Consider the following 72,089-nt stretch of genomic DNA (forward strand, 5'->3'; position numbering starts at 1 on the left):
GAGGAGGATTCAAAGACTGGTAGTAGACGGGCCTTTAAGCTCATTGGCAGTGGAGCCATTTCCAGTTTGTGAATCCTGCTTGGAAGGTAAAATGACTAATAGGCCTTTCAAGGCAAAGGGGAATAGAGCCAAACAAGTATTAGAATTGGTTCACTCTAATTTATGTGGACCCATGAATATCCAAGCAAGAGGTGGTTATGAATATTTCGTCACTTTCATTGATGATTATTCTAGATATGGGTACATTTATTTGTTGCGCCATAAGTCTGAGTGCTTTGATAAGTTCAAAGAGTACAAAGCTAAAACGGAGAAGCGACTTACTAAAAGTATCAAATCACTACGATCAGATCATGGTGTCGAATACTACTTGGAGAATTTAGGGAATATTTATCAGAAAATGGGATAGAATCCCAGTTAACTGCACCAGGCACACCCCAGCAGAACGGTGTAGCAAAGAGAAGGAACCGGACTCTTTTAGAGAGTGTTAGATCGATGATGAGTTATTCGGATTTACCCAAGTCATTTTGGGGACATGCCTTAGAGACAACAGCTTATCTTCTGAACTTAGTACCTTCTAAGTCGGTTCCTAAAACCCCCTTAGAATTGTGGACCGGGGATAAACCGAGTCTAAGACATATTCGAATATGGGGTTGTCCAGCACATGTGCTGAACAAGAACGCGACTAAGTTAGAATCTCGTACAGAAGTAAAGTTGTTTGTAGGCTACCCCATGGGAACGAAAGGATATTTATTTTATAGTTCGAAGAATCGGGATGTCATTGTTAGCACCAATGCAAGATTCTTGGAGGAGGACTATATAATGAATCACAAACCCATGAGTAGTGTCGTTTTAGAGGAACTAGTGGGAGGGACAAATAATACCCATGAAGCTGTAGTACAAGTAGAACACAACCTGTCACTAATACCGCACCAGTGCCTCGTCGTAGTGGGAGGGCTGTTCAACAGCCTGATAGATTCATGTTTTTGGGAGAGTCTTCAGACTTGGTCCCTGGTGAACATGATGATGATCCCCGTATATACGAAGAGGCAGTACAAGACAAAGATGCAGATCTTTGGCAAAAGGCGATGGAATATGAGATAGAATCAATATATTCTAATCAGGTCTGGGAGCTCGTGGAACCACCCAAAGGTATAAAACCTATTGGATGTAAGTGGATCTATAAGAAAAATAGGGGATTAGATAAAAAGGTGAAAGCCTGGAAAGCAAGACTTGTTGCGAAAGGGTATACTCAGAAAGAAGGTATCGATTATGATGAAACCTTTTCACCGGTAGTCATGCTTAAGTCAATCCGTATTCTTTTATCTATAGCAGCTCATCTCGATTATGAGATTTGGCAAATGGATGTCAAGACAGCTTTTCTTAATGGAAGTCTTGAAGAAACCATCTATATGCAGCAACCAAAAGGATTCATTAAGGAAGGCCAAGAGCATCTGGTATGTAAGCTTAAGAGGTCTATTTGTGGACTTAAACAAGCTTCTAGAGACTGGAATATTCATTTTGATCAGGCAATCCAGTCATATGGATTTGATCAAAGTCCAAGCGAATCGTGCGTGTATAAGAGAAGTGAAGGTAATGCAGTGGTTTTTCTAGTACTATATGTAGATGATATTTTACTCATTGGAAACAATGTTGAGATGTTGTCATCAGTAAAGGCATGGTTGTTCAAACAATTTGACATGAAGGACTTAGGTGAAGCGGCATACAACCTTGGGATCAAAGTTATAAGGGATCGCAAGAAAAGGATGTTGGCTTTATCTCAAGAGCCCTACATTGATGAAGTATTAGCTCGTTTTAACATGCAGAACTCCAAGAAAGATTTTTACCTTTTAAGCATGGAGTTGCTCTATCTAAGAAGCAGTGTCCTTCGACACCTAAGGATATAAAGAGCATGAAAGCAGTTCCTTATGCTTCAGCATGTGGAAGCTTAATGTATGCTATGTTATGTACGAGGCCTGACATCTGCTTTGCTGTAGGCATGGTTAGTAGATATCAGTCGAACCCAGGTCAGGAACATTGGAGTGCAGTAAAAACTATACTCAAGTACCTGAGAAGGACTAAGGAGTATATGCTAATTTACAAGGCCTCAGATCTATTTCCTTTGGGATATACTGATTCAGATTTCCAATCAGATAGGGATAAGAGGAAATCAACCTCGGGATATGTTTTTACTTTGGGAGGTGGAGCCGTTATATGGAGGAGTGTAAAGCAGAAATGCATTGCAGACTCCACCATGGAGGCCGAGTACGTGGCGGCCTCTGAGGCTGCCAAGGAGGTTGTATGGTTCAGGAACTTCCTTTTGGACTTAGATGTGGTACCTAATTTGCCTAGGAGCTTGACGGTGTATTGTGATAACACTGGTGTTGTGGCAAATTCAAAGGAACCGCGAGACCACAAAGCAGCTAAACATATTGAACGTAAGTATCATCTCATACGAGGAATCGTAAAGCGAGGGGATATAGTTGTGGCTCATATATCATTAGAAGACAACCGAGCAGATCCTTTCACAAAGAGCTTGCCAACCAAGGTTTTTGACAAGCATGTGGAAGCGATAGGAGTCAGATGGATGGACACATAGATTTTTATGTAATAGTGGATTAAATAAACACTGATGTACACATAGAATATTTTGAGTATAAGTGGGAGATTGTTAGTGTATACTGAAAATATTTATTTGAAGTATGTAAATTTATTTCTGGCCAGTTTATTTGAGAATCATTTGAATGTTTATATGTTGTCTAATATTATATATTGTGAACAATCTAGTATCAAATGGGATACAGAATATTAGATTGTTAAATACGGTTATATAATATAATAAGGTTCACAGCACAGGTGGTGTTGGACCATCCACTAGTATGGCTGTAGTATTATTTAGATTAGTTTATATTGACTAATAAATAATACTAGTATACTTTGTGTATATTGAACAGGATCAAATTTAGAATTGTTCCCTTAATACTGATTAAGAAGGAGAACTAAGATTCTATGTTATTATTAATGCTTAGGTTCTTAATCCGGAAATAGTAATTGACACGTGTATATTATTTACATGCTTTGATTTATATATGAAATAATTCTTTTGAATTATATCATTATATTTTGGGTGATGCAATTATATACATGGTGGATATTATTTATTGAAGGAATCCATGTCCTGATAATATTCGGGTTAATGATGTCCCCTTGAAAGCTCAAAAAGATTTAATTATGTGAAACCCTGCAGGTGGAATTTATTCTGGCATAATTAAATAAAGGTTGAGTGGATGATCAAGGATAAAAGATATTAATTAAATAAATTATCAGTAATTTATTTAATTAATGGACATATGATATTTTAAACATGGGGAATTTAATAAGCAAATAATATTGGAACCGAATTAATTAAATTACGGTATTAGGAAAGGTAGTGCAAATATTAATTCTTTAGTGGATTGAATTAATATTTAATTACATTGGGCTAGGCTCAAGATGTAATTAGAAGGCCCAACCTAATTATCCATGGTCCCTATTGTAGCCTATATATATTCTTATTCTCTTCTTGCTTGGGATTGTGTGAAAACATATTGTAGCCACCAAGGAGCAAGAAGAGAGGATAACTTGAGAAGACGGAGGCCACACTTCGCTCAAGGGAATTTGGGAATACAATAGAAGAGCGTGGAATCAACCATTAATAAGGTAATCATCTTTTCGTAATCTTTATCGTAAAACGTAGTAACACCCTAAGTCTGTGGTTCCCAACAAGTTGCTCTCCTTATTTGAACTCTAGAAGATACATCACCAATGATGAGCTCAAAGGGGTGATCCTTTGTCCATTTTCTTTATTGAGGTAGATTAGCTCTAGATGAAGAGGTCTCATTGTTGTCTTGATATGTGATTGAGTTTTGATTATTAGAAATTCCCCCTGAGTTTGTAAATCTATTATTTGAGAAAGAGGAACTTTCTGTAAGTGATCTATTCTAACTTTCAGCTTCTTTTGATGACCCGACGGATGGTGTATTTTGAGTTCCGACGGATGAAGCTGATTGTCTCCCGATGGATGATGCAGATTGTTTGTCGACGGATAAAGCATTTTGTAACTCGATGGATATTGAGTTATTAGCTTCATTGGTTGTAGATTTTTTTGCACTATCCTTAGTTGTAGTTTTTTGATCACTTTCATCATCACTGTCATCACTAACTATCTCCACATTTTGTCAAATTTGAGACTCTCATGGTAATCTCCATCTTGTAGTCCTTCAATCTTTTTATTATCAAACACAACATGTATTGTTTTTATAACAATATTGGTTCTCAGATTGTAAACTCTGTATGCTTTACCAACAACATATCCAACAAAAATTCCTTCATCTGCTTTAGCATCAAACTTCCCATTTTGATCAGTTTAATTTCTCAAGATATAATATTTGCAGCCAAAGACATGAAGAAATTTTAGAGTTGGCTTTTTGTTCTTGAATAATTGATGGGGAGTCATGCATCTTGCTTGATTAACCAGGGAAATATTCTGAGTGTAGCATGCAGTATTTACAGCTTCAGCCCAGAAATATGTTGGCAGTTTAGATTCTTCAAGCATTGTCCTTGCAGCTTCAATAAGTGATCTGTTCTTTCTTTCTACTACTCCATTCTGTTGTGAAGTTCTTGCTGCTGAAAACTCATGCAGAATTCCATTTTCCTCACAGAATGCTCTCATGACAGAATTCTTGAACTCAGTTCTATTGTCACTCCTGATTCTTCTAACTTTGAAATCAGGATGATTGTTGACTTGCCTTATGTGATTGATGATGATTTCACTAGCCTCATCTTTAGACTTTAGGAAATATGTCCAAGAGAACTTTGAGAAATCATCTATAATTACTAGGAAAAATCTTTTCCTTGAGATGGACAACACATTGACTGGTCCAACCAAATCCATGTGAAGCAGTTGCAAAGGTTCTTCAATTGTTGAATCAAGCTTCTTTCTGAATGATGCTTTGATTTGCTTTCCCTTTTGGCAAGCATCACACAGTGCATCCTTAGAAAACTCCACTTGAGGAATACCTCTAACCAGTTCTTTCTTTACAAGCTCATTCATGGTTCTTGTGCCATAGCAAACTTTTACCTTGACTTGCTTTACTGAGAAGACAAGTAACAGATTCTGCATTTGATGAGTTGAAGTCAGCTAGGTACACATTTCCTTTTCTCACTCCAGTGAGAACCACTTTGTTGCTCCTCTTGTTTGTCACAACACATGCTTCTGTATTGAAGGTTACTGAATTGCCTTTATCACAAAGTTGGCTGATACTCAACAAATTATGCTTGAGATCATCCACTAAGGCAACCTCCTCAATGATGACATTATCTTTTGAAATCAAGCCATATCCCACAGTATAACCCTTGCTATCATCTCCAAAAGTAATACTTGGGCCAGCTCTTTCCTTGAACTCTGTGAGCAGGGTAGAATCTCTAGTCATGTGTCTTAAACAACCACTATCCAAGTACCACGGATTCTTTCTATTTCCCTGCACACATTAAAATCAAATCAAGTTGATTTTGGTACCCAAGTTTCCTTAGGTCCAGCCTTGTTAGCTTTCTTCTTTTGTTTCTTAGGTTTGATCTTATTTGACTTAGGGATATCAGATTCATCCTTAGTCATCTGAGTTGGACCTTTGAAACCATTCATTAAAATAGAATTATCATGCACATTTTGATTAACATGAAATGGCATGCTATTTGCAAACATGTTATTCCAGTAGAGCATGCTAAGTGACATTTGAGGCATACTAAATGCGGCCTAATAAGGATTAGGTGCAAATGGCATATTAGCAAATTGTGCATTCATATTCTGTGCAGACATAGCATTCATAGGCATAGAAGGCATAGCACTCATGTTGGGAAAAGAGGGTGGTACAGTCATGAAAGTAGGCATGGCAATTTTGCAATTAACAGACAAATGATTAACACTTCCACACTTAACGCAGATTTTTCTTGGAGCATACTTATCAGGTGTTTAGTTGTTATGTTTGTTAATCCCTACTTTCCCATTTCTATTATTTTTCATTTAGCCTCTGTTTTAACCTCAATCTTTTCTAGTATGTCATTCAATTGCTTGATGGACAGATGACCAACATTCACTTTCTTCTCCTTCTTCACTTGCCTTGATTCTCCTGAAATAAAGTTTTTGGAAACTGATCCATATTTTTCATTTAACTTGGCAAGTTTGGCTTTACTCACAGGTTTACTCACAGCTGACGGATGAGGATTTATGTCACTCGACGGGTAACCTTTTTGATTATCCGACGGATGACTCTCATCATCCGTCGAGTCTACATCTGTTAGCAATCCTTCAACCAAATTGGATTCCAGCTTCTCTTTACTCTTTTTCCAGGCTGCATCACAGAAGGACTCAATACCTTGAACTTTGGTGATTTGAGCATGGATATCTCTAGATGATTTCCATGCCTTAATCACCTCCTGTTCATGATCAAACTGCTTCTTCAAAATTCTTCTTTCTTCAAGGACTCAGTTAATTCCTCCTTAGCAATCTTACAATATATTCTCAATTTTTCAAATTCAATAAACTGAGACTCTAGCACATTATTCCTCTCACTTAAAAACAAATTGTTTTCTTTGATTTTAGCATTTTCCTTAGTGAGGGACTTAAGTGTAACACGCAAATGATATAATTCTGTAGACATGTCATTTATTACATCATTACACTCAGCTTTAGATAAATGTGCAAGGTTAGTGGTGATTACCTGATTACTTAAAGAACTTGTCTCTGTTTTATCAGACTTGGCCATTAGGGCTAGATTGACATAGCTGACATCTTCATCCTCATCCAGACCATCTGCTGCCCAGTCATTTTCTTGTGTAATAAAAGCTCTTTCCTTTTGTTTGAGCAACTCAAAATACTTCTGTTTATAATCCACGGGCTCAAACTTCTTCTTGCTGGAACCTGACTTTCTACACTCACTGGCAAAGTGCCCTGCCAAGCCATATTTGAAACACTTGAATTTTGATTTATCCACCATATTTCTATTTGACTTAGCTGCTCCAAAGTTCTTCTTGAACTTGAGATTGGAAAATCTTCTGGAAAGAAATGCAAGATGTTCATCAATATCATCCATATCATCTTGGCTCAAAGAATCTTCATTTTCTGCTACCAGCCCCTTGCCCTTGTTTTCACAGACCTTTGAAGTAGACTCAACAACTTCTATCTTCATCTCCTTCTCTTTCTCTAACTCAGCAACCAGTGCAATGGACCCTCCTTTCTTTCTCCCTTTCTCCATTCTTTCATCTTGCTCTATTTCAAGCTCATAAGTCTTTAGAATGCCATACAGTCTCTCTAGTGTAAACTCCTTGTATTCTTGTGAATTTCTTAAGGAGACTGTCATTGGTTTCCATTCTTTTGGAAGGAATCTCAGGAATTTGAGGTTAGAATCTTTGGTTTGGTAGACTCTTCCATGCAGCTTCAGAGCATTTAGTAGCTTTTGAAATCAACTAAAGATATCAGTGAGAGTTTCACCTTCTTCACAGTGGAAATGCTAATATTGCTGAATTAGTAACTGCATCTTGTTTTCTCTAACTTGTTCAGTGCCATCACAAATTATTTGAATGGTGTCCCAAACCTCCTTGGCTGTCTTGCAATTGATGACGTTGTCAAACATGTTACCATCAACTCCATTGAATAAATATTCATGGCCTTCTTGTCTTTCCTGACTTGTTCAATATCAGGATCTGACCATTCATACCTTGGCTTGGGAACTGATGGCTCATTTCCACTTGCAACTCTCATTAGTACATGAGGACCTCTCTCTATGCAATCCACATAGGCTTCATCTTGAGAAAGTAAATGAAGATGCATCTTTACCTTCCAGTGATGGTAATTATCTTTGTCAAAAAAAGGAATCTTGACTCTAACATCCTTCTTGTTCATCTTGCTTTTTGTTGTGATCCTTAAACTCTTTGTGCTTCAAGAGCTTGCTCTGATATCAATTGTTAGTCTCTAACAATGCAGCAATAATTACAGAAGGGGGGGTTGAATGTAATTCTAGTAAACTTTTTCTTGAATTATTAAATGTTCTAACTCAAACTATGTATATATATGTGTTTTGATTTGCAAGGTGCGGAATAACAAGTTAAGTTAATCAAAAAACACAAAGTAATAAAAATACAAGCTTTTAAAACTTTCTGGTGGATTTGAAAGTATCCACCAGTTATATATATATATATATATATATATATATATATATATATATATCGATATAAGAACTCTGTGAAGAACAAGTTGTCTCACAGCTGCTTTACAAGTGAACAAACAAACTACAGAAAAATTCTTAACAGTTGCAGCCTTTTCTATTTCTCTTCTAAAAGTGTTTGCTTAGTTATTTGTTTCACTAGCTATACTTGGTTTATATATTACCAAGTTTACATGGTAATAAGACAGGATAATAAAACAAAACTATCAAGTCAAACTCCATGTTGCTTCACTACTCTATTCCAGCATCTTTGAAAATCTTCTTAGCTTGCATGGAAATGGTAATGCTTCTTTGTTCTTCATTTCCTGTTAAACAGGCTCCCACATTCCTTTTGTAAACACCCAACGCATGTGACTATCTTGTCACTGTCAACAGATATTTGAATTGATCATCCGTCAGGTACATGCTTGTCATCCGTTGGGTTGCCTTGTTGATCATCCGTCGGGTAGCTTTGTTGATCATCCTCAGGTAGCTATTTGACACTTGACTTCATTTCACTTATGCAGAATTACAAAACATCTTATATTTACAATTAATCAGCCTATTCTGCATATCTAATAATAGTCAACATGACTCATATGCTACTATAGGATCTATACAAGGTTGTTCACAGAAATGTGTTACAATACTTATTGTTACATAAGCTACTCACTCGATGGATGTCAAATCATCATTCGCCGGGACTATATTGAGTCATCCGTGGGGACTATATCTGATCATCTGTCGAGTTCTACATTTTTCACTAAGTTAAATCTACTAAGGTATTTTGTTAATGTAATCATCAAGTTCACAACATATTCCCAACAACCAAACAGGTGGGGAAGAAAGTTGGATGAAGAAGTACATGAACTTCTTGACACCATTAGTCCAACCGGCTGACAACAATGAAGTCAGGGTGTTCAAAATGAAGGCGTCAAGATTTGTTGTTATAGATGATGTCTTGTTGAAAAAATCTGCTACAGGGTTGTTGCAACGATGCTTGAATGAGGAAGAAGCTGGACAAATTCTGAGAGACATACATGAGGGAGAATGTGGAAACCACTCTAGTGGAAGGAATATGTCCTGCAAAGTCCTACGTATGGGTTATTATTGGCCAACTGTAAAGTAAGATGCATTAGACTACGTCAGAATATGTGATGTATTCCAATGACATGCTTCACTCATACATCAACCCTCGGAACAATTACACCCAACACTCTCATCATGGCCTTTTATGAATTGGGGAATGGACATAGTGGGAAAGATGCCCCCAGCCTATGGACAAAAAATATACATGTTGGTAGTGACAGATTACTTTTCATAATGGATTAAAGCAGAAGCTTTCAGGCAAGTAAAATCAAAGGAGGTCATTTCGAAAGAAATATTTTGTGCAAATTTGGTGTTTCCTTCGAGATAGTCTGTGACAATGGTTCTCAATTTTTAAGTGACAAGACAGAGGTGTTCTGTCAACGATGGAATATCACTCTAACCAAGTCGACACCTCGGTACCCACAGGCAAATGGACAAGCAGAATCAAGCAATAACATAATCATTAACAACTTGAAAATAAGACTTTCATCACATAAAGGAAGATGGGTTGAGCAGCTTCCATGGGTTTCGTGGTCTGACATGACTACACTGAAGACGTCGATGGGTCAGACACCTTTCAGTTTGGTATATGGGACAGAAACGGTCCTACCTACAGAAATTCTCACCCCAACAGCAAGATATGGGCTGTTAACGGTGGAATCTAATCATGATGAGCTCATGCATGACTTAAATACGGTGGGCGAGTTGCATGACATGGCTAAACTATGATTGGCATCGTATCAACACAAGGTGGCCAACAGTTACAACAAGAATGTCCACATTATGACCTTCACGGTAGGTGATCTAGTTTTAAGGAAGGTATTCCCGAACACTCTAGACACAAATGCAGGAAAGTTTGTCGATGCATGGGAAGGTCCTTACCTGATTGATGATGTCATGGGGCATGGGGCTTATAGACTGTCCACACTAGATGAGTTCAAATCCCAAGGAGTTGGAATGCACACCACTTGAAGAAATATCACATGTAACCCTCTTTCAGACATATCAGTTAATGCATTTCCTAGGTAACTGATTTATTTGAATAAGTCAATAGGACATGTTCTAGTTCGTAGATTCAATTGTACTTTGCATTTCCTAGGTATCATTTTCATTTCATAGTCTTTGAATTATGCAAATAAATATATGTGGTGTTATTCCTCTATAACTCTCACGTCCTGCAAATTTTAAGCACGAAAAGTGTTATCAACTAGCTAAAAATGCTAACTTAAAATGTGACAAGAAGTTCACAAGAACTCTTTTTCATGATAGAATAAATAACAACATAAGTATTAAGATAATATAAACCTACATTTTACGGAAATATGACGAGCAACTTAAATTGAAGTCAAAACAACATGGCAAGGATTTCAGATAATACTGACAAAGCAAACATTCATTCAAAACGACAAGGGAAAGAGTTCAACATGAGATACAAAATCCCAGAATAAGACCAGATTCGACGAAATGAAATGCTAGTCCCCTCAACAATGCGAAACATGAACATGCACACAATCCATAAACCCAACATAAGTTCAACAAAATAAAGTAGATGGAGTCTAATAAAATGCATAAATATGAAGAATTTAGTCTTCTTTTGGAGCTTGGATGGCAGGGATGGTTGCAAGAGGCGCCACAAGCTCATCCTTTTCATTAGGGGCCTTAAGCTCACCTTCCACGACACCAAAATCATCAACCACAAAGGCGTCATCTGGGAAAAACTCATTGTAACTCTTCACCGTATCTTTTACGTCCCACGACTTTCATTCTCCATGAGAATATTCCAACATCATTTCCACTCGTGTACGCATAATCTGTTGCTTGGCGACCCTGTTTACTTCTTCATGCATCTCAGATTCTAAGGATTGAACCTTAGTATCTTCAAGTTGAGAGAATTTCTCCAATTCACCTTCATAAATTTCATGAACAGCCAGGGCACTTTGAAGAACCTAAGGACAAAGGAAAACAAACGCAGAATGTAAGAAAACAGATTTATTATATGTAGAATCTAGAAGGCAAGATAAAGGGAAGGAGGAGTTTTGGGCTATGAAGACTAGTGAGACATTCACATGAAAGGCATGCCCAGAAGCCTCATCAAGAGTTTGATTGACACCTCTAGCTGATAGATTCTCCACAGATTAAGGAAGAAGTAAGTCTCCCAAATGATGGAAAATTGAGACAGTTTGGCATCAACGTCATAACTGTAGTAGGCAAGTGGCATGAAAGAGTCTGGTTTATCATGGTTTGATGAGCTAGAAGGGCCTATTTTTGTTCTCTTGGAAGGAGGGCTGAAATTGGGACTTAAAAGTAGTGGAGCTTTAGATGACTCGGTACTAGTGGATTTGTCATCTCGAAACCTTCTTGAGAACAAGTCCTTACTTGGTACTAAGAGGCCTAATCACAGGGGGCTTGAATTCTACAATTTAGAAGAAGGGCTCAATATATGTTAAAAGTATGAGGGAAAGACACATACACAGAAAGAGATACATCGGCAAGATGAAGATACGACATACCTTTTGTGTAGACACGACCGGAGCTCATTTTAAGTTGAACTCCTTCATCTTTGGGGCTATCATGGTATTCATAGGAAACACTCATATTGGAATTTGACGGCTTTACAAAAGGGGTAATGGTGAGTTTGCTCCTAGTTCTGCTGGCAACACGCTTATGAGCAACTTTGTCATCACCTTCGAACTCAGCTTTCTTTTTAGACTTCTTTGTCCTCAGAATATAATCATCAACATCCATAAGACTGGCGTTACGAATGGGCTTATGAAGATAGTTGGGCCACAACCTGTCGCTGATTGGCAAAGCAAGAATTTTCTCAACAATTTCTTTCGCAACAATATTCTTTTCAACAAATTCGAAGTTGGGATCTACAACCACAAACACAATAGCAACTAAGTAATAAAGTAAAGACATCATGCTACAAAATATAGAGTAGGGGAAGAAGCCACGACGCAAAGCCAAGAGAATGGGAAAATGAATAACATTACTAAGAAATACATGTTAGACCCATAACTACGAATGAGAACAATAAAGAAATTACACAAGGACAGGTACGCCAAGGTTTCCACACAAATTTCAATAACGAGAATAATCTTATATACAATGCATGTTATAGAAATGGGGAAAATAAAAAGTGAAAGGGCTTTTAGAGAAAACCTTTGGAATTCCAATGATCAAGGAGGTAGTTGGCTTCTTTTCCCAATGACTTCTTATCAGCAAAAAAGTAATCCAGTTTCCAGCCCCTGTCATTCACGTTGTCATTGTTCAGAATCAATGGATCGTCTTTCAAATTGTTCAAGAAACAATATCTACCACCACCAAATTTTTTTAAGCCCGTAGGAATATTTGATGACATTGATGTCGATACCCAGGTTATGTTTGGAATCGACGGCTTCTAGGCAAGTGAGTGTCCTTCATGCAGACGACATAATTTGGCCAATGGAGATTTCAAGAGCAGTCAACACATCAACGACAAGTTTAGGAAAGGGAAACACCATACCAATCATTGTTATTGAGTCGAGACTAGTCGATGGCTAGTCACCCAGTCGTTATAAATAATAAGTCAATAATAAGTCGACAAGCGACTTGATGATTCTGGCGTCCATGGGCCTTTACCCGACCCGACCCGGTACCCACCCGACCCGACCCGTAACCACCCGACCCGAATCATGGAAAAAAGGGTTTTAAGATACGGAAACATACACACAAACTCTCATCAGCAACGGCTCTTTTCAGATTTTCGATTCATGTAAGCTTCTTCTCTAATCTTTGTCTTTATTCTTCTTCTCTTTCTTTTCTTTCTTCTTCTCTCTCTCTTCTCTCTTCTTTTTTCATCTCTTCTTCTCTCTTTTTTTCTCTCATATATGTCCCCGTTTTTTACTCGTGTGTGTGTATACGTGTATATATACACATACACATATTAATAACTTTTAAAAATATTTTTTAATTCATTTTTTATCTTTTTTTAATTATTTTGCTTAATTAAATAAAAAATGAATTTTTATTTCTTTTTATTCCAATTTCGAATTATTTTACTACTTGATTCAAAACTTGAGTTTATAATACTTATTTTTACAAAAAAAAACAATTTTTATTTTTTATTTACACATACACCAATTGTAATCGAAACAATGTACACACAAAAACACAAACTGTATTCTACTTTTTCATGCTCAGTTACAATTTTTACAATATATTTGCTATGTTACTCCTCTATTACTCCTCTCTGTTACTCCGATGCTGCTTGCTTCATTTAGACAATTTCTTACATCTGTCTTTATTGCCTGCAGTAGTGCAGTCTCAGCCTGCTAAAGATCCAAAAACAAAAGCCAAGTCGAATGATCCGGGGTGGAAATTTGCAGTTTGGCCTGACCTATGGAATTTGAATTTATTGTCTATTTTATTCTATTAAAGATATGGAATTGATGTGTTTTACCTAATATATATATATACACACACACAAACATATACATAAAATAAAAAATATACTATATTTCACGACTTGTCGACTAGTCGATTCCCAGGTCCCCGGGCGCCGAGGCTCGACTTGCCGCCGTAATAACCTTGATACCGATTTCAAACGGGTAGTAGTAAAAACACACCCAATTTTCTCTAAACCAGTCTGCATGCACCTATGGAGGAGGAATCACAGCAACAACATCGCGATGGAAATGAAGTTTCTCCTCTTCGAACTTTTCTTTCTTGAGACTATTGGTTTTGTTATCTTAGGGATCTAGAGTACCAGTGGGGTTCCATTCTAATTTTTACAACAGGGTCGTCACTGACGTTTGTGTTTCGAGAAGATGACACTTTGGTGTATTTCTTAGCCATGGTCGTGATTGGAGAAAAAGGGTTTGCAGCGGATAGTGAATGGATGAATCTGAAGAGGGAGAGTATATAGGGAATAATTGTGGTCTTGATAAGTATGAGGGAAAGTATTGATAAGTGCAAAATTATAGAGATGCACATGAATAGAGATAAACGGCGTGAGAAACAAGAAGTTTTATTAGCACATTCAAGATTGCAGTTGAACAACAATTTTATCAATTTAAATCAATTAATTGATAAAATTAGGGGCTAATGTTATGTCATGATTTTTTAGAATAAATATGGTTATGACTGGACAAAGTGATGATGGGATGGGCTAAGAAGAAGTGGGCCGAGATAGTGGGGTTGGACAACTAGATATAAAGATGTAAAGGCCCGATGATGAATTCCACAATAAGTCGCATGTATTAAGTGGTGGTTACAAGATTGATTCAACAAAATAACAGCATGCAAGGAGATAAGGGAGAAAAAAAGGATCATGGGAGGATAAGGTGATAGTTTGAAATGGAAAGTGCAACTATAAGGACTCTAAGTAAAGAAGAAAGGGGAGAATGACAACTACGTTGAACACCTAATATTGCATCAAAATAATATACTAGTTCAATTCTTGTAACATTCAAATTATTATTATTATTGAATTTTGTTCGGTTGAGATTACACCCCCACCCGCGGTTTTTACCCTAAAACGGGGTTTTCCGCGTTACCCAAATCTCTTCTTCTTATTTTATTTTTTATCATAAAGTACAATCACACAAATTAATCAAGCTTAGTATTAAACCCAAAAATAGACCAAAACAGAATTAAGTCCAGTAGGATAGTAGATACAGACTTAACACAATTTAAACAAGAAAACTCTGTTACAACATACTTGCATACTACAGGCATGACCATTTCATAAAGTACTAGTGTATACATTACAAGAGTCCACACATGTTTATACTACAGACAACTCGCACATTAAAAATACCATTGCCTAATGAATTGACATTCTCAAGCCAACGTTCCGTTGAAATATTTGCCATAGTTGAAATTTAACCATCCAACATGAGAGCAACCACAGCGCCATGGTTGTCAGTCAACGACTAGTCGAGCAGTCGAGAATGGGCAGGCGACTAGAGAAAAAATGATATTTCGCCCGACTTGTCGACCAGTCTGCAGTCAGACTGGTCGACTGGGCCACTAGTCGGGTCGACTATCTTTCGGATCTCGACTGGTGCTAAATCTGACCTAAATCCAGTCAAAACCTGGTCAACATCTAGCCTACTTTAATTTTAAACCCACTAACATACTTATATTGAGCCCTAATTACATCGTAGCGGCTACAAATAATGAGAGACCAGAATCAAAATCAGACTTTATCATAATCTTCTTCTTCAACCTAGTAAGCATATTCTTCTTTCTCTTCTCCTCTTTCACACACTCACACATATATACATATGTATGTATCATATATTATGTATAATATATAGAGTATGTGTATATGTATTTACTATTTACTTATGTATACATAGTATATGTATATGTATTTACTTGTGTAGTTATATGTAAACTTGATATCATCGAAAGGTTAGTGGTGATGACTGATTTATTCGCTGAATACTAAAATATAACATTTATTAGGAGTTAGAAACCTAAATTACATAATATATATCTAATGTATCTAATTATCTATTCATAATTATGTATTATTTTATTAGTCGACTAGTCTCCGACTAGTCCACGACTATTCGACTAACTCGAGATCCATCGAATCGTCTCGACTTACTGCGGTGACAACCATGCACAATGCTATTTCATGAATATCATCGAAATACTTTTGAAGCTCTCCTTATATAAAGACAAGTCATCCTGCCAAATCACGAGGAAAAATAGTACAAGTTAATTATTATATTGGTACATGAGGCACTTGCCACCACTCTGCATTTCTATATATCAAAGTCTAGGATTTAAAGATTTGTAACTTTATCACACAAATTAGCTACTCGATAGTAACCAATTATAAAAAGATTATAAATGCCAATTAATAATCAAACTATTAACCAATTTACACTGTAATAAACCAAATTTAAATATGCTTAGGCTATTAAGATTTAGAATTGGATTATAAATAGGGCTGTCAAACGGATAATTCGGATACAGATATGTCTATATCCGTATCGCATTTCCTGCTGAAATCCCAAGTCTCCATCCGCAATCGTCGAATTCGAATACGGATAATATCCGCTTTATTTCGGATATGGATAATATCCGCTTTTTTCAGATACGAATGCAGATATTTCGGATGGATATCGGATTTTTTAAATTTTTTTGGTGCCTCTACCGTATTTGATGATGATTTTAGAACATTTTTTTACGATTAAATACAAATAATATAGCTAAATACATATAAAGTATGTGTATAATTATATAATATTTGTATAAATGTATTATTTAATACATTTACACACTATAAACTAAAAGAATAAATTTTAAATTATATATAATTATATAATTATAATTTAAATATCATATATGTATTTAGTTTCAAATTCGAATATTCCGGATTCGAATACGGATAATATCTGTTTTTTCTCGGATACGGGTGTAGAATTTTCGGACGAATATCGGATTTTTCGAATTTTTTTGACAGCCCTTATAAACTAATTATAAGGTTCTACTTCTGCATCTTAATGGCCTACTTTTGTTTAATATTAAATAGCATTATAGTTCTGGATATGGGGCAACAGCAGATAGATTTGACTAGGCATTTAGGATTTGATCATTTGTCTTTTCTCTATGAGCTTGGTTGCTTATATACGAAGGGGCTACTCCAATAAAAATCAATTTAGAATAGAAACTAGAAACTAAATAATTTTTTTTATATTACTTCGAAATATAACACATATGGTATGCAAATCGATCGTTGTGAGATGTAGAAAAATACAGTGAAATCGAATTTTAAAAAAAAACTTACGGTTTGACGGGAAAAATCAAATTAAAAACGGAGGGGAAAAGCTAAAATTGGGTGTGAGGGTGCAGGGTAATTGGGTGGGGTGATTTAGAGGAGACCATTAGATTAGGTAGATCTAATGGCTTAGATTAGTTCTAAGTTTCTATTTTAATTTTAGTTTGTATTTGATCATTCCCGTATGTATATATATAGGCCGATACTAAATCTGAGAGTCTTCTTGTGCCTTCTCAATTATGACATTATGCAAAGATATAATACAATTCAGTTCGATCCGGTTCTTTTAAAAAATATTTTGATCCGGTCCGAATATACCAAATCATAAATACCACAATATAATTTTATATTATACATATATTTTAAAAATTATAATCGTAATTTTTAATTTGTAATTGTATTTATACACTCTTAGAACTGTATATATCACATTACTTTAATTATGTTTTCTATTTTATAATTTGGTTTAATTTTTGTTTTAAAAACAATTCGGTCCGTTTGGCTCAAAATCGAACCGAACCTAATTATTTCGGTTCGGTTCAGTTCGGTTCATAACACAACTTCGGTCTGGTTCAGCCCAAATAAAAATGACATTTCAGATTTTCGGTCTATTCGGCTCTGATTTTAATCGAACCGGCCGAATGCTCAGCCCGAGGCAAGTCCCTCGAGTTTGACTTCCTCGCTCTATCTGGGTCTCCATATAGGGAGTGATGGGAACTTGCTACTATCTATGTTGAGATGAATGTGATGAGGGCTCGACCACACGATCATAATGGCCACACCCCTAGGAATGTCTATTTAATTTTTAGCTTGAGTATATATTTTCAGTTCTAATCAGGGCCGAACCTGACCTTTCGGAGGCCTAGGGGCGAGGAAAATAAATGGGCCACCTAATAAAAACTAGTCTAGTTACTTCTATAAACTATTAAAGTAAACTACATAATAATCGATTTAACAACCATCGTAAAAGACAATTTTTTTCCTATTTTTTTTTGGCAAGATATCATTGATATTGGTGTTTATATTGATGTTTGAATTGCATTATAACATTTGGAGCTGAAAGTTTAGCAAGTATGACAAACTCATACACAAAAGACAAGATCATCATCTTAACAGATTTCCCTAACAATAATGGATTAAAAATATTTATTAAAAATATGCTAAATTATTAATATGTATAATAAGGTTCTTGCGGCTCAAGACCCATGGTTTAACTTTGACGCAAACAAGAACAGAAAATTAAGTGGAGTTAATAGACCCTGTATCAGGTTTAAGTGTGCAGAACTTGTGATGTAAGAAAAAGGGGAGGGCTCTGGCTTAGCTACCCAAGAAACAATTCTTTTTTTCACTGGACTTTTGGCATGATTTTTATTTTCCTAGGACATTTAGAAGTTCGAGAGGCTCAAACCAAAGCAAGAGACAATAAAAAGGTGAGAGTCTCCACGACTCATAGAGCACCAACTCGAAGATAAGGCAAGGGCAAACCGAATATTTATAGATAAGCATGATTGTCTAGTTTATGTTCTCATCTGCTTTCAACTTGAATTTGATCCCTCCTTTTAGTTTGTAAGGTTCTTAAGAGCCCTAACTTGCTAAAATAACTGTTTCGTTCTTATAAATTTTAGACTTGTCTCACAATTTTATCAATATAACTCTAACTCAGTAAAAAAATGGAATAGGGCTCCTAATATTAAAATATGCTTCATAGTTGTTTAACAGAAAAGGTCAAAAGCGAAAATTTTTAACATTATACAAGTGAATACAATTTTCAACGAATCATCTAGCGTCATTCGAAACTCGGAAATCCAGTAATTTGTAAATTTAAGTTTTTACACTCTTTACCAAAATATGAGCAATTTTTTTTTCCATTCTTTCCGATATACATTGGACAACTCTTCTTTATTTGCTTAGTATATTTAGTAAAACGGGGACATTCGAAACATTTTGTTTTTATGTATCCGCTTTAAAATAAATAAATTAGTTATTTATAGTGCATCGTAATTATTACAAGAGTTATTACAAGAATTATATCGGCTCGGTTTCTGTCTGGATATCTAAACCGGCCAATATAACCCTTACCGCCGAAACTGATTAGGCATAACTTTTTGTAAATATTTTTACATTACTAAAAATTTACAAGTTTTTGTAAGTTTTCAGCTGTTTTCTATTTTACATTATGATATTATCATCTAATACAAAATACACATGTATCGGAATCTTCTTTCATTTATTTGGACAAGTCGCCTTTAACCTTACAAACTTCTTATATTCTCTTCAATTTCATAGTTGTTTGGATTTGAGCCAAGTTGAGTAGCGGTAGAGATCCGAAAAAAAATTCCCAGGTATAATGATATGGCATTAAGGGAAATTACAACTGTGATATGACAATCAGATTATGTCAAGTGTAATTTGGTATCTAATAGTAAAAAATAGGATTTATACTTACTAATGGTTGTTATTTATTTAATCATAGATCTAATGATGTACTTGACTACCTAAATTTGGATAAAATCCATCTTACTTATATCAAATACATGATATATAGTAGAATATAGATAATTTAATAATCAATAAATTGATAAAACATACTGACAAAAAAATTTAAAAAATTGATAAAACACTATAATTAAGAATTATAATATATTTTCTTGATCCAAACAGTATAGCGATAGCGTATACTTTAAGCTCAATAAATTATAAAAAATTTCTGTCCGTTATCAATTTACAGAGGATTAACAGTAATTAAGTGAAGCTCAGAATGTCAAGATATTTCCAAAAGAACGAAAAAAATTACGAGCAGGACAACTTTAGGAATGTAAACGGAGATGATAACCTTCGTGATTACTAAGAAATGATTTAGTAACAGATGATACCTGACTTAATGGAAGCACAAAGAGTCATATCCGGTGCTTCTGATGAACTAGGCATCTTAATATGGAACTTGTGAATGGAATTACCCAGCTGATATTGCCCACGTACTAAAATGTCATATGTTTCAACTGTGGGTTTCAATTTTTAAAGCTTTGCATGCTTCTGTAAAGATCCATAGATATGCATAGTTTAAACTGCAAAATGCATCCATCAAAATTGTTAAATGTATAGCAATGCGCTAGCAGTGGATAGGACTTACTACTTGAAGCAAAGGTCCAATTCGAAGCATATTATTCAACACATGAAGAGCATCATTGTGCCTATCAAAGGTTGACTTGAAATAAAACAAAGTAACTACGACAACAACTTGTTATGCAGAGCAAGAATTGCAGGATCCTCTATGTTTGATTCAAGTAAGTTCACCAAAACAGATGTGGTAGATGCATCTGCAGCGAAGCCACGGGCACGCATCTCATCTATGAGTATACCTGCTTCATTATACTTCTTATTGTGTAAACAACCAAGGATCAGTGTGTTATAGGTAACATCATTTGGGAAGCATTTGTTGGCTTCCATTTCTACAAATAGTTCTTTTGCTTCATTGAGTAATCCTTCTCGACAAAGTGCTTGGATCATCATTGTGTAAGTCCTGACATCAGGCCGTAAACCCTTCAAAGGAATATTACAAAACAGATTTTTTGCTTCATCGACTTTTCCGTGCTTGCACAATCCGTGAATCAGAATATTATAAATGTATAGATCAGGAATTGGCCCACTGCATTCCATCATGTGAAACAAGGACAATGCTTCAGCAACATTATGGTTCTGGAAAAGACCGTGCAACAAGATACTAAATGTCACAATATCTAGATTAAGACCTTCATTTAAAATCTTCTCTTTAAAAAATTCTCGTGCTTCAATATGTCTACCCATATGAAATAACCCTTGCAAGATACTATTGCAAGTTTCATTTGTAGGTGTCAAACCATTTAGAGGCATTTGATGAAAGAGATCTAGTGCTCTGTCCACCTGCAACTTCTTACAGTAACCATTGATCAAAATACTGTAAGTACAAGCATCGGGAGTTATCCCCTTCGTCATCATGGTTTCAAGCACTGCTAATGCCTTGTTAATTTCTCCCCGCAAGCAAAATCCATCCATGAGTGAATTATATGTGACTACATTTGGATACTGGCCTCTTTGAGTCATTATTTCTATCACATCTTCTGCATATTTTACCTTCCCTTCCTTAACATACGCGTCAACCAATATACTATAAGTATGCACATCTAAAATAATATTCCTGCCATCCATCTCCCTTAGCAATCTCCGAGTATCATCCCACCGATCAAAATTGCACATACCTTGAATTAATGAGTTATAGGTTACAACATCCGCGGGTATGCCTTTTTTACTCATTTCAGCAAGAAGGCCTAAAGCATGATCAACAAGTCTTTCTTTGCACAAACAATCAATAACGGCATTATAAGTCACAGTATAAGGACAGCAACCTTTCTTCTCCATATATCTGAACAACATCAGCGCCATGGAAGTATGACCTGTCTTGCACAAGCCATCAATAATGGTAGTATACATAACTACATTTGGTTCAATCTCTCTGTATCTAAGTAACTTCTTAAACAAATGCTCTGCTTCTACAGACTTATCTTGATATAGTAATCCCCTAATAAGAGTTGTGTAGGTAACCACATTCGGGACAAGACCACGTTTAACAATTCCACCGAGCAATGAAAATCCATAATCGACACGATTCAAGTGACAACAACAGTTGATGGCAATACCAAAAAAATATATGTTAACAAGAATGCCACGAATACACATATCTCTAAACTTACAGAGAGCTACAGAGTATTGTTTCATTCTAACAAGAGCTGTTAATAGTTGCGCAAAGTCGAAAACTGTAGGAAGAGGTTTCATGAGGAGCATTTTATCAAACACAACAAGAGCATCGTCAAGTTTATCGAAACCAACCTTGGATTTATGAAGAAGTAGTTGCTGAAGTTGTGCATGAGTTGGATTTGAGGAAACACGAGGGTTAGGGGTGGTGGAGAAGTGAGAGTGTGAATGAATAAAAGATACAAGAGATGTGACTGAAGCTGAAGGTCTGAGAACTAGGAGCATTGGTCTCATTATATCCCAAATTCTAGTTCAGTTTAAGAAATTTACATTCAAATTACAAAATATTCATCTCATTTTAATTATTAATATAATAATCCTACACTAAAACCTCGATAAATATTTTATTAATTTATCGAGATATATTATTTAAAATTTTATAACATATGCGATTCTCAAAATAATAATTTATTTTCGTCTATTAAATACTTAAAATAATATTAAGAAATATTTATGAATTTAAGTAAATTGAAAGCATTCACTTATTTAATTATACATCACCTAATGTCCTGAAGTTCTTAAAATGGTTTAAGTCATGCCCTATGGGCTATGACCAGCATTGGTCCTATTTACCACAACAATAAAAGGACCTTATTTAACTAAGTACTTGGAATGTTACCGGATTCTTAAAGTAACAATTACATTAAGTAATTTTGTAATATGAACATATTATGCCAGAACTCCATAATCATTAAAAAAGATTCAAGCTGAAGTATAAGGCAATATCAATTTTAAAAAGAAGTTGGTTATAATTGAGGTTTACTATAAAAGTGCATCCTAAAAATCTATAATTTTGATGTAATATGTAATTGTTAATTTATATATTATATGATACTTATATGCATTAATGAAAAAAAATATTATCTTATAAATTCAGCGAATTATTAATTTAGTATAAAGGGCCGGGCTCAGTATTACAAGAAATTATTAATTTAATAAGATTATTAATTTATCGAGGTTTTTTCAATTTAAATTCATGGCTTACTGATCTGTATCTGTATAATTTTCGCATTCTTTGCATCATTTAATTAAGATTATAATTTTTGAATTCTTTCAAACAGAAACAGTTTAAGATTCTAAAGAAATTTTTACAAAAAAGATAAAATTCTAAAGAAGTATTATTATTTTCAAAATTTAAAAATCTTCGCTAAAACTATGAAAAGATTCATAATGTAATTTATAGATAATCTTGAGATTATTTATAATTATATAATCCATATAATAATCACTAAATTCCTTAAAATTTTATTTTTGTTATTTATTTTTGAATTCCTTGAAACATCTCTATAATATATTATAAATTTGAGACAACTCATAACACAAACTTTTTTTTTGTCAGGACTCATATGACACAAACTTTGATTTATATATATATATATATATTCTTTAAAGTACTCTCTCTGCAATATATAAGATTTTCTATTGTAACATTAACCGTCAAAAATAGCATAAAAAGAAATAAATAGTACAAATTACAAAGTCCCCGGAGCCTTCTTGTAATTCTGGTACAGCCTTCTTCATCTCCATGGATGCAATTTCGCGTCACTAAATAATCAGCATACAAGCCTTCAAAACCTGAATGGAGGAATAAAATAAACAATTTTCTTATTTAGCAGCATCATCAGTAGCAGCAACAAGAATCTAACGCTAGCATCTACATACATAAGCCATGTCACATATTTAAATAAACTTTACAGCTTAGAAATTTCATTTTCAGTTCTTATCTTCTTTTCAACCAGCCAAATAAGGAGAATTTATTTGTTTACTTGAGCTAAAAAATGCAGAAGAACTTGAGTTAACAGTAGATATCAAATCTGGTGATGTAGGAGATAATTTCGCGATTTTGTTTTTTAGATGTTGAGAAGGAGATGCAAATGTTAAAGGAACTTTACTCGAAGAAAGTTACCTTATAGAGAGCATTTCGCTTCTTTGCACTCTCGATATGATTCTTCTAGTGCTTGTCTTTTCTCAAAGTTGACGCTGTCGCAGAACCTACCACCTGTATACACAAAGACACGGCTTTACAATACAGACTTCAAACTTATTACCCAAACAGAAGACCTTGCTCTTGTAATACAACATTCATTCTCCGAGTATCAGCAGCCAGTCCGATGCCTTTATCTATGCTTGCCCTAACACAAGAAAATATGGCAACACCTCCTCTTCCCTGCACCTGAAAGAGGCCACATTAACAGAAGTTACAACTTATGCAGCAAGAGAGATAGTGAGACACACATAATGCACAAGATGCACCCTGTAAGTATAAATTCAAAGATATCCAAGGCTATCTAATCGAACCATATTTATCTCAATCGATGAACTTGAATTTGTTGTTAACAAAACAAATAGCCTTTAAGTTAAAAAAAATTGCTTAATAACAGTGTTAATGTCTACAAATTTCTTTGAATCTTCACCGAAGGGATCCTTAAACTTATCGCTGAAGACCTTCAGATCTATAGGAAGATATAATAGCAAATTGAGAGATCGACTTGAGCTCCGCAAATCCAGCTAATAAGTTCTGATACATTAGCACAACAAGCTCAGCCTCATCAACTTTTTCCCAAGATCCGCTATTTAGAGGCTGGGACTCTTTTCCCACGTAAATAGAAAAAACAGTTAGGACAAAATCAGCTGTATCTGTGCCATGCACGTGTAGTTTCAATTTTAACAGCAGGACCATTCTCCAAGGCCTCTTTGTAGAATTCTTTAGAAAGAAAGTTTCTTATCATGCAAGTGAAATAGACATGTCCCGTACTTGTACAGTAATATAAATATTGTACAGATGATATAAAATTTCAGCTGCCCTTCAGTATATAGTAAACTTTTCAGAAATGGCAGTATACACAATACTTAAGGCAGCCATCTGTTGCAGCACTGAGACAACTGACAAGTCAATCAGAAATGTAAAGATACAAAGTCTTCATGGTAATTTTTGCATAGGCTGTTTAAAATACCTTTTAAGTGCATGAGGTACTTGGTCTTTAACATCTGTACTCGATACCCGGCTTATTGAAATCTCTTAAACAAACTCATCCCTTTCTTATTACATAGTGTAGGAGCAAAACTTATAATGTTGTAATGGAGGCATAAGATGAAGATGGAGATGCCATCATTGCCATAAACTAATTTAGACAATACTTCCAATATATATGCATTCCTTATATTTCTCAGCAACAGGAGAAATCACAGTGGCCGGAAGCTAAAGAGGATCACCAACCTAAACAGATTAAAAATGATGTCAGAATAAGTAAAATCAAAATTAAAGTGGTAAAATTTTAATGGATGGCAAATTCATACAACAAGTTTGGCATAATAATAAGCCTTTTATCCCTACTCCCTAGTGGCGAAAAGATTACAACGAATTGTTTACTGTTTACTACTCTATGTTTTAAAAAATACGGTAGTATAAAATCTTTCCCAGACAGAGTACCAGAAATAATCATGTGGAGTATGGAATCTGTTTAACATATTCTTTAATCTAAAAGTAATTACACTAGGAATGAGATTTTGCAAATTGCAAATGGGTAGTTAGTAACCCGAGTAGAAGCCAATAAGCACGCATTACATGAATCATTTATTTAGCGAACATGGTTAAATGTTTAGAAAGGAATTCCTTAATAATATTAGCATGTGGCATCTTGATATACCAGGAATACTTGCTTGCATCCATTAGCCAGTGGAACAAGAGTGGCTGCTTCTATCTATTCATCATTTGTAATATGACGCCAGGGTAACATAATCTAAACAAAGTAACTAACAGTTGATTATAATCGTATACAGTAGAACAAGGCCGAATTTGAAGCATTTGATCAAACAAAAGAGAGTGACACAATGGGTAACATACATGGACTTAAAATCATTTAATAGTAATTTAAGCAGCAATAATATGTTACACAGACAGATTCATGTTTACTCATATAATGTCTCTACAGGAGCTTACCAAATGAGCGTAATTCTTGAGTTGCTGACCGAAAATTTACTTGTTCAATAAAACGTACTGCTATTGCAGAATCCTTGAGAAAGTTGGGAAATGTCAACGTATAGCATTTTACCATAAAATTTGCATTACCTATTGTAAAAACCATTTACGGAAAGCAAGAACAGATGGGTCCATTTCTTCCTTGGAAAGTAAGTCTAGTACCATAGACGTGGTATATGCATCCGCTGAGAAACGACGAGTTCGCATAGTCTCAATCAGTACAACTGCTTCTTTATATTTCTTATTGACAAGACTTCCACAGATGATCGTGTTATAAGTCATATTATCTGGAAAACAGCCGCTAGCTTCCATCTTAAAAAGTAAATCCTTTGCTTCCTCATATAACCCTTCCTGACAGAGGCCTTTAATCATTATATTGTGTGTTCTGACATTCGCTTCCAAACCTCTTGAAGCAAGGTTGTCAAAAATATTTTTGGCCATATCAAGCTTTCTATTCTTGCATAGACCGTCTATGAAGATATTACATATTTGAATATCATAAATTAAGCCCTTAGATTCCATCAATCCAAAGAATGAAATTGCTTCAACGATGCATTGGTTCTTGCAAAGGCCATCCAACAAAATTCGACATGTTATGATATTTGGTCTATTACCTTTACTTAGCAATTCATGGAAAAGGTTCCGTGCCTCACCATGTCTACCGAGCTGAAATAGACCATGTATGATGGTGCTGTAGGTTTCAACTCCAGGATTCAAACCTTCAGTCGCCATTTGTTTGAGGAGATTGATGCCTTTGTCTACTTTCTGCCTCTTACAATAGCCATTTATCAAAATGTTAAAGCTATAGCAAGTTGGTGCTATTCCAGTCCTCCTCATGGTATTCAACACCTCCAATGCTTTGTCCATTCTGCCCCTTAAACAATACCCATCCATTAGTGTATTATAGGTGACTACATTAGGAAATACACCATTCTGAATCATTGTGTTAGACAACATGCTTTGCATCATCTGTCATCCCAATTTTGCAGTATGCATCAACCAAGATACTATAGGTGTGCACATCTGGGGAGATTTTCATAAAATCCATCTCACTTAACAATCGTGAAGTGTCCTCCCATCGATCCAGGTGGCAAAGACCTTGGATTAATGTGTTATAGGTTATAACATTTGGTGATATGCCTTTGTGGGTCATTTGAGAAAAAAGACCTAAAGCATGATCGACATGTCGATCTTTGCATAAAGAATCAATGATGGTGTTATAAGTTGTAGTATCCGGTTTACAGCCTTTCTTCTCCATAGATCTAAACAAGTTGACAGCCATGGGAGTGTTAGAAGTTTTGCAGAGACCATCAATGATGGCGTTATAAGTTATAGTATCCGGTTTACAACCTTTCTTCTCCATAGATCTAAATAAGTTGACAGCCATGGGAGTATTAGAAGTTTTGCAGAGACCATCAATGATTGTGTTATACATAATTACATTGGGCTGAACTTCATTGAATAATACAAGCTTCTTAAACAAATGCACAGCCTCGACAGGCCTGTCTTGAGAAAGAAGGCCCTTAACGAGAGTGTTGTAGGTCACAACATCAGGAACAAGACCATGTTTAGTGATTCCGCCCAACAATGCAAAGGCATAATCAAGTGTTGTATTATTCAAGTGACAACAACATTTAATGACCGTATTAAAGGTAAAAAAATATCAACTGGAAGGCTTAGAAGACGCATTTCGCTAAACATAGAGACAGCAACGGAGTGCTCCTTCATCCGAACAAGAGCGGCCAACAATTGATTGAAGCAAATAACAGGAAGCAGAGGTTTCACTTTGAGCATTTTATCAAACATTAAAAGAGCATCATCGAGTTTATCGAAACCAACCTTGGATTTCTCGTAAAGTAATAATTGAAGTTGAGCATTACAATTGGATGAAGAAGGAATATAGGGGAGTTTGGGTTTTGAATTAGGGTTAGTGTAAGTAGAGAATAAAACAAAATAGGAATCAAATTTAAAACAAAAACTACTTACAGTAGCTGAAGAACGAGGCAGAGAAGAGGAAGAAAGCACCGATTTGAATGGAGTGAAAGCCATCTTCATTTTCTTTACCGATGCTTTGCCAATCCTATGCTCAGCCCCCGCTGAAATTTTTTAAAAGGCTTAGTGCATCTCAATGCTAAAAACCACTAACCAGTGTTCCACAAATTCCCAACCGTGCCAGGGCGGCAGGGTGAGCAAACAAAAACCGAAAAACCGAAACCGAACCGAAAAATCGAGAAATCGTATCAAAAAAACCGAAATCGATAAAAACCGTAACCGAACCGAATCTACCGGACGGTTTGGTAACGGTTACCCTTTTATCCTTAAAACCGAACCGAAAAACCGAACCGCTAATATTATTTTAAAATATTTAATATATATTTATTTACTTATCTATTTTATACAAATATGAGTATATGATAATTGCCAAATTTATATAAGAATTTTAAAAACCTTTTGTTGTTGGGCATGTTGATGGATCATGATAGTCATTTACTTGCACTTGCATTTGCTCGATAGTCATTCATATTATAACTCTATTAATTCATCAATACGAATCCCTCATTTAACGATGCTACTTGTTTGTTATATTATACTAAATAATTAATTTTCTTAGATTTATATTAAATAACGTATATAAATATTCTTAGTATTATATTAAATAAATATTTTTTAAAAAAAAATAAAAACCGAAAAAAACCGAAACCAATAAACGGTTAACCGAACAGAAAATAACTGTTCCGAACGGTTCGGTTACGGTTAATAGCTAGAAACCGAACCGAACCGACATACACGGTTCGGTAACGGTTTTCGGTAAAAACTGAGCCGAACCGAACCGTGCACACCCCTACAGGGCGGTGAGGGTACATTCGAGAGATTAATCGGCAAGTCGGAGATTAATCGGACCGATTAATCAGAATATTAATCGGAAGAATATAAATATTATTTTTAATTTTTATAATTATATAATGATAAGTATGTCAAATATCTGTTTGAAAAAAGAAATTAGAATGGTATTAAACAATATCTACACATTTAACATTCGTTATATACTAATTATTGAGTTTAAAATATTAAATATATTTTAATTCACACTTTTAAACTAATTATAATATATCATTTTCATATTTTAAGTGAGAAAATAAATATATTAGATTAATTTTTACTTTTTACCAATACTTTATATTAGAAATTGAGATGACATTGTATTAAATTATGAAATTAATGAATTAAAATTATAAAAATATAAAAAAAAATTAATTGTTTCCCGCATATACCGCCTTATCGCCTAGCCCGTCTAATCCCGATTTTGACCTGATTTTTTTAAAAAAAAGCCTAGATCCGAGTCGGGGCGTTTTACCATCGCCTAGCGCCTAGGCGGCCAGGCGCCGCCTAGGCGGCCTCCTAGACCGATTTTTTAAACATTGCTAAAAACCCATTAGGTAAAAATATAGGTAGCACACCATAAATATCAATTATAAAAATTTGGTAAAAAATTATTCAATTATAAAAATTATGTAAAAAATTATTCACTCCGATGATAAATCCCCGTTGGCTAAAAATATAGTCAACATTCTTGGCCATATTTGTTGAACTTCTATAAAGCTGAAGCCAAATGTCACATCATATGTTACCATATCAAAATAAAATATTTCATTTATAACAACTTGAAATAATGATAACATACTATTTTTAAAATATAGCTAATCATGATAGCCAACTCCATTGAACAAAAATTTCTTACAGATTCAGTAAATTTTAGATAATCAGTATTTCACACTATTTAGCCAATTATTATAGCTAAGAAGTATTGGAGATGCTCTTATTAACCTTTTTAGCCTCAAAGTATAGGTGTTTATACTCGGAAACTCCTCAACTAGAGCGTATCCTTTCACCCCAATCTATATATTTTTATACTTTTTAGCATTTTTTATTGTGACAGTAATACATGACATATTTTAATTGATGGGACTTCTACTTTATACTAAGGCCATTTGTTTGCCCCTGAAGAGGTCTGCATGAGGTTGAAGCTGGCCGATTCATACAATAAGATTGTTTGTTTTCAGTTTTTTCTTTTATGAATCGTTCATATGGAACTGAACCATTCCTGCTAAAATTTCTACATGAACCGTTCATGAAATGAATTTGAACGTGTGATGCAATATTACTTTTACTACTCATCTATCAATTTATCCTCCATTATTTCATCTTTAAAATTGTTTAAATGTATAGATATGATTTTATTTGTAAGAATTATATTTGTCCAGTGAACCATTTTCTTACTCAATATTTTTTGAAAAAATTTAATATTTTGAACTTTTTATATAATTAATAGTCAACTTATTTATTTATGTACTTATTATAATTATTATATAAGTTGCAATTCTAAAATTATAAAATATTGTTTTTGGAATAAAAAATAATAATTTCAAAAAAAATTCAAATTATTATAATATAAAATTTGATTATACATTATTTTTTGTGGTTTAGAAAAGGTAGATGTCAAACGATATTATTCATTCATATTCAGATTTATTAATCATCCAGATTTTTGAATTATTCAGATTTAGGTATTGTTATTCCCAAACAACGCAACAAGAATTACAGAAGGGGGGTTGAATGTAATTCTAGCTTCTTCTTCTAATTTTAAGAATGTTCTTACTTAATATATAACTGTGTTTGATTTTGCTAGAAGTGCGGAATGAGGATAAAGTAGAAATCAAAACACAAAGCAGTAAAACACAAAGTTTTAAAACTTTCTGGTGGATTTGAACTTATCCACCAGAGATATATATAAAGTTGAGAACTCTGTGATGCTTGAATCGCACACAGCTGCTTACAAGAGAATTTACAGAATTATAGAGAAATGCTTAACATATATAGCTTAATCTATCCCTCTGAAAATTATGCTTACTCAATTAGTTGTTCTACTTGCTACACTTGGTTTATATATCACCAAGTTACATAATAGTAAGACAAGACAATAAGAAAAACTGAATCTAGTCTAACTTTATGCTGCTACATTACTCTATCCAGCATCTTTGAATATCTTCATTATGACATGGAAATGGTAATACTTCTTTGTTCTCTAAATCCTACAATTAGGCTGCCACATTCCATTTGCAAACACCCGACGCATGTGACTGTGTTGTCACTGTCAACAGTTTTTTTGAATATTATCATTCGTCGGGACTGTGTTGATCATCCGTCGAGAGCCTTGTTGATTATATTTCGGGAGCCTTTGTAGATCATCCATCGGGAGTCTTTCTGTCACTTGATTCTATTTCACTTATGCAGAATTACAAGACATCTTATATTTACAATTAGCCAACCTATTCTGCATATCAATATAGTTGTCAATATGACTTAAAGAATCCTACATAATCTACTCAACTAAAACATTATTGTTTGCATAAATGTGCTGCAATACTTATTGTTACATAAGCTACACTCTCGATGGATGTTCAAATGTCATACGTCGGGACTATAAGGTTTATCTGTAGGGACTATAGTAAAACATCCGTCGAGAACTACAAAAATACTAAGTTAAATCTACTAAGGTACTTTGTTCAACTTATCATCAAGTTCACAACATCTTCCTAACAATCTCCCCCAATTAATGTCTACTGGGATTGTAGCCATAAATTAAGAGAAACTTGATGATAACAAAACACCCAAAATGAACAGATGAATAATGGTAGATAAAATTAGTAAGTGCTACAGTTTATTTGAAAATTGAACAAAGTAAAGTGTACAAATAGTTCTCACAATCATTATCAAGGTGGTTCTCTAGCCTGAGCAGATGTCTTATATTTCCTTAATTGTCTAGATTTCTTCCCAAGCTTCCAGTTGTTTTCTTCTATTTGATTTTGGAGTTGTCTGTGAAATTCAAATTCTTCAGCATTTGACAGATCCAACTTTGCTTGCATTTTCAATAGAGTCTCATTGCTTGAGATGCTCAATTGGTCATCCAATCTGAAGAATCTTCTAACACCTTTGTCATCCATGAATTCCATCAGTCAGTAAGGCCTCAAGTGCACTATATTTCCTATGAAGGGAATGTATAGAGATTCTTGGAAGTGCATTTGAGGCTTTTCTGCTCCTGAGTTCTTCTATCTTCTTTAGAACCAATTTCTTGGATGTCACATTGAATCCAAAATTTTTCTTGAAGGATGGGAAGATCTTTATCAAAACAGAACAACTTTCTTGAAGAATTCTGTGAAGGGGGCATATGAACTCTTTCCCACCCTTGTATTTGAACATCAGTCTTTCAGGGAGATTCTTGTGAGCATCAATTCCCCTCACTTCTTCTAATTCATCCATATAGAGATTGATATCTGAAAATTCCTTGATATCACAGATGTATAGAAGATCTTCCTTGTTGACAGTTGGTTGAGCTTTGGTTAAGGTTTTGGTTCCGAGTTTCACATGATTGACCTTTTTGATTGCTCTTGTCTTTGTCTTCTTTAGCTTGTTGAAGATTGGTAAATTAAGTTCAGGTTGAGGCAAATTTTCCCAGTCTATTGGCTCATCCTTGGGAAATATAGGCTCACCATGAAAGTTCTTTGTAGTATCTACCTTAAATTCATCCTGCACTTCTGAGAGCTTGGATGTTTGAGTTGAAGTTGTAGACTATTTGGGAATGTAATCTTCTATTTCCTCATCACTGAAGTCCAATTTTCTCTTGATTCTTTGTTTGTATCTTGGTTTCTTTGTCTGTTGAGGTTCCTTGAGCATTTTTTGATCCTGAGCTTCAGATATCACAGGTTATTTATCAGAAATCTCAGTTGCAGTTTTCACAGCTTGAAGCTTGGCTACAATAGCAGCTTGCTTTTTCTTTTGTTTCAGTTTCTTACCATCTAAAGCAACCTGCTTCTTTTCTTTCTTGATTCTCTCTTTTTCTTCCTTCTTAGTTTCTGCAAAATGAGGGTGTCCATCCACCACACAGATTTCTTTCCCATTCATGTAGATCTTAGCAATTCTTCATTTTAGCACTGAGTCAGTTGGATCTTTGAAGAATGCAATGAATCTTGCCAACAGCTTCTTTTCATCCGGCCTTGGAGTCTCAAACATAAGATCCAAAGGATTTTTATCAGATGACTTTGGATAATTGCTTTTGGGCTTCAAAACCAAGTTGGATTTTAGAGACTTTATGCATGAAGGTTGGCGCTTTTCCAGATTACCTAGACTCATGTCATTCACAGAAATTTGCTTGACTTGAGAGAGGTGATGAAAGGTCTTGTTTGGTTTCTCAATTGGACAAAATTTCTTTATGATTTCTTCATCAATCTTTCTCCATTGGTCATCCAATTCCTTCTCAACTGCTGCAACATCAAGCTTCTTGAAATTTATCTTTGAATCCAACTTAGCAGCTGCTATCTGGATCAGATCAATGTTGTCCAAGACTGGTGGCTTAGGATAAGTAATTTCTGAAACAATTACTTGACTAACTTGTATGTTTAGCACATTCTCCCCCTCACTAATTGGCTCTCCTTGACTAACTAGGACAAATGAATCTTTCTCCCCCTTTTTGTTAGCATCAAGTTGAGTAGAGGTAGGGAGTTGTGAAACCACCAATTGTTGGAGCAGACCAGTTTGGGCTTCCTGATGTGCAAGTATTTTAGCCACTGTCTTCTCCATATTTGTCAGTCTAGTGTCCATGGCCTCAACCTTTCTGTTCAGATTAGCTTCCTTCCTTAGCTTTTGAGCTATTTCAGTCATAGTGGTTCCTGGAAGTCTATCATCCAATCGTGCTACAAAATCTTGTTTGATATCAGAAATTTCTTGTTTGATTTCATCCACATTTTGATTGTGTTGGAGAGCTTGAATCTTGTGCAGCTGTAGAGATTCCAGGTGTGCCTTGAGTAAACTTTTTTGTGCTGGCACTTGTGGATGCTTGAATTGCTGTTTGGGTGTCATGAATAAGCTTGAATAAGGTAGATTGGAGATGTGAATATGAGCAGTCTTTGGTTAACATCCAGGAAGGAATGTCTGCATCTCCCCTTATGCTCATGCTATCATCCTCATCATCCTCACCATCATCCCTAAAGGATTCTTCAGCCAATTCAAAGTTATTACCAGCTGTGGAAGGCATAGTAGTTATAGCATCTTTGGCCCTTTGCATTGAAGCAATAATATGCACCAAATTTAGCATCCTTTCAGCAGCCATATTGTCCAGTTCAGCTAGAGCTTGATATGGTGCCACAGGGTGAGTAAATGCCTCAGCTTCATAAGAAACAGAGTCTAAAACAACTTGATATTCTTGCTGAAATAGTTATTTCTTGTCAGCCTCATTGACATCCATTAACTCACTCACAATGGGCTCTTCCCAAAGTTCAGTACCTGCATTTCTCTCAATTTCTCTCTATTCTTGCATCAAGGGCTCCCCTTGGCTCACCACCCTCACACCCTCACCTTCACCTACTAAGGTGGAACTCCCCTCAGTCACTTTTGACAGGCTGGAAGAAATAGCCTGCATAATTTCTCTCTTTTCCTCTCCTTTTTCCTGAGAGCAACTCAGCCTCTCACTCTGTTCACTCTCTTCCCTAAATCTTAGGAGTGACTGTACAACTACTAATTCATCTACACTTGTAACAATTGTTGAAAAATCATCTTGTGTAGTGAATACCGACGGATGAGGAACATCCATCGGGGTAGTAGTTATGATAGTCGACGGATGACTGCTGTTAGGCACATCCGTCGGGATACAATCACTGGCCGACGGATGAACAATATCCACCGGAATAGAGGAAATGATAGAGTTTGGAGTTGAAACTATTGTGGACTCTGTGCAGATTGATAATAATTTAGGCACAGAAGTCTCACAGTTCCTGAAAGAATTGGCAAGTGAGCCAACAAATCATCTAGAAGATGATGCTCACTTGCACTGAATTTTGGCTTCTCCAGCAGAGTTAAAGAAGGAGAATCGGGGATTGATGTGTGAATCATATCCATATCTAGAGAATTGGTGGGAGAGTTTTGTGAGTTTGGTTCTTCTATAATTGAAGATTTTGGCTGTGACTCCACATTTATTAGAGCCACGTCAAGCTGAATTTGAGATGGTGCAGTGACTGAGTCTTTAGCTGCAGTTTGCACTGTGTGTGATCCCTGTGCATCCCCAAGTTTTCTAGCTTTCTTCTTTCTTGTATAAGTTTGGGGTGAATCTGTGTCCCTAACCCTTTTGTTATGTGCTCCTGGTTGGGAGCTTGTTTCAATAGTAGCATCCTTTTGGGAGGATGAAACTAGAGATGTGTTAATTTCCTTATTAAGCACCACAGACTGTTGGGAAACTGTGGCGTGGCTAGGTTTGGGTACACTCATCTCATTATCCTTATTCTTAGGGTTTCTTTTGTGTTCACCCTGTCCCTCGCCAATCTTACCCACCTTCACACTCCCCTCTTTGGTTTTGGTAGATTTTGAAACTGACATCTTTTGAGAGACACCAGAGTGTGGTTTCTTTGATTTGGATTTTGAAACTTTAGATTGTGTGGCTTGGGTAGGCATCTGTTGGGTCATTGACATAGATTCCATAGCCACAGTCAATGGCAAAGAAATTTGAGAGGTAGAAGGAGTAGAGACAGAAGTATTTACCTCACTTACCTGAGGACTCTCCATGATAGGCAAATAAACAATGGGTACTTCCTTGTGATGATCAACCCTGTTTAAATCTGCAATCACTCTTCTTTTTTGAACCCAATAATTTAGTTTGTTAGTTGGGTTCTCAATCAAAAGATTCTCACAAATATGGTTAGCAATAATCATAAAGAATCTATCATAATAAACATTTTTAGATCTCTTTTTAATCTCCCCTAACTTGTAACCTAACTCAAACATGATAGCATCACTAAAATTATAGTAATTATCAGTAAGTAGCACGTAGAGCATGTTAAACATAGTAGCATTGACAGAATCAAAGTTGCTTATTTTACCAGAAAACACTTTGGTAACTACATCACACTAGAAAACTCCACTCTTTCCTAAGACATAGCCTTCTAATCTCACTTAACTTAGTGGTGGGAAGTGCATAGCCAATAGTATTAAGCAAGTTAACTAAATCAGCATCTGTGTGTGGTTTAGTAGTAGTGTTATCAGGAATTTTAAAGCATGCTTGAATAGTGTCATTGTTAATGCAAAATTCCTTACCTTTAATGGTGAGAGTTATGGTTTTGTCAGTTGCTTGATAGACAGCAATAGTCCACATCTCCTCCACAACTTCACAGTAGATTGTGGGTGATTCCAGAATGGCATAACTAAGCTTGCATCCCATCACAAAATCCATCATTTTGTGATAATCCTTAGAGGCTGAAATTTCTTTGTTCACAAGAGCTACGAAATTGTTCTTCTCATAAATGAATCATGACTGAGACATGATCTTGACTATTGGTGCCATTGTTAAAGTAAGGAAATTTGCAAAGACAAAGAGAATTTTGCTTTGAGGAAGAAGAGAGCAGTTAATTGCAATAAAGAAAGATAAAAGCTAAAATTAACTTGAAGTAAGGCTTTTATGTATTCTCAGATAAAATGGGATAAAAATTAAAGGTAAAAATTAAAGACCCAATGAGAATTTCCCAAAATAGCCGTTTAAAAATAAAATAAACTGTCAAAATTCTGTCAATTATCCGTCGTGATATACTTACAGACTGTAAGTATATCCGATGGATAATGTTCACAACTTTAACGGCTAAGATGTAGACAATTCGACGGATGAGAATAGAGCAATTATCCGTCGGGTATAAAATAATCCAGAAAAATAATTAATTTTTACCAAGCTATTCTGTTTCGACAGATGATCAAATTCGATGGATAAAGAGTATCCGTCGAGATGTAAAATTTGTCTTAGCCAAATTTTCATCCAAAACTGAAAAATCGATTAAATTTCTGACTACAGTTCAACTTGCAAAATTATCACAAATAATTTAAGAATAATTAAGCATACCTAACTCACTTACCAACCTAGTGAATGTGGATTCATCAAGTGGCTTGGTGAAGATATCTACAAGTTGCTTCTCACTTGGAACAAAATGAAGTTCCACAGTACCATTCATCACATTTTCCCTAATGAAGTGGTACTTGATATCTATGTGCTTTGTTCTTGAATGTTGTACTGGGTTTTCAGTGATGGCAATTGCACTTGTGTTATCACAGAAAATAGGAATTCTGTCCACTTGCAGACCATAATGCAACAATTGGTTTTTTCATCCATAGAATCTGTGCACAGCAACTGCCATCAGCAATATACTCAGCTTCAGCTATAGAAGTAGAAACTGAATTTTGCTTTTTATTGAACCAGGATACTAGCTTGTTTCCTAGAAATTGACAGGTTCCTGTAGTGATTTTTCTATCAATCTTGCACCCTTCATAGTCTGCATCTGAAAAACCAGTTAGATCAAAACCAGAATCTCTATGGTACCAAATGCCAAGTTTTGGTGTTCCTTTGAGATATCTAAAAATTCTCTTTATAGCTATTAAATAAGACTCTCTAGGATCAGCCTGAAATCTAGCACAAATATAAGTAGCAAATATTATATATGGCCTACTAGCTGTTAAGTACAAAAGTGAGTCAACCATGCCTCTATAGCTTGAAATATCCACAGACTTTTCAGCAGTGTTTAATTCAAGTTTAGTTGCAGTGGCCATGGGAGTTTTTGCAGATGTGCAATCCATTAGATCAAATTTCTTTAAAAGATCATACATGTATTTTGTTTGACTAGTGAATATTCCATCACTAACTTGCTTAACTTATAAATCAAGAAACTAAGTTAGTTCTCCCATCATGCTCATTTCATACTTACTTTGCATCAGTTTGGAAAACTTTTTGCAAAGTTTTTCATCTGTAGAGCCAAATATAATATCATCTACATAAATTTGAACAAGTATACTAGAGCCATTAACATTTCTAAAGAATAAAGTTTTGTCAACACTACCTCTTGTGAAGTGATTTTCTAAGAGAAACTTTGACAAAGTATCATACCAAGCTCTAGGTGCTTACTTTAGTCCATAAAGTGCTTTCAAAAGATAGTAGACATATTCTGGAAAATTTGGATCTTCAAAACCAGGAAGCTGACTGACATAAAATTCCTCCTCCAAATCTCCATTCAGAAAGGCACTTTTGACATCCATTTGATAGACTTTGAAATTGGCATGGGCTATATATGCTAAGAAAATTCTGATGGCTTCAAGTCTAGCAACAGGAGAAAAAGTTTCATCAAAATCTATTCATTCTTGTTGACAGTAGCCCTTAACAACCAATCTAACTTCATTCCTGACAGCTATGCCATTTTCATCCATCTTGTTTCTGAATACCCACTTGGTGTCAATTGGATTCTTTCCTTTAGGCTTGGGTACCAGCTTCCATACCTTGTTCCTTTCAAATTGGGTTAGATCCTCCTGCATAGCTAGAACCCAATCAGGATCCAACAGAGCTTCTTCTACCTTCTTTGGTTCTTTCTTTGAGAGAAAGTTGATATACAAACATTCTTCTTGAGTTGTTTTTCTTGTTTGAACTTTAGAAGATGCATCACCAATTATGAGCTCAAAAGGGTGATCTCTAGTCCACTTTCTCTGTTATGGTAGATTAGCTCTAGGTAAAGAGCCCTCATTATTATCTTGATGATTAATAGAGTTTTGATGATCAGAAACTCCCCCTGAGTTTATGGATCTTTGACTTGAAGATGGGGTCCTTTCTGACTGTGATCTTACTTGACTTTCAACTCCTATTGAGGGATCGACGAATATTGATCTTTGTCTGTCAACGGATGATACAGATTGTCTTTTGACGGATGATGCACTTGGTCTTTCGACGAATGTTGAATTATGTGCTTCATTAGTTGTAGACTTTTCTGCATGGTCCTTGGATATTGGTTCTTGATCACTATCATCATCACTATCTTCACAAATCATCTCCATATTGTCAAATTTGAGTCTTTCATGAAAATCTCCATCCTGCAGTCCTTCAATATTTTTATCATCAAACACAACATTTACAGATTGTTAGGTCACACAACACCATAGAAGGGGGTTGAATACAGTATAGAATATAATCAAATCAATTTCGAACACAAGTAACAGTAAACATATATATTTGATATAATAAACTCTGTTACAATGGAACTGTTCTCTCTCAGTGTTGAACAAATATCATGAGAGCTGCTAGGTTACAATGTATGATCTTCTCGATAATGATAACACATATAGTGTAAACCTATGTCTGTGTTTATATAGTACACAGTTACAAGATAACTTCTAATTGATATGAAATATAATTCAGTCTCCTAAAATATATCAATCAGATATCTTATACAATTTTTTAAGTCCTCTAACTCTTTCCATGCATATCTTTTTTTGTATTAGTCTCGATCTTCTTTGCTGTAAATCAGCTTCCTTCCTTAACTGTTAGTCCTCCAGTACTTAAGTTCTGATATCCATCTTCTGATGTTTATCTTCTAATAATCTAAGTCCTGATATCCATAAGTTCTGACTTCCAGTAAGTACTGATTCCAGTAAGTACTGATATTTCCTGTTTGTTAAGATCTGAAAACTAAACATGAAACGTATTAGACATGACATCTCAAATATATCTAACAATCTCCCCCAACTTGTAAATTGTGCAAAATATACAAGTTAATAGATTTGCTGATGTCAAAAACATTTAAGTTCAAATACAATAAGAGTTTAATAAGACTATTAACTACAACTTACAGTCCTTTTAGCTTTACCAACTTCACTGGATTAATCTGAATCCATAATGATTCTTAACAAAATCTCTTACCAGTTTGTCTTCAGCTTTCTTCAGAATTTCAACTAACTGTGCTTTGACCTGCATTAGTTCTTCATCTTTACTATCACCAATATGATAAATGGCAATTCTGAGAGCTTGAATTGATGTTCTTTTAAGTCCATCACCAAGTCTGATAACTTTAGGATGTGAAGAGTTTTCATAATAACATAAGCATTTTCCTTTCAAAATAACTTCCACCTTAGCAGAATTCTTCAGCATAGGAATTTTCCTTCCATCATCTTCAGTAATCATTGGTATATACTGAGAAGTCTTTGTACCAGAGATTCTGAATAGATCTCTTATAGCTTTCAAAATGTATTCTGACCATCTCCTTGTAACATCATATTTTACTTCCAGAAGATAGTGAATATGTTGAAGTTCTCTGACAAACTTCTTTAGCACATCAGTATCAGCTAGTCTGTAAGTTAATCCATCATAGAGAAATAAAATCAATTTCTCCTTTAGATCTTCCTTATCATGAGCATCTATCACGATTTGAGCAGACAACACCTTGTCAAGGTGCTTTTATTTAATTTGTTCATATGGTTTGTCTGTCAACATGACAGGATCTCTTAGAGTAACTTCTACTCCTGTTTATATCTTCTCTTCATCAGAACCTAATCCAGCTTTATCTTTAGGTTGCTTGGATCTCAACCCAAATGTTGCAAGTTGATTCATCAAGAGATTGGATTTTGGTTCAACTGGAGTAGCTTTCTTCCATAACAACTTCTTCTTATCAACACTTGTCATCTTTTCCAAATTAACTTGATCAGAATTTGCTGTTTCTTCTATAGCTTATTGTTCTTCTTTCTGAACAACTTGAGCAGTGTCAGAGGTTGTTTTAGATTCTTTAATTATCTTTCTTTTCTTCAGAATTTGAACAGTTTCATCTTCTATCAAATCATCATCATGCATTGTAGTTTGATAGACTGGAATGGAAGAACTTATCTTTTTCTCAATCTTTAAAGGTTCACTAACCTTTTCTTTTCCTTTTGATTTAGGATCAATCTCAGTTTGTGATCTAGTCTTGGACTTTGAAGTCTCAGAATTTGACTTTTCCCTGATCAAAATGCCTTTTTCCTTAGGCCTTAGAGGTTTCTTTGCATCAGAAGCTTTAGACTTAAGATTTGTCTTCTCAGCAACAAATCTAGCTTTTTCCTCCTTGAGAGTTTCCAAATCCATTCCTGGATTTTGTTTCATAAATAGTCTTCTAGCTATCTCCACATCAAGTGTCTGGATTTTAGGATTTTTGTAATAAACACTAGTCTGCTTCCCCTTTAGCTTCAGAGTTTATAAAAACTTCTAAGAGTCTTTAGATCCTGACTGAATCAGAATATCAGAACTTGACATCAGACTTTGTTTATCAGAACTTGACTTCAGTCTTTTAGCATTCACAACATCAGAACTTGACTTGTTCTGTGTAGAAGATTTTCCCTGAACTTTTCCTTGACCTCTACTCTTATCAGAGTTTCCCTGGTCATCACTTTTATTATCCTTTTCTTTAGTATTTCAGTAGGTGAGCATTTGGACTTAACTACCTTCTCCCCCTTTTTGGCATCATCGGGAAGTAAGAGAGAAAGAAGAAGTTCAACTGAAGATTGGATTTCTTCCAATTGAGCTTTATGAGAAACTTGGTTAGCCAGAACCTCATCAATTTGGGCCTGTTGCTTGCCTTGAATCTTTTCAATGGCTTCAATTTTCTCAAGAGTAGGTCTGATATATCTGTTCTTGTCAAGCTTAAGCTGTAGATCTAGCTTATCAGCATGTTCCTTTAGTGTATCAACCTTCTCAAGAGTAGAAGAATGTAGACCTTGAAGATGTTTGGTAGATAGAGCAGTGATCTTGAGTTGTGTCTTTAAATAAGCATTTGTGAGCAACTCATCAGCTTTAGCAATATGCTCTGTCAGAATGTTAGAACTTGGAATGAGATCAGTGTCATTCCACTTCTTGGTCTATTCCACACCTCTGTGAGTATCCTCCCAAGGAATAGGCGCTTCCTTTTCAACAAATTTCTTCACCAATTCTTCCTTTCCTAGTATAGGAACTGGAGTCTCAGCATAAATACTGTCTTCATAACTTGAGGAAGACTCATTATGTTCTAACAACACAACAGTGTGTGAAGCAACTGGAGATTCAGGAACAGCTTCATTTAAATTCTGAACATCAGAATTTATCTCTAGAGATGGTGTGGTTGATGTTGATGGTATTTCAACATTTAAAATTGGAAATTGAGTTGGAAATTGCTGAGCTTCCAGATAAAGAACATTTGGTATATTCAAATTATGAATATCTATTTCAGAATTTTCAGTGTGTTCTTCAGCATCATCTGTAGCTTTAATAGGTGAGACAGGAGGGGTTACAACTATATCAGTAGCAGTGTCTTTGGCTTGAGCTGGAAGGGCTTCAATGATAATCGGTTCTTGTGAGATCAGAGATTCATGATCCCCTTCCTCAGCTTCTTCAGTATCTTCTGATGGAGCCTTAGCCAAATACCTCCTTGCCTTCATTTTCTTCAATCTCCTTTCCAATGAAGGAGTTACTTTAGCAGCTTCAGAACTGACAGATTTCTTCTTCAAAGTATCAAAAATTTGAACTGCAGTTTCTTTCTGAGAAGTAACATTCTCAGCTCCAACTATCACAGGTTCTGATGCATGAACCCGTGCTTCAAATGTTTCCTCAAATCAACAAAATTTATTATTGACCATGATTGTAATCAAAACATTCATTAAAGGATAAAGTTAAAAATAGATCAAGTAAAGATTAACAAATTACAATTAAAACATGCACAGTCACATAATTTGAGAAACAGAGACTAAATCTTGTAATTTAAAGGATATTTCATTAATATATCAAACGAGTACATTTGCAAAAATTACAAGATAGTCCAATTCTAAGAATCTTAACATCAACAGCCTTAGTCCTAGTCTAAGAAAACCTATCGACTAGTTCCTTCTGCTGCTGACAAAGAGCACTGCAAGACGGATGATCCGTTCTTGCTGAAGGAGAGCCTCTCTCCTTTCCTCTTCCAATCGATCAAGATGGAGCTGGTAGTTCATCGAAAAGAACAAGAGGTCTATGTGAACCTCTTGTGGAACAGAGTTCCATAGCTCTTCAGGAATGGCGGTGACATGCCACTCCTGTTGCCAGTCATCACAACTCAACTCTATATTGAAAGTTTTATAGTTCATGAACAAGTTGAAAAGAACCATTTTTGTTTATGAAGAAGAAAACTGATGATAATTAAAAGAGAGAATGAGTTTGTGAGAAAATGGAAGATGATTTGGCTGGGATGAAAAGTCGGTTTAAATAGCCAATGGAATACCAAGGGATGCGAGGACTGTTTAATGATTAAGAGTAAAAATAATGATGCCTCGTCTCCCTAGACCGATGTGTAATAATAACAGTCAGTAAAAAGTTAAAGCAAGAGTTAATGAGCACGTAAAATAAACAATAATTACTGTGCACATGCAGTTTTTCAAGACAAACACGTTTAACACTAACCCATAATGATTATGACTATTTTTATCTTACCTAAATATATTCTGATTTAAATATGACTATTTCAGATTTTACCACAAATACGTCAAGTAAAGAAAAATTCCACATAAGCATCAATGATATCATCAGGATTTAATATCAGAACTTAACTTATATAAGATTTTAACAGTCATCAGAATATGGCTTCGGAACTCAAAAAGTGAATATCTTTTTCTGTGATTCTTCATACAAATACTAACTTGTTTTCTTCAGAGTTTAATCATTAGAATTTCCATCAGAACTTGTCCTTAGAATTTATGCAAATGACACTTAACTATTTGTCAAAAATAACTTAATCACCACAGTAATTTTCATCATTCATATGGAGTGAAAGTGTGTGCATTCAGTAGAATATCAGATAAAGATTAAAGTCTGATAAACTTCAGTACATCTTAAAATAAGGCATAACTCAGAAAAGTGCTTAAAATCTGTCATTAGTCATGAAGTCTACTATAGAACAAATTTATGCAAGAGTCCACCTCAACTGTTTGTGCTCATTTTATGTATCTTTTGAAATTCCTTTTTACAGTGGCTTCTCAGTGTAAGTGAGTCACGACTGCTTATCAGAATTTATGCCATTATCATAGTATTTCTCCAGTAATCAGAGAATGTGAAAAGTCACCAAGAAAATTTATTTGCTTTTCTAATGCATATTACTTAATACCAGCAATGCATTTGGGTCTTCCCTTCCACATATTTACTCTAGATCTCAAAGGAGTACCTGACTTTTCTTTTCTTTTCTTTTCTTTTGATAAGTGAGGCTTATCAGCATTTAGTTCATTCTTAAGATTTACTGACAACAGAATCTGACAGATAAGAAGTAAGAATCTAGTTTGTGACTTAGTAATAAGATACACAAAGTAAACTTGACTAAGCTCAAAATCAGAATTTGCTTGTGTTAATGAGTTTCCACATAAACAACTAATTCAAACATGGGATTTCTAGTATGTTAAAGACTACTAGGTCAGCATCTAGCACGGTTATCCTCATTGGATTGAATAGTCACAGAACATTCAAAACACTATCAGAGTTTAAAGATCCACATCAGATAACAATCAGTATTTAATGAATTTCAATTTTAAGCACAGATTATATGAAAATAAAACAATCTGTAAACTCTGATCATAAAGTCTGATGCATGAGAACAAAAACTAAGCAGATTTAGAGAAAGAACCTGAAACCATTCCAAGTTCATTTACCAGTCTTGTAAAGGTAGCTTCACATAGTGGTTTTGTAAAGATATGTGCTAGTTGTTGATCTGTTGGAACAAAATGTAATTCCACTGTACCTTCCATCACATGTTCCCTTATGAAATGGTACTAATGCTGATGTGCTTTGTCATTGAGTGTTGAACTGGATTACCTGTCATAGCAATAGCACTTTGATTATCACAGTAAATAGGGATTTTGTAAAATTCTAACCCATAATCCAGTAACTGATTCTTTATCCAAAGAATCTGTGCCCAACAGCTTCCTACAGTAATATATTCTGCTTCTGCAGTTGATGTGGAAATTGACTTCTGTTTCTTGCTAAACCAAGAAACCAATCTGCCTCCAAGAAATTGGCAGCTTCCACTAGTGTTTTTCCTGTCTATTTTGCATCCTGCAAAATCTGCATCTGAGTAACCTATTAGCTTAAAATCTGATTCTCTAGGATACCACAATCCCAGATCAGCTGTACCCTTAAGGTACTTGAAAATTCTTTTCACAGCTATTAAGTGAGGTTCTTTGGATCAGCTTGAAATCTTGCACAAAGACAGGAAGCATACATGATATCAGGTCTACTTGCAGTTAAATAGAGTAAAGAACCAATCATACCTTTGTAGTTAGTAATATCTACTGGTGAGCCAGTATCTTTATCTAACTTGGTTGTAGTGGCCATGGGAGTGGATGCTGTTGAATAATCTTGCATTCCAAACTTCTTCAGTAAATTTCTGGTGTACTTGGTTTGACAGATAAAAGTACCTTCTTCATTTTTCTTGACTTGAAGGCCCATAAAATAACTAAGTTCTCCCATCATACTCATTTGATATGTTGACTGCATTAACTTTGCAAACCTCTCACAGAGTTTGGCATTTGTAGAACCAAACATGATATCATCAGCATATATCGGTACCAAAAGTAAGTCCTTTCCATGGTTGAGGTAGAACAGTGTTTTATCAATTGTACCTCTGTGAAATCCACTTTCCAGAAGGAATTAAGCTAAAGTCTCATACCATGCTTTAGGAGCTTGCTTAAGGCCATAAAGCGCTTTATCAAGCCTGTAGACATGATTTGGAAATTTTGAATCTACAAAGCCTGGAGGTTGTTCAACATAGACCTCTTCTTCCAATTCTCCATTAAGAAAAGCACTTTTCACATCCATTTGAAAAACTTTAAACTTTTTGTGAGGAGCATAAGCCAAAAAGATCCTTATGGCTTCTAATCTAGCAACTGGTGCAAATGTTTCATCATAATCAATACCCTCCTGTTGAGAGTAGCCTTTAGCAACCAACCTTGCTTTATTCCTTGTAATTATGCCATCACTATCAGTTTTGTTTCTGAAGACCCATTTTATGCCAACAACTGATCTGTTCTTTGGTCTTGGCACTAGGGTCCAGACTTTATTTCTTTCAAATTCATTTAACTCTTCCTGCATTGCTTGCACCCAATCAGCATCTTGAAGAGCTTCTTCCACTTTCTTTGGTTCAGTCTAAGATAGAAAAGAATGATAGAGACATTCATTTGATGTTGCAGTTCTAGTTCTGACACCTGCTTCAGGATCTCCAATTATTAAGTCAGGTGTATGTGATTTGGTCCACTTCCTTGCAGATGGAAGTTGATTTTTAGAACTGGATCCTCTGTCATGATCCATGCTATCTCCATCAGCATTTTCTGATGCTCGCCCTGTAGATATGCTCTCTGAGACTTCAGAATTTGAGTTGGATCCTTCGGGATTTGAAGAATCAGAGTTTTCAGAATTATCAGAATTTGGCTCATCAGAACTTGATGAATCAGAACTTGAAGAGCCAGTGACAGGTTTTGATGCTTCTTGAGAGTCTTGAGATGTGGTAGGATCTTCAGCTTGCTCCCCCTGGACAGGTGCATTTTCCTTTGGAGTTGTTACCACAGATTCAATGACATCAGTACTTATAGGATCAGAGTTTAAGTCATCAGAATTTACAAAATCAGAATTTAAGTCTTCATTTTCAAATCTCAGCTGATCGTGATCATTGAAATCTTCAAGTCCAGTAATCTTCTTATCATCAAAAGATACATTGATAGATTCCATGACAACCCTTGTTCTTAAATTGTAGACTCTGAAGGCTTTTGTGGAAAGTGGATATCCAACAAAAATTCCTTCATCAGCTTTTAGATCAAATTTTGACAGCTGTTCAGGATGAGTCTTAAGAACAAAACACTTACATCCAAATATATGAATATATTTCAGATTTGGCTTCTTTTTCTTCACCATCTCATATGGTGTTGTTCCATGCTTGTTTATGAGTGTTGCATTCTGTGTAAAACAAGCAGTCTGCACAGCTTCAGCCCAAAAGTAGGTTGACAGCTTTGCTTCATCAAGCATAGTTCGTGTAGCTTCAATGAGAGTCATGTTCTTTATTTCTACAACTCCATTTTGCTGTGAAGTTCTAGGTGCAGAAAATTCCTGTTTGATTCCATGTTCTTTGTAGAACTCTTCCATGATTGAATTCTTGAACTCAGTGCCATTATCACTTCTTATAATTTTAACAGAATCTTTGACCAACTATCCAGCTATCTGACATAATCAGTTAGAGTAAATGCAGTTTCATTCTTCTTGTGCAAGAAGTACACCCAGGTGTACCTTGTGAACTCATCCACTATAACCATAACATATTACTTCTTTGCAATAGACATGATATTGACTGGACCAAATAGATCAACATGCAGTAGGTGATAAGGCTCAAGAATTGATGACTCAGTTTTGCTCTTGAAAGAAGATTTACTTTATTTTGCCTTTTGACATGAATCACAAAGGCAATTAGGAGAAAATACTGATTTTAGAAATCCTCTCACAAGATCTTTCTTTACAAGCTCATTTATGTTGTTGAAGTTTAAATGAGAGAGTCTTTTGTGCCAATTCCAGCTTTCTTCAATTGATGCTCTACTCATCAGACAGATTGTAGAACCATCAGAACTTGTTGAAAGTATGGCTTCATAAATGTTACCATGCCTGTAACCTTTCAGAACCACTTTACCTGTAGAATTGCTTACAACTTCACAGTGTTCTTCAAAGAAATCCACATGATAACCTCTGTCACAGATTTGAATCACACTCAACAGATTGTGTTTAAGTCCTAAGACAAGAGCTACTGATTCAATGATGACATTCCCAAGATTAATATTGCCATATCCCAGAGTTTTTCCCATGTTTCCATCTCCATAAGAAACTTCTGGCCAGCTTTCTCCACAAAGTCTGAGAGCATGGCTTTATTTCCAGCCATATGTCCTGAACATCCACTATCCAGTACTAGGATGTTTCTCCTGTTGCCCTGCAATCACAAAGACCACTAATGGTTAGTTTTAAGGACCCAGACTTGCTTGGATCCTTTGGCCTTTTTAAGTTTGTTAGCATTTGCAGCGGATTTAATATCAGAGTTTATGCTAACATGCTGTTTATCCAAACTTATATCATACTTTGCATCAGATTTTACACTAGAAGGAATTAAAGCAACTTTCTTCAAAGAAGGTTTTATTTGATAATAATCATAGTATAAACTATAATATTCGTTACAAGTATAAATGGAATGCCATAAACTTCCACAATGAAAACAAGGATTTTGTGGCTTAAACCTAACAGACTGACTCTTAACTCCTGACTTAGGAGGTAAAGAGTTTATATTCTTATTCTTCTTGCAAAAAAAAGTAAGATGGTTAGAGTTTCCACAGTTATAACATTTCTTTCTAGGAGCATTAGGAACATGCATATAGTTATTGCTTTTATTCACACCTTCCTTTCCATTTCTATTTTTCCTAGCTGGCTTAACCTTGTTGTCATTCCTTATTTCTTTCAGCTTATGCTTAAGCTGCTTCTTTGTCATTAAGCCTATGTTGACTTCAGCTGGTTTATCCTGTTCTAATTTGTCAGAAGTTGACTTCTCCTTAACTTCTATCACAGACTCTTTCATCTTTTCAGAATTAGACTTTACAGTTTTAGCTACAAACTTAACAGGATTTACCTTTGGCTTAACAGTTTGTTTATCCAACAATTGGCTCAATTTGTTCAGTTCTTTTTTCACTTTTATCATCTCCATAACCTAAGCCCTCTTTCCAGTTTCCACTACTTAATAAGTTCTGAGTTATTCTGCCAGAGTTAGTCCAAGTCCTGATAATCTCTTTTTCTTTTTCTAACTCAGTTTTGAGAGATTTATTCAATTTTAGCAATTCATCTCTAACATAAAAAGCATCATCTCTCTCTTTCTGAGTTTGATGGAACATAACTAACTCATTTTCTAAATAATCAATCCTTTTCTTAAAAGCAAGATTTTTAGAAGTTAATCTTTCACATGTTAAAGTTTGATCTCTATAACTAATAAACTTGGTTTTAAGATATAATCTCAACTCAGTAATATCATCATTATGAAAGGCATAAGTTGTTTGAGGTACCTTTAATTCAGCAGTTTCAGGGCTGCCATCAGCATTTGTCATCAAGGCATAGTTCACCTCATCTTCAGAATCTGAAGAGTTTGTCCAACTTTTCTTCTTTGTGACAAGTGCCCTGCCTTTGTCACTTTTTCCTTTCTTGCAGTCAGGAGATATGTGGCCTCTTTCACCACAATTATAGCATTTGACATTTGAGTAATCTCTTTTGTCAGACTTTGCACCTTTGCCTTCAGATTTTCTGAAACCTTTCTTATCAGTACTTCCACCTTTCTTGAAAAACTTCTTTCCCCTTCTGAATTTCCTGTAGGCTATCTTTGTGATACCATTCACCATAAGAGCACACAATTTCATCATCTCTTTATCAGCATGTATTTCAGGTAACCTTTCAGTTTCTGAATCATCATCATCAGAACTTGATGATTCTGAATCAGACTTTGTGATGAGAGCTTTTCCTTTGCCTTTCTTTAAGACAGCCACTTTGGGGAATTCCTCCTCAGCCTTAAGAGAAACTATCCTTGACTTTCTCCCTTGTCTCTTGCTTCTTTGATCCATCTCAAGTTCATAAGTCTTGAGCATACCATAAATTTCATCAAGAGTAGTTTCATCATGAGCATAGTTGTCTCTTATAATAGTAGCCTTCAAATCCCAACTTTCAGGAAGAGCTAAAAGGAATTTTAGATTTGAATCTTCAAGATCATATTCCTTGTCCACCAGTGACAGATCATTCAAGAGTTTGAAAAACCTGTCATATTAGTCAGTTAATGACTCATCACTTTTTTAGTCAAAGTGCTCATACTCTTGAGTGAGTATAGTCCTCATGTTCTTCTTGATTGCATCAGTTCCCTAACATCTTGTCTCCAAAGCATCCCATATCTCCTTTGCAGTCTTGCAGTGAATTACCCTGTTTGACATGACATTATCAATGGCACTATGCATCAAATGCCTTACCTTTGCATCCTTGGCAATGGATGAGATATCTTCAGCTGTATACTCACTTTTCTCCTTTGGTATGGTCTTTGTTGGCTAATCTACAACTACAACAGAGAGCTTGGTTGGCTTATGTGGTCCTTCATTAATTCTGTCAAGGTATTCTGGATCTGTAGCTTCCAGAAACATAGTCATCTTCACTTTCCATATGGGGTACTCAGAAGGTCTCAGTATGGGAAACCTTATAGTCTCATATCGACTGTGGATTTGAGTCTTTTGAGTTTCTTCAGTTTTGGCGGGCTTGGTTGGATTTTCTGCTTCTTCAGACATGATTGTTTTGGATCTTTATTGTATGCGTGTTAACAGATAGGCTCTGATACCACTTGTTAGGTCACACAACACTGTAGAAGGGGGTTGAATACAGTGTAGAATACAATCAAATCAATTTCGAACACAAGTAACAGTAAACAGATATATTCGATATAATAAACTCTGTTATAATGGAACTGTTCTCTCTCAGTGATGAACAAATATCATGAGAGCTGCTAGGTTACAATGTATGATCTTCTCGATAATGATAACACATATAGTGTAAACCTATGTATGTGTTTATATAGTACACAATTACAAGATAACTTCTAATTGATATGGAATATAATTCAGTCTCCTAAAATATATCAATCAGATATCTTATAGAATTCTTTGAGTCCTCTAACTCTTTCCATGCATATCTTCTTTTTGTATTTATCTCGATCTTCTGTCCTGTAAATCAGCTTCCTTCCTTAACTGTTAATCCTCCAGTACTTAAGTTCTGATATCCATCTTCTGATATTTATCTTCTGATAATCTAAGTCCTGATATCCTTAAGTTCTGACTTCCAGTAAGTACTGATATTTCCTGTTTGTTAAGATCTGAAAACTAAACATGAAACATATTAGACATGACATCTCAAATATATCTAACACAGATTCTATAACAATGTTGGTTCTTAGATTGTAGACTCTATATGCTTTTCCAACAACATATCCAATAATAATTTCTTCATCTGCTTTGGCATCAAACTTTCCATGTTGATCAGTTTGATTCCTTAAGATATAGCATTTACAGCCAAAGACATGTAGAAAGTTTAATGTTGGCTTCCTATTCTTGAACAATTGGTAGGGTGTCATGCATTTTGCTTGATTGACCAAAAAAATGTTCTGAGTGTAGCATGCAGTATTCACAGCCTCAGCCCAAAAATATGTTGGTAACTTTGATTCTTCTAGCATTGTTCTTGCAGCTTCAATAAGAGATCTGTTTTTCCTTTCCACCACTCCATTTTGTTGTTGAGTTCAAGCTGCAGAAAACTCATGCATAATCTCATTCTCTTCACAAAATACTCTTATCACAGAATTCTTGAACTCAGTTCCATTGTCACTTCTGATTCTTCTAACCTTGAATTCAGGATGATTGTTGACTTACCTTATGTGATTAATGATGATTTCACTATCTTCGTCTTTGGATTTTAGAAAATATGTCCAAGAGAACTTTGAGAAATCATCAACAATTACTAGGCAATATCTTTTCCTAGAGATGGACAACACATTGAATGGTCCAAACAAATCCATGTGTAACAGTTGCAAAGGTTCTTCAATTGTTGAATCAAGCTTCTTTTTGAATGATGCTTTAATCTGCTTTCCATTCTGGCAGGCATCACACAATCCATCCTTTGAAAATTCCACTTGAGGAATACCTCTAACCAATTCTTCCTCGACTAACTCATTCATGGTCTTGAAGTTTAGATGGGACAGCTTCTTGTGTCATAGCCAACTTTCATCTTGACTTGCTTTACTGAGAAGACAAGTTATAGATTCTGCATTTGTTGAGTTGAAGTCAGCTAAATACACATTGCCTTTTCACACTCCAGTGAGAACCACTTTGTTTCTCTTCTTGTTAGTCACAACACAGGCTTCTGTATTAAAAGTAACTGAGTTGCCCTTATCACAAAGCTGGCTGATAGTCAACAGATTATGCTTGAGTCCATCCACTAGGGCAATCTCTTCAATGATGACATTATCCTTTGAAATCAAGCCATATCCCACAGTATAACCCTTGCTGTCATCTCCAAAAGTGATACTTGGGCCAGCTCTTTCCTTGAACCCAGTGAGCAGGGTAGAATCTCCAGTCATGTGTCTTGAGCACCCACTATCCAAATACCAAAGACTCTTTTTGTTTCCCTATACACATCAAGATCATATCAAGTTGATTTTGGTACCCAAGTTTTCTAGGGTCCTGCCTTGTTAGCCTTTTTCTTTGGTTTCTTATTGACTTGAGTATATCATATTCATCCTTTCTCATTTAAGTTGGACCTTTGAAACCATTCATTGAAGCAGAATTATCATGCATATTTTGATTAACATGAAAAAGCATGCTTTGTGCAAACATGTTATTCCAGTAAGGCATGCTAAATGGCATTTGAGGCATACTAAATGCAGCATAATACGGATTATGTGCAAATGGCATATTAGCATATTGTGCATTCAAATTTTGTGTAGGCATAACATTAACAGGAATTGTAGGCATGATGGGAAATGAAGGAGGTGCAGACATAGGAGTAGGCATAACAAGTTTGCAATTAACAGACAAATGATTAACACTACCACACTTAACACAGATTTTTTTTGGAGCATATTTATCAGGTATGTAGTTGTTATGTTTGTTAATTCCTACCTTCCCATTTCTGTTGTTTTTCCTTTTTGATTTTTCTTTAACCTCAATCTTATCTAATCTTTCATTCAAAAGCTTGATAGAAGATGACCAACATTAACTCTCTTTTCTTTTCTCACTTGACTTGATTCTCCTGGAACAAAGTTTTTAGAAACTGATCCATATTTATCATTCAACTTAGCTAGCTTAGCTTTGCTAACTGGCTTACTTACATTCGACGGATGTGGCTCATTATCTTGCGACGGATAATTCTTTTGATTATTCGACGGATAATTTTCATCATCCGTCGAATCCACATTCGTTGAAAGTCCTTCAACCAGATTGGAATCAAGCTTCTCCTTGTTCTTTTTCCAGGCTACATCACAAAAAGATTTTATACCTTAAACTTTAGTAATTTGAGCATGGACATCTCTAGATGATTTCCATGCCTTAATTACTTCATGTTCTCGTTCAAGTTGCTTTCTTAAAATATCTTCTTTCTTTAAAGATTCAGTTAATTCATCCTTGGCAGTTTTACATTCAATTCTCAATTTTTCAAACTCAATGAATTGAGACTCTAACACATTATTCCTCTCACTTAAAAACAAATTGTTTTCTTTAATTTTAGCATTTTCCTTAGTGAGAGACTTAAGAGTTACACACAAATAATACAACTCAGTAGACATGTCATTGATGGCATCATTGCACCCAGACTTAGTTAAATGTGCTAGGTTAGTGGTGATTACCTGATCACTGGATGAACTAACTTATATTTTATCTGATTTGGCCATTAGGGCTAGGTTGACATAGTTTGTTTCTTCATCTTCATCCAATCCATCTGAAGCCCAATCATTTTCTTGTATAATAAAGGCCCTTTCCTTTTGCTTGAGCAACTCAAAGTATTTTTGCTTGTAATCAACAGGCTCAAACTTCTTTTTACCAGAATTAGGCTTCCTGCACTCACTTGCAAAATGACCTGCCAAGCCACACTTGAAACACTTGAATTTAGACTTATCAACCATGTTTCTGTTTGACTTAGCTGCTCCAAAATTCTTCTTGAATTTGAGCTTGGCAAATCTCCTGGATAGAAAAGCAAGATGCTCATCTATGTCATCCATGTCATCTTGGCTCAACTATTATTCATTCTCAGCTACTAGCCCTTTACCTTCGCTTTCACAGACCCTTGAGTTTGATGTAGATTCAACAGCTTCAACCTTCATCTCCTTTCCTTTTCTTGCTCAGCAACCAGTACAATGGATCTTCCTTTCTTCCTTCCTTTTCTCCATATTTTCATCTTTCTCTATTTCAAGCTCATAGGTTTTTAGAATTTCATACAGTGTTTCCAAGGTGAATTCCTTGTAATCTTGAGAGTTTCTTAAAAAGACTGTCATGGGCTTCTATTCCTTTGGTAGAGATCTAAGGAATTTAATATTTGAGTCTTTTATTTGATAGACCCTTCCATGTAACTTAAGAGCATTCAGTAGCTTTTGAAATCTACTAAATATATCAGTGAGTGGCTCACTTTCTTCAAAGTGAAAATGCTCATATTGTTGAATCAAGAGCTGCATTGTGTTCTCTCTTACTTGCTCAGTACCATCACAAATAATTTGAATTGTGTCCCAAACCTCTTTTGCTGTTTTGCAGTTTATGATGTTGTCAAACATATCACCATCAACACCATTAAACAGTATGTTCATGGCCTTTTTATCTTTCCTGACTTGTTCAATGTCTGGATCAGACCATTCATGTCTGGGCTTTGGAACTGATGGCTCATTTCCTGTAGCAGCTCTCATAGGAACATGAGGACCTCTCTCAATGCAGTCCACATAAGCTTCATCTTGAGAAAGAAGATATAGGTGCATCTTCACCTTCCAGTGGTGATAGTTGTCTTTGTCCAGAAATGAAATTTTCACTCCAACATCCTTTCTGATCATCTTACTGATTGTGGTGATCTTTATACTCTTTGTATTTCAAGAGCTTGCTCTGATACCAATTGTTATTCCAAATCAATGCAACAAGAATTACAAAATGGGGGTTGAATATAATTCTGGCTTCTTTTTCTGATTTTAAGAATGTTCTTATTTAATATATAACTGTGTTTGATTTTGCTAGAAGTACGGAATGAGGATAAAGTAGAAATCAAAAAACAAAGCAGTAAAACACAAAGCTTTAAAACTTTCTGGTGGATTTGAACTTATCCACCAGAGATATATATAAAGTTGAGAACTCTGTGATGCTTCAATCGCACACATCTGCTTACAAGGGAACTTACAGAATTATAGAGAAATGCTTAACATATATAGCTTTTTCTATCCCTCTGAAAATTATGCTTACTTAGTTAGTTGTTCTAATTTCTACACTTGGTTTACATATCACCAAGTTACATGATAGTAAGACAAGACAATAAGACAAACTGAATCTAGTCTAACTTTATGCTGCTACATTACTCTATCCAGCATCTTTTAATATCTTCATAATTGCATGGAACTGGTAATACTTTTTTGTTCTCTAAATCCTGCAATTAGGCTGCCACATTCCATTTGCAAACACCCGACGCATGTGATTGTGTTGTCACTGTCAACTGCTATTTTGAATATTATCATCCGTCGGGACTGTGTTAATCATCCGTTGGGAGCCTTGTTGATTATATGTCGGGAGCCTTTGTAGATCATCTGTCGGGAGTCGTTCTGTCACTTAATTCTATTTCACTTATGCAAAATTACAAGACATCTTATATTTACAATTAGCCAACCTATTCTGCATATCAATATAGTATTCAACATGACTTAAAGAATCCTATAGAATCTACTCAACTAAAACATTGTTGTTTGCAGAAATGTGCTACAATACTTATTGTTACATAAGCTACACTCTCGATGGATGTTCAGATGTCATCTGTCGGGACTATAAGATTTATCCGTCGGGACTATAGTAAAATATTCGTCGAGAGTTACAAAAATACTAAGTTAAATATACTAAGGTGCTTTGTTCAATTTATCATCAAGTTCACAACATCTTCCTAACAGGTATTCAGATTAAACAAATAACCCCTAAAATAAAGTACAACTGACATTATCATAGCTTATTTGTCAAACTCTCATTTAAGCGCTTACATCATCAAATCCTATGTGTCAAGCTCTCATTAATTTTGTTGATGTCATTTTTCCACTAACAATTCCCTCATTTAATTTACCTTCAATCTCTCTCTCTCTCTCTCTCTCTCTCTCTCTCTCTCTCTCATTTATTATCTCCATTAAATCTCTCTTTTATCCAATTCTCATTCTCTCTTACCCATTTCTCATTCTCTTTCTTTCTCATTTTTATATTCTTAAATTAATAACTTTTAATTAAGGGTGTCAAACGAATAATTCGGATACAAATCTGCCTATATTCGTATCCGGATCCGAATCCGAAAATTCGTACCTGTATCCGTATCCGAATCCGACGGATACTATTCGGATACGGATAATATCCGGATCCGGATATGATTTTCAATCTTATTTTTATTTTTATATTAAAAATTCAAAAAATTAAAATAAAAAAATACTGTAAAAATTAAAATTTCATTTTTAAAAACTAAATTAAGAGTTAAAGCGATTTAATCCTATTTTAATTTATTCAAAAATTAATTTTATTTATCTTTTCAACATATTTGTTATCTTTAAATTATTGAACTCAAATGATTTTTTATATATGACAATACTGTTTTTACAATTATATAAAATTTGTATAAATATAATATTTAAATATATATAGACACACACAAACAACACACACTATAAATTTAATATAATAAATTTTAAATTATATAAATATTTAAATATAATATATTTATTCGAATTCGGATATCATCGGATACGAATACGCCTATATCCGTATCCGTATTCACAATCATCGGATTCGAATACAGATAATATCCGCTTTATTTCGGATACAGATAATATCCGCTTAATTTCAGATACGAATGCGGATTTTTTTGACGGATATCGAATTTTTTGAATTTTTTGACAGCCCTACTTTTAGTAGTTTCATTTTCTTCACTAATTTTATCTTATTCAAAATTAATTTTAGTTACACAAATATTAATTAATATATTTTTTGTATCTAATAAAAAGTTGATAATCAATATTTGTAGTTTGGGTAATGTCATTTTTTAAGTTTTTATGTTTATATTTTATTCTATTATCATTAGTATGTAATAAAAATATTGTATTAATATATATTATTCAAATTAAGCTATTTCAAAATAACTTTTTAACGTGGTTTGCAGGCTATTGCGTGAGCCCGTAGGGTTTACCCAGTGCGCATCCGAAGGGTAGCGGCTGCGGGTAAACTACGATAAAAAATAACTTAAAAAAAAATTATAATATAACCCGGCATCGGCCCGAGAACTAATCTAGTACATTAATACACACCACAACCATTTTTTGGGAAAGTTTTGGAAATAATTTTTGGAATCTCTAAAATTACTCTTAGAATATTTTTTTCATATGAAATTTGGCGTTGTTTATATATAAGTTGACCGACCCCAAGTCTTGCATGCTTAAAACAACGAATGGATTTGGGTGTTTTTGTTATGCGTGCATCTTTCTTTTTTCCTTTTTCTTGAAAAATATGTAATTATGAAAATATAAGTGTTTTTACTAAATTATGGAAATGAGTATCGTTTTTTATGAAAAGTGTGAACTAAAAAACCAAATTATTCCTTAGTATACTTATAATTGTATATAATATAAATTTGGATGTTTTTGTTATGTGTGCTTCTTTTTTCTTTTCTTTTTTAAAAATATGAAATTTTGAGTGTTTTTTTAAAATTATGGAAAGGTGTATTGTTTTTTTATGAATTATAAGCTAATATGTTTAATATGTGTTTTAATAATAACATAATTAGAACAATTATTCTATTATTGAAACCACTTACATAAGATTTAAAATAAATTGGCTTATAAAGGCCCAAGTAATTAAGTTATTAAAAAAAATACACACAACTCCTTGCATATGTGTTTCAATCATAATAGTGTAATTTAGAATGTTATAATTAGAAGTTTAAAATAGATTTGTTTGTTAACCGATTTTTATATATTCAATTAAACGAATTGTAGAATATATTTATTTGTTTTTATGAGTATAATAACTTGTAATAATTAGGAATGTCAAGTCTTAAACTTTTAAAAAGTTTGATTTTTAAACCTTTCCAAATATTTAAATATTTCCAAAATGTATTAGATGTTTTGTTTATTTAAATTATAATTTAATAAGACTTTTTTTTCTTAAAATCTGGGGTCGGGGAGTCATGAAAGGAGTAGCTGGGATGTTGGGATAGAGCAAATAGTTTGACGGTATTGAGTTACTTAAGTGCAATAAAAGATTATTAACACGTATATAATTTTTTAGATTTGCATATTTTTTAAATATAATTTTTTATGGAAGGTCTTATCAAAATTTTTGGAAGGTGTGAACCAACCAACTAAATTATCCTATGTTTTGCTTATAGTAGTATAGTATAGATAAGCCATTTCACATATTTTAAAACTTTAAAACTTCAAATTTTCATTTTTTTCCAGGATTTTTTTAGATAGCCAAATAAGGAGAAAGTTAATTATTCATTTAAGCTAAAAAATGCAAAAGGAAAACCGAAGTTACCTTTAAGAGTCAAATATGTTTACGTCGAAAGAAACTTCACGATTTTATTTTTTAAATATTTAGAAATGAGATGAAAATGTTCAAGAAATTTCACTCGAACAAAATTATTTACTTGTCCTCTTCTAGTATTGAGTTATCATGTTTACTGTTCATGCAGTTTCGCAACCGCATCAACATTAAATAATCACTAACATGATGTAACATACCGTTGTCCAAAAGTCAGGATGAAGTAGGTGAAGAATGAGATAGATAGTGAGCTTGTGGCTGCCACGATGTCTGTTGTTGGGAAGCATTAAATGCAGGTGCGTTCATAATAGGAACTAAGCGAAATGAAGGACAATGCTTTGCGATGTGACCCTGAACTCGAAAAATTTGACAATGACCAAGGTATGGCTTGAAAGAATGATGAGAGCTCTACGATGGCTGAGTTTGTGTAGTAGTCATCTGAGATGAGGAGTGATTCATTGAATTGAACGAGGGGCGCCATTTAGTAGTGGTATTTCCATGAGGGGGAGGTGAAGGACGACAATATCAATTATTTATGGATTTAGGATTTGCTGTAGGTGAAAAATGATGGAGGAAACTTCAAAATTGAGTAATATTTTATGAAGTTTTTCAAAACAAATAGAGGTATCTCTTGCTTGGGCAGTGCCTACTAGCTCTTTTGTAATCATCACCTACACCATCGAGAATTTTATCTGTAATCTCTTCTTCATCCAGAGGGGCTACGAGAATAGCAAGATCATCTACCAAGATTATCTACCAAAGTTTTGACAGTTTTGTGTTGGCTAGAATTGTCCAAGCTTGTTTGGACGTGGACAATGAGAGCATTAAGGATTAATTGATATTGTCGAGTCCACAAAATAAAATTAGGATTGGGTATGATAGTTTCACCTTGGGTAATGGTAGCTGGAGAACATGGTTTGGAGCCATTGATATAACCAATAAGATCATAACCAATAAAGAGAGTTTGGAACTGTAATTTACGGGATAGGTAGTTGGTAGAATTCAATTTGAGAGGGGCCTGAGCAACAACATTGCTACTAATAAGAGTTTGGCTATTGGAAGTGTTTGTGTTGAGGATAATAACTTACTCAGAAGTATTAGCCATGATGGCAGCGGAAAAAAAAGAAATGGATCGATTTAAGCTCTTGATATCATAACAAGATAAGAACTGAACTGTAATTTTCATTTACATTCTGAAGATGTTATATATACAGAAAATACAACAAACTCCTATAATATAGTAATGTTACTCTTTCCGAATACTACGTAATGGCTATCTTTATCATTTACACATTACAAATAACTACAAAGTTGTTACGGATGGATTACTTCTGATACATGTATGTCAATTTTTCCAGCCTTGTACACATACAAGGTTCAAATTGGCCAACTAAAAGTGCGCGGTTGCTATGTAGGACGAAATACAACTTAAAACGATTTTTCATACAAATTTATAAAAATAACCTGTTTCAAAATATTGGCCAATTATGGCCGATAGAATATGCATTCTGCAATGGAGTAAGTGTGAATATGCATATCACACTGACTTATCCTTACTTTCTTTGCACTGAATACGCATCTAACAGTTACTTATTCAATAAAATTATTTTTAAAATTTTGAATACACATTTGATGTGGGAGTAATTCATTAGGATATGCAATCATTAAATGCATAACACTGCTATTGCATGTATGGCTAAACTACTTGATGCTTTGCTAGAAAGTTTAACAAGGGGTCCACAATGAAAAAATAGGTACTCCCTTTATTTTGAAATCCATGAATTGACGGTATTCCCATTCTTTGTGCTGTTTACAATTGGCGTATATTAGATACTGTATACGATTTGTCAGCGTCAGGTTCAATTGGCCAAAATTGGCCAATTTTATGAAACATGTTATTTTGGTAGTATTTAATGAAAAATCAGCTATTTATGTCATTTTTTCTGGTATGTATCAAGTGATATTTTTTTCTGATTCTGTAAAGGTATGTAGGTAGGTTTTATTGGACAAATTTCAAACGGTGAAGGAGTGATTTTTATTTTCTTTCTTTAGAGCAATATGAGAGAATCCTACTTCAGAATTGTACATGGGGATTCGTAACTGGATCATAAATAAATTTCATGCCATTCCTAGTACAAGAATTGAATTGAAAGATCTATCTGACATTTCAATTTGGAATTCAGATGTGAAGCAATAGAGTATGGAGTTTTATGATTATATTAATCAATGACCATTCATTTCCAGACTAAATCTAAGCATGGGTGTCTATGTTAACTTGAATATCGTGTCTCCTTACATTGTTTCGTGTTGTTGATGTGTTTTAGATTAAATCTAGTTTTGTTGGCAAACTATCATGACTTAGGTACCACCAGTGGCAAGTTTGACTCTGATATGTCCCCTCCTGATTTCATCTGAATGGATGTACACCAATACAATCACGGTAAATATCAGCGGTAGTAGAGAAGGATATACACCTACCTACAAAAATTTCTTTTGATCTCGAGTGTCTAATATCTGATTAGACGGCCAGAACACGGTTTGTTATATAATCCCTCCCTGGAAAATGGTTGACAGGGACCGTGCCCCTTGACAAATACAAGCTTCTGATAGTGAAGTATTGACCTTATAATCTGTTAATCGTGTTTGTTTCATATTTGTCAACTATTGACTTCTGGGATATTTCTTGAAGATGTTAGATGCCCTACCATTCAGCTGTTAAAATTTTACAGCAATCATGGATACAGAGTTGCAGCAACTAGATTTTAAGGTCGCCCTGCTTTGCAGGTAGTTGAAGGATTAGATTTACAGCTTTAATCAAAAGAACTAAAACTAATACTGGAATGTATGCTTGAATTTCAACCTACTGGTTTTTATGTACTTGATATAATGGTTTACCTGGAATACAAACTTCGGCTGTGCAACATATAATGATGAACAGATTCAATTACATTATATTAGCTTGTAATGAACGTTGTTACAGAAATATTTTGACAGCGAAATCAGTTTTAAATATAGATAGATAAAGCGTACAGTACATCTCATCAGACCAATTTTGAAGGTCCGGGAACTAGAAGGGTCTGTGTATCTTGAGCCCAGATCCAAGTGTTTTATTATGAATAACTGTAGGAAGTGTTGCTGAACATAGTACATGAACTAAATTATGTAGTTACTAATCATAAGAATTCCCAACCAGTTATATAAGATTGAATAACAGACATGGATGATGCTTTTCTCTACAGAACTTGAAAGTGATCTATGCACAGACTATCATGATTCATGGATACAGATACAGAGGACTCTACAATCTTGATCACGCAGATTACTAGTATATTTTTTTAGCCTTGGGGACTAATAAGCACACATGAAGAATTGATATATACTGAATTTATCATCAGAGAGTTCATCAGACAGGAAGCAAGAACATAAGGATACGAAAAATATATTCAGTAAAAGGGCAAATTGCATTAGATTATCTCGTGCATTACATTAATATGTCATATCCTGCTAAGAGTAAGATGTCTGCAAACAAATAACTTTACAAAGTATATCAAAAATCATGAAAAATCTTACTAACTAAATATCTTATACATTTATCCTCAACTGCTAATTAAAATTATCAAGACACATCTTCGTAGACTGGTGCAAGTCCTCCTCAGAGTCACATTTTTTTTTAAGCTTAATGTTAGTACTGTCTAGAGATTGCTCCTCTCTGGGATCAGAATCCACAGATTCAATGATCCCATCAATGTCCCAAACACTAAAGTCAATCTCACCAAATTCAGCAAAACTGACACCCCCACCTAGATCATCAAAATTGAGACCCTCACAAAAATCAACTTTCTTATCAAATTGAGAAAAAAGATGTAAAGGAAAATATGTCAGAAAAAATGAGAAAAAATTGGTTTAATGTTTGATTTTGGGTTTTATTCATTTTATAAAAAGGAAAAGATAATTTAAATTTGGTTCATGTACTCGATATGTTGCAGTGAAACCAGACGCGTGTGAGTAGTATGTCCCCTTGCATCTCCCCCTCCCCAATCTTGATTATCTGCTTGTCCGTCATCAAAATTAACATCAATGGCCATATCGACACCAATATCATTCCCATAGCCTTCTTGTAATTCTTGTACAGCCATGTTCGCATCATTGAAAAATCAGCATAGAGCTTCCAAACCTGAAGGGAAGAATAAAATAAACATTTTTCTTACTACATAAGCAGCGTCATCAGTAGAAGCAACAAGAATCTAAAGCTAGCATCTACATATATAGGCCATGTCACACATTCTAAACTTTAAAGCTTAGAAATTTCATTTTTAGGTCTTGTCTTTTTTTGTTGGGAAATTATCAATAGTAAATTACTACTATACTAACATAATGAGGCAGTTAAATAACCAATAATAAGAACAAGGTAATAGCACCAATAACAAAAATAAAACACGAAGGTCGTAAATAAAATATAATCAGCAACTGTAAAAGAAAATTAAGAAGAAAAAGAAAGCTTAGCGTAATGAAGCTTTCAATCACAGCTGAGTCACCAATCCCTCAAGAGGAAAAGGCTGTTCTTGAATAGTTTATTACTAACTGCAATAACCCTCCCAGGATAAAACAACATCACACCGGTTCACAGCAACTCGATGTATAAACAGCGATCAGACCTCAGTCGCCAAAACCTATGTTAATCTGTATAATTTTGGAGGAGAGAAAAAGAGGAAGATGATAGCTAGGGTTTTACGTATGTATATTTCAATCTCTATTTTTCAAGTGTTAAGTATATATATTACATCCTAAAACATAACTGAATATGTTATATTAATTAAAATAAATATTCTGACTTAAATGCATTTAATGAATATTTTCAGAATCAGAAACAGCCCATCCCCGGTGGATAATGCTTAGTTCACCGATGGATAATCCATACATTGTACACCGATGGATAATGCTCATATAGTACCCCGACGGCTAATGTACACTTTGTACCCCGGTGGATAATGCACACTTTGTACCCCGACGAATAATGTACACTTTATACCCCGGGGGATAATGCACACTTTGTAACCCGATGAATAATGTACACTTTGTACCCCAGTGGATAATGTACACTTTGTACCCCGGTGGATAATGCACACTTTGTACCCCGGTGGATAATCCACACTTTGTACACCGGTGGATAATCAGTTCAGTGCATTTCACCAAATCCTGATATTCAGATTCAATATTCATATTAAAACAATATAATAGGTCAGTAAATATTATAATTAAACATTAAGTAAAATTTCTCGCTTACTTAATCAATGTGGGACAAACCTACACAACCCTTTTCAAGCTACTAACTCCAACTCAATTTCTTTATGGATTACACTAAGAAAATGACTTTGATCAAAACATGAAAGTTTAAGTCCTCATTACAAGGAACAACCTCCAATAATTAGATTTAGGAAATTACATTAAGAACATGTCTAAAACATGCCTCAAACTTTCCATTTTCTAACAATCCCCCACAAATCCATACGGAAATCCATATCAGATTTTATCATGACTTGCTTTTCAGAGTCGGTACCCTCCCTGGTTTGAACCCTCCCAAGTCCTCTACTTCGATGACTACCGGAGATAGATGAAATATTTCACCTTGAATCTTTATCCGTGAACTGTAACCACACTCCATAGATGACGACAAGTCAAATGATATGGTCAGATCTACGGCTTTGAGACGTTATGGTCATGTCTCGATCCTGTTCGTCGAATGCTTCGAGGAATAACCCTTTCCTCTAATTGCGACCTCACAATAACATTCGCGTAGCTGGGCATCTCCAAAGATGTATTGCTAACATCTCGTCTTACGACTTGACCCCATTCAGAGTTATAAAACTCTTGCTACACTTGCAGTTTCGGTACCTTTTGAGGTTTCCAGGGGATAGACTCAGATACGTAAGTATCAATCTATATATAGTAAAGGTACTACCGATTCATCCTTACAACTTGTTATTACCACATTGAATACACTTCGAGGGATCTCCTCTCAGGTGTATTGGGTTCCCGCTGTAGATGAACCATGATGGGTTATCAGTCACATCCCCAACCTCGACTTAAGGACCACAGCATGCTCAAGCCCCTTAGTCAAATGATTAGCTATATTATCCTGAGTTCCTATGAACTCTATAAAAATAATCCTATCAGACACAAGACCCCTTATAGACTTAAGTCTAAATTGGATGTGTCTCTTTGTTTTAGCATTATACTTAACACTTCTGACTTTATTGATAATTGTACGGCTATCACAATAAACAGAAATGGCAGGAAGCGGCATGCTTACTACAGGTAACATACTCATGAGTCCATGTAACCATTCAGCCTCCGTCCCCGTGGCATCAAGTGCACACAACTCAGCCTCAAAAGTAGACCGAGTAATCAAAGTCTTTCTAGAAGATTTTCCAGAAACTGCTCCACCCATAAGGGTAAACACATATCCAGTCACTCCATTGGAACCAGATTTCTTAGCTATCCAACTTGCATCACTGTACCCCTCGAGTACCCCCGAAAATCTCCGGTAATGCGAGCCAAGAGAAATTGTTCCCTTGAGATATCTAAGAACTCTATCAAGTGCCTCCCAATGAGTCTTGTTTGGACAGCTTGTATATCTAGCTAACTTAGACACAGAATAAGAAATATCTGGTCTAGTCACATTAGCAAGATATTGCAAACTCCCAATAATCTGAGAATACCTTAACTGAGACACAGGAACACCTGAACTATTCTTGATAAGGCCAAGTTTAGGATCAAATGGAGTACTAGCGATTCTACAATTTGAATAACCATACTTCTCAAGTATAGATTTCTCTATATAATGAGACTGTGACAAGGTTATTCTATCGGTTGACCGAGTCAATTTGATACCAAGAATCACACTAGTTTCACCCATATCCTTCATCTCAAAGTGCTTTTTCAGGAAACTCTTTGTCTCATTAATAATCTCAATTTTGGTTCCAAACAATAAAATATCATCCACATATAAGCACACAATCACACATTCATTTCCTCTAACCTTATAGCAGACACACTTGTCACTTTCATTAACTAAAAACTCAAAGCCTAAAACAGTTTCATCAAACTTCTTGTCCAGTCTATAGGAGCTTATTTTAGGCCATAAATGGATTTGACTAACTTACATACTTTCCTCTCGTTACCAAAAGCAACAAATCCCTCAAGTTGATCCATATAAATCTCTTCTTCAAGGTCACCATGAAGAAAAGCTGTCTTTACATCCATCTGATGGATGATAAGACCATGTATGGAAGTCAATGCAATAAGCAATCTGATTGTTGTCATTCTAGCAATATGAGAGTATGTATCAAAATAGTCAATTCCTTCTCTTTGCCTAAAGCCCTTAGCAACTAGCCTAGTCTTGTACTTATCTATTGAACCATCAGGGTTTAACTTCCTCTTGAAAATCCACTTACATCCTATAGTAGAACACCCAGGAGGGAGATCAACTAACTCCCATGTTCCGTTAGAAATAATGGAGTCTATCTCACTCTTCATAGCGCCTTTCCAGTGCCTCGACTCCGAAGAATCCATGGCCTGACGGAAAGTTAAAGGTTCTTCCTCGACATTGTAAGTGATGTAATTACTTCTAAAGTCCTTGACTAGCCTTGAACACTTACTCCTTCTAGGTTCCTCTACTTCGTTAGGAGTAGAGCTACTACCAGAATCCGCCCCCACATTCGTCATCCTCTTCACATGATCAGGAATGGAACTCGATGTGCGAGTGGGATCATCATCAGAAGTACCATGTGGTATACCGGTCTTCATAGGGAACACATCCTCAAAGAATGTTGCATCATGAAACTCAACTATCGTATTCGCCACAATACCATCTATGTCAGATTTTAAAACCAAAAATCTCATAGCAATTGTGGTTTCAAGATAGCCCAGAAAGACACAATCAACAGTTTTCGGTCCTAGTTTCTTTCTCTTGTGTTCAGGTAGAAGTACCTTGGCAAGGCACCCCCACACACGAAGATAACTCAAACTAGTTTTACACTTTCTCCATAATTCATAAGGAGTTTTATCCATGTGTTTCAGAGGGACTCTGTTCAGAATATGGCAAGCCGTATTCAGAGCCTCTCCCCACATATACTTAGGCAAACCCGAATTAATCAGCATACTGTTAATCATATCTTTAAAAGTTATGTTCTTTCGTTCTGCCACCCCATTAGAATCAGGTGTGTATGGAGGAGTCACCTCATGAACTATACCATTGCTTGCACAAAATTCTTTAAACGAGGTACTCGTTTACTCACCACCTCTATCCGACCTCAACCTTTTAAGTACTTTGCCAGTTTATGTTTCAGCTTCATTTTTAACATAATGAATTTATCTAGTGCTTCATCTTTATGTTTAAGCAAATAAACATAACAATATCTTCTACAATCATCTATAAAGGTAATGAAATATCTACAATGATCCTTAGTCAACACACCACCAAATTCACATATGTCCGTGTGTACTAAATCTAACAAGCCAGAATCCCTAACAACATTATGAAATGGTTTCCTTGTTAATTTAGCAGTCACACATACTTGACATTTAGTATTCTTATCAATGACATGCTTTGGAATCAACTCTAAATTCATCATATTTTTTAGAGCACCAAAATTTAAATGTGCAAGTCGTAAGTGCCACAAATCAGATGATTCTATACAATTAACAGAAGGTGCAACACTATCATTAATAAAACTGCCCAAAACAGGCTCTACATTTATTAAAAATAAACCGTCAGAAAAGTAACCCTTTCCATAAAAAGTACGAGTATGTGTAATAACTACTTTATTACATTTCAGAGAAAGTTCAAAGAGATTCTTAACTAAACGGCTTCCACTAATAATGTTTCTACGAATAGAGGGGATATGATGCACTCTAGTGAGAGATAGAATCCTCCCAGAAGCAAACTTCAGGTTCACGTTTCCTATTCCAAGAACTTGAGCAGCACTAGCATTCCCCATCGTCACTGTCACTCCATGAGTCTGTTGATAAGATACAAACAGAGTAATATCAGCACAAATATGCACATTAGCTCCAGTATCAATAAACCATTCATTAGACAGATAAGTGCAAAGTAGTTCAGGGTTGTAGTTAACATACCTGTCGTTGGCGTCAGAGGCAACAACCTCACCAACAACCATGTTAGCCACATGCCCACTAGTGGTTGCAAGTCCAAGCACAGTGTTTGCTTGAGCTACCACTCCAGCTTTCTTTGTTTTCTTCACAGGACAGTCTTTACTCCAATGACCAGCCTGTCCACAAGACCAACAAGGTTTGTTTGCCTTTGGTTTCTTAGCCTTTTTCTTGTCATTTTTCGGTTTAGTGTTATCCTTCTTACTGACAGATTTCCTTTTCTTCCCAACAGTCACTACGTTCACCTTCAAACTACTCCCATGTTCAACATGCATCACATGTCCTTGTTTGGACTTGTGCTGTTCCTGCACAGAGATGTCCAGCATAAGGTTTGTCCATGTGATCTCTCCTTTCTGTCTTTTCAGGGAGAGAGCAAACTCCTCCCAAGACTTAGGGAGCTTTTCAATCACAGCCATCACCTTAAACTTCTCAGGTAAGTCCATTCCAGACTCACCCAAAGCATGCACCAACATCTCAAACTCATGTACTTGCTCAGTCAGGGACCTGGTATCCACCAGCTTGAACTCAAGAAACCTCGCCACCGAATACTTCTCAAGACCTTGAGAATCAGTATTATGGGTTTGGTCCAGTTTCTCCCACAACTGCTTAGCACTATAAGCATCCGATAAATAAACATCAAACAGAGTGTTCGCTAAAGCAGCCAGAATGGCAGCCCTAGCCACCCCATCCTTCTCAGCCCATAGCGCATAAATAGTCATAGTTTCAGGCTTTTCTTGATCCACAACAGGAGGATCATACTGCACCACCGGCCATAGACCCTTAACAGTTAACTAGAGCTTCATCTTTTTCTGCTAGCGAGAAAAAGAAGCCCTTCCCATTGAATTTATCAAGCATGCCCGATAAATTAATAGGCTGAGGAAATCTGTACGTGGTCCAATCTATGGTGGACGCAGTAACTCCAGAACCAGAACCACCATCAACAAGAGTCTTATTAACATTAACAGGAGTCTCACTTTCGTTAACCATCTTGTTAAATTCTATATAACAAATAAACTCTTCAAGATTGTTGAGAAATTATCAATAGTAAATTACTACTATGCTAACACAATAAGACAGTTATATAACCAATAACAAGAACAAGGCAATAACACCAATAACAAAAACAAAACACAAATGTCGTAAATAAAATATAATCAACAACTGTAAAATAAAATTAAGAAAATAAAGAAAACTTAGCATAATGAAGCTTTCAATCACGCCGAGTCACCAATCCCTCAAGAGGAAGAGACTGTTCTTGAAGAGTTTATTACTCTCACTTACTGTGTTTAGAGACTACAATAACCCTTCCAGGATAAAACAACAACAACACACCGGTTCACAGCAACTTGATGTACAAACAATGATTAGACCTCAGTCGCCAAAACCTATGCTAATCTGTATAATTTTGGAGGAGAGAAAAAGAGGAAGATGATAGCTAGGGTTTTACGTATGTATATTTCAACCTCTATATTCCAAAACGTTTTGTTCAGTATATATATTACATTCCAAAACATAACTGAATATTTTATATTAATTAAAATAAATATTCTGACTTAAATGCATTTAATGAATATTTTCATAATCAGAAACAGCCCATCCCCGGTGGATAATGCTTAGTACATCGATGGATAATCCATACATTGTACACCGATGGATAATGCTCACTTAGTACCCCGACGGATAATGTACACTTTGTACCCCGGTGGATAATGCACACTTTGTAACCCGACGGATAATGTACACTTTGTACCCCGGTGGATAATGCACACTTTGTACCCCGGTGGATAATCCAAACTTTGTACACCAGCGGATAATCAGTTCAGCGCATTTCACCAAATCCTGATATTGAGATTCAATATTCATATTAAAACAATATAATAAATCGGTAAATATTATAATAAAACATTAAGTAAAATTCCTCGCTTAATCAATGTGGGACAAACCCACACAATCCTTTTCAAGCTACTAACTCCAACTCAATTTCTTAATGAATTACACTAAGAAAATGAGTTAGATCCAAACATGAAAGTTTAAGTCCTCGTGATAAGGAACAACCTCCAACAATTAGATTTAGGAAATTATATTAGGAATATGTCTAAAACATGTCTCAAACTTTCCATTTTCTAACAATTTTAACCGGCCAAATAAGAACAATTTAGTTGATTTTTATTTTAGCTAAAAAATGCAGAAGAAAAACTTGAGTTAACAGTAGATGTCAAATCTGTGGATGTAGGAGATAGTTTCACCGTTTTGTTTTTTAAATGTTGAGAAGGAGATGCAAATGTTAAAGGAACTTTACTCGAAGAAAGTTACCTTATAGAGAGCATTTCGCTTCTTTGCACTCTCGATATGATTCTTCTAGTGCTTGTCTTTTCTCAAAGTTGACGCTGTCGCAGAACCTACCACCTGTATACACAAAGACACGGCTTTACAATACAGACTTCAAACTTATTACCCAAACAGAAGACCTTGCTCTTGTAATACAACATTCATTCTCCGAGAATCAGCAGCCAGTCCGATGCCTTTATCTATGCTTGCCCTAACACAAGAAAATATGGCAACACCTCCTCTTCCCTGCACCTGAAAGAGGCCACATTAACAGAAGTTACAACTTATGCAGCAAGAGAGATAGTGAGACACACATAATGCACAAGATGCACCCTGTAAGTATAAATTCAAAGATATCCAAGGCTATCTAATCGAGCCATATTTATCTCTCATGTAAATCTCAATCCAAGAAAATAAATTTGTTGTTAACAAAACAGATAGCCTGTAAGTTAAAAAGTATGTTGTAGGTAGTATCATTTGGCAAGGAATTACTATCTTTTGTATCCACATATAGTTCCGCTTGCTTCATTGACAAGATGCTCTGATCATTGTGTTATATGTCTTGATAGTAGGTCGCACAAACCATTCGAACATAGGATGTCAAAAAGACTTCTCACGGAAAGAACAAGAGTGCTTACAACAAGATGGTTATGGATATGTACAAGACCGTGCAGCACAATACTACATGTTACAATATTTAGTTTAGACCTCTGTTTAGCATCTCCAAAAACTTCCAAAATAACTCTATTAACAACTCAAAAGCCGTGGAAGTATATGAAGTTTTGCAGAAACCATCAATGATTATGTTATACATAAGTACATCAGGAGGAATTTCATTGAATCTGACAAGCTTCTGCAGAGGTTTCATTTTGAGCATTTTATTCAACAAAAAAAGAGCATTCAAGCTTATCGAAACCAAAGCAGTTGTTTAACACAGGTTTGGGTTTTCACACGCTCTTCAGTATTCAAATGAAAATCCCAACCATTTCATGTGTTCTCAATATTTAACAAGTGAAAGCATAAGGATGAATGCACAAATAATTAAATGTAGTAAACTTCAGAATGAAGAGATCCGGATATAAAATTGTAAGTGTAAAAACATATTTTTTGAACTTGCGCCATATAGAAGCCTTAGATCGGAACAAAAAAAAAGTGTTCAATAAATCCTTATAGGCACCAAGCTATGCTTCTCAGTCATCTGCCACCCTGATATCTGAGGACTGAGCTCTTCTGCAGAATCAGGTTAACCGAGCCCCTAAGTTTTGGAATTATTAGATATAACGAAATAACAGGGCCATGCATTAACAGCGAACTCACTCATATCATGTCTCTATTTGCTCTAAACAAATAGGTGGAACCTCTGGAGTTGCTAATCAAAAACTTTCTTCCGGAAACCATTTATGGAAAGCAAGAAGAGATGGGTCCTGTTCTTCTCCGGATAATAGGTCTGTTACCATGGATGTGGTAGATGCATCCGCAGAGAAACGGCGAGTTCGCATGGTCTCTATCAGTACAAGTGCTTCTTTATATTTCTTATTGACAAGACTTCCACGGATGATCGTGTTATAAGTCACATCATCCGGTAAACAACTGCTAACTTCCATTTTAGAAAGCAATTCCTTTGCTTCCTCGTATAACCCTTCCTGACAAAGTCCTCTGATCAATATATTGTATGTTACGACATTGGGTTGCAAACCTCTCGAAGCAAGGTTATCAAAAATATATCTGGCCATATCAAGCTTTCTATTCCTGCATAGACCATCAATGAAGATGCTATATATTTGAATATCATGAATTATGCCGTTACATTCCATCAAACTAAAGAATGAAATTGCTTCATCGATTTGTTGGTTCTTGCAAAGGCCATCTAACAAAATTCGAGAAGTTATAATATCTAGTTTATTACCGTTATCTAGCAAATCATGGAAAAGGCTCCGCGCCTCACCAAGTCTTCCCATCTGAAATAGGCCATGTATGATGGTGCTGTAGGTTTCAACTCCGGGATTCAAACCTTCAGTCGACATTTGTTTGAGAAGATCGATGGCTTTGTCTGCTCTCTTCATCTTACAATAGCCATTTATCAAAATGTTATAGCTATAACAATCTGGCGCTATTCCACTGCTCTTCATGGTATTCAGCACTTCCAATGCCCTGTCCAGTCTGCCTGTTAAACAATATCCATCCATTAGTGTATTGTAGGTGACTACATTAGGAAGTATACCTTTTTGAATCATTGTTTCAACCACATGGTTTGCATCATCTGTCATCCCGATTTTGCAGTATGCATCAACCAAGATACTAAAGGTGTGCAAAGACCTTGGATTAATGTGTTATAGGTTATAACATTTGGTGATATGCCTTTGTGGGTCATTTCAGATAGAAGAGCTAAAGCTTGATCAACATGTCGGTCTTTGCATAAAGAATCAATGACGGTGTTATAAGTTATTGAATTGGGTAGACAACCTTTGTTCTCCATAGATCTGAACAAGTGGACAGCCATGGGAGTATTTGAAGTTTTGAAATGAGATGCAAA

The 72,089-nt window shown here is 35.1% G+C and overlaps 2 protein-coding genes and 1 pseudogene across 2 annotated transcripts; 1 reads left to right on the forward strand and 2 right to left on the reverse strand.

Annotated features, from left to right (window-relative positions):
• The first annotated feature begins 9,159 nt into the window (after window positions 1-9,159).
• On the forward strand, window positions 9,160-10,052 carry LOC141705881 (uncharacterized). The gene is made up of 2 exons (XM_074508751.1): window positions 9,160-9,359; window positions 9,572-10,052. The coding sequence occupies exons 1-2, from the start codon at window positions 9,160-9,162 to the stop codon at window positions 10,050-10,052; spliced, it is 681 nt and encodes a 226-aa protein (XP_074364852.1).
• Window positions 10,053-19,732: 9,680 nt separating this feature from the next.
• LOC141666424 (uncharacterized) lies at window positions 19,733-22,860 on the reverse strand. The gene has a single exon (XM_074472424.1). The coding sequence runs from the start codon at window positions 22,120-22,122 to the stop codon at window positions 20,326-20,328; it is 1,797 nt and encodes a 598-aa protein (XP_074328525.1). The 5' UTR covers window positions 22,123-22,860; the 3' UTR covers window positions 19,733-20,325.
• A 394-nt stretch (window positions 22,861-23,254) lies between these two features.
• Window positions 23,255-28,022, reverse strand: LOC141666433 (uncharacterized; annotated as a pseudogene).
• Between the last annotated feature and the right edge of the window lie 44,067 nt (window positions 28,023-72,089).

Source organism: Apium graveolens, chromosome 1 (assembly GCF_009905375.1).
Source record: "Apium graveolens cultivar Ventura chromosome 1, ASM990537v1, whole genome shotgun sequence".
Lineage (NCBI taxonomy): Eukaryota > Viridiplantae > Streptophyta > Magnoliopsida > Apiales > Apiaceae > Apium > Apium graveolens.

Bases quoted from the DNA above. Each gene is read 5' to 3' on its own strand.
- LOC141705881 (XM_074508751.1), top strand. From the start codon at position 9,160: ATGAAGGCGTCAAGATTTGTTGTTATAGATGATGTCTTGTTGAAAAAA. The intron at 9,360-9,571 runs GTAAGATGCATT...GGATTAAAGCAG, and splicing joins TATTATTGGCCAACTGTAAA to AAGCTTTCAGGCAAGTAAAA.
- LOC141666424 (XM_074472424.1), bottom strand. From the start codon at position 22,122: ATGAGACCAATGCTCCTAGTTCTCAGACCTTCAGCTTCAGTCACATCT.